We start from the raw sequence: 72089 nt of genomic DNA on the forward strand, positions 1-72089 counted from the left end.
AATAAGGAAAAAGACATTCCAACTACTTATATTAAGCACCACATACAATTCCTTTGATTTTCACATCATGATCTATACTAAATTCTTCATAAATGTATAATACAAAGACTTCATCTTTCTATTCATAGGAAGATCAACATAACAGACTAATTTTACGATTGTCACATTAGTTAAAAGGATACACACATTCTTTTCTCACTCTGCAACATAATTAATTATGTATAAGGAAAGCAACCCTAATCATTCAAGTAAGCACTAGAAATTTACAGAGCAAGTAAGAACATATAGACACTTCTCTTATTCTGAAGACATGCATATGGAATAAATACACCCTTTACTTAAAGTTATGATTCCTAAAAGGAATTAGAGAGAAACACAAGGCATAGATATCTAAGATTCCAAAAATTTCAATAACACTTCTTCTAACACAAATCTCAAATAGTAACTTAATTCAAGGAACATCAAGGCACATTCACAAGACTAATAGCAATATCCTTAACCAAAGAACCCAGTGTTGCAACATGGGCTCTGATACCAAATGTAATGCCTGCCAAAATACCCCAGAGAAATATAGCTAAAAACATGCTAATTTTATTTTATTTTTTTTAAACAATACAGCACATAACATCACTTAAGCAATGTAGTGAGCACACAACACCAAGTAAGTGTTATGAACATAGAATAATTCACTCAAACTGTTCAAACAATTAGGCAAGTGGAAAACAATAAATCATTTCTACTACTCCCTAGGGTATCTCAACAACATTACTTAATCTACCTACATAAGGAATAAGCATTTACTTTATTCTAGTTCAATACCTCATAATCTTAATCATTATACACACATAGGTGCAACATAGAAATACCTAACACTCATGATATGCAACCTTCTTAATCTTTCTTTTAATATAAGATTCTATCTTTCAATGCACCACTATTTCCTTTTTCACTTAGATTCATTTTATACACCAATTTCAATGTTCCTATTACCATTAATAACTATAAACATCACCATACACATACCAAGATTAATCCCTTACATTGCATTAACATGATTTCCATTTACAATTAACTTCTACTTAGTCATTTATAATTCTATGCTCATAGCATACTTATTACTTCATCATTATTCCAAAAGAACATAATGCAATACTCACAAAGTCTCCTTAAACATTTAACCCATAGCTCGTTTAGTACTCATAAAATCTCTTACAATATATCAACTAACCAACAATCATCTCATTACAAATTAGGTAACTACATGAATTCATCTCAACATAAACTATGATACAATATCCTAATTCCATAACCACTAATAGCATCCACCAAATGCAGATATAATTCTTAAACTATAACACATGATACATTCTAATCCTTTCCTAAAAGACAAGAACTCATTTAATTGTCTTCCCATACACTTACTAGTAATTTCCATTAATAAATATTAGCAATTCATTCACTAAGAACATCCATACAATATTTCATAAGGAACCTTAAATTACATCCCAAGCATTATAAGATTTTCAATCCTACCATTAGATCACTAACTACGAAGTATGATACTATAATTTCAAATTCTTTAATCACAACTCATAAACATGTGCTAAGATATCTTCCAACATTACTCAAACTCATACATCCTATCAAGACATAACATTTCTTCTACTTAAATAATTAGTTAAAGACATCATTTCAAATCTAATACCATTATCATAATATTTACCCGATTTACTTTTAACATGGCTCATCAAGAATACAAAATACATCATTTCATTTTAAACAACAATACTTATCCACATCTCATGCATCCATTTCATTTAATATAAATATGTTACAATACAACTCAAGGTTCATCATTATAATCACATACCATAACCAAAAGCTATTACTATAACAAGAACAACATAATCATTTCTCATAAGCATGGCTTCTTTTACAACTGTTACATAAGAATTTCATTACATAAATCACATCATCGTTTACATTCTTGCTACAATTATTATCCATGAACAATCTAAAGAAGCATCCTCATCCATGCAAGAAGAATCCAAAGACAAGAACATCCCAATGGTTTAAAAGCACCAACCACCCGACCATGTGGAACCAAAGGAACCACCTCCCATGCTAGGAGCTGACACAAGGTCCCAACACACACTCTACATCTAGGATGACACTCAAACCCAAAGAGACTAACCAACAAGGACTCTCAAGAAAGAACTCACACAAAGGCACAAGAATAAACTCCCAAAGGCGTAAAACTCATAAGGAAATAAATACATCCAATAAGCATATTCATAAATCACAAAGGGGGAACACATGTAGGAGTGGAGTGTCATCACATGCCATCCTCATAACATAGTAACACAAGGCACTAGCCTGATGGACATGTGGAGCCATCTCAACCTATGAGAGACCAAGGGAGATTAGCTTACCGTCTTCACAGCCTTCTAATGCTTATCCTAAAACATCCTCTCTAGGACTAAGCCATGAGGCTCAAAACTATTCATTATCTTGTTTAAATGAGTTATAATTTTTCCATCCCAATTAATTCATTACCAATTTTATCACTTGCTTACAAATCATGGAAAACTCCAATGTGCCCTGGTGGTCTAGACTTCATGCATCCTTACAAGGAACCTCATGCCAGTCTATCTCTCATGACCTTGATCATCACAAGGAAGCCCACTCCTCCTAACACGGCCCAACAACACATCACAAGAGGCTCTACCAACATAAATACATGAAAATAATACTCAATGCAGCCAATAACTTCCACACATACTCTCACAACATATAAAAGGCTACAACAACATCAATATAACAAAATGAGCCTCTTGGCTAGCAATCAACAAAGGCATATCAAGCCATTAAATTTTCTCTCATTAATGAAAGTAAAACCACAACAAGACCAACTCACTTGTTGCCCCAAAACAAAAACACTTCCAACTCACCAACCATAGCACATCAATATGGATGAAAGCACAATTCTTTCCCCAATAACATAGGAAGGTAAATATGCTTGAAACCAACAAAATACATCAAATAAAATCAGATATAAAACTATAAATCATCAACACCCTCAACAATGCCTCTGGTACAAGAATTAATCTAGAAAGTACCACAAAATCAAGCAACTAGCAAATGAAGGCCTATTTATCAAAAACAAAAAAACAAAACAAAACCAAGCAAAACCATGCTCCAATCAAAATATTTCAAAAATGTTATATTCCATACCTACCTTCCCAAATTTCAAGAAAATAAAATATATTTTCTACCTACCATAAACTTCTAGCCAATCAAATCCAAGGGTAGGTAAAATAATTTAAACCATTGACCTGGGGTGAAAATGACTTTTAAATAAAAGAATACAAATTACCCCCTTTTAAATTACTTAATGGGTAAAATAATATTACCCAATAAATAAAATTCACTTCAACATTAAATAAATAATAAACACTTGAAGGCCAATATTAAATCAAAACTCCATGCATGACACAGACTCAGAAAGACAAACCCAAAAATACAAATATTTCCCACAAACTATAGAATAAAAGCTTACAACAAATTTATGCCTTCATATATTTCCTTCCTCACTATAAAAATTTTAGATTTATTTCCCCAAGCTCACACATTCAATCTACAGACATGGAGCATACAAGAAAACTGTAAAATAAAATATAAAAAAGTAGAATACATCTCCAACCTGCAACCTGTGTTATGGAAGAAGCTGAAGAAGAGATCCCACAAGCCAAACCAAATCAAATCCAAGCTCGAGCCAAAATCCAAGAGAGAAGAAAAGCAAAACCAAGAAGAAAACTTGTTCGAGATAATTTTCCAAGAAGAATCAACCCTCGAAAAATTTAGGAAAAGAAAATAAAAAGACAAACATTAACCAAAAACCCTAGCCTCAATCTCAGCCAATCAAAATATTCCAATCTATAATATATTTTACCAACCCCACCATATAATATAATTTTACCTCCTTTTTTAAATTCAACCAATAAGAGAAGAGGGTAGGTAAGGTAAATATAAATCATGTTTTTACAATTTGGTGGCAATGTTTTATCATTTTATTATTTATACAACCCACTTAATATAAAAGTCAAACTAAAACATGAGCCACAATTAAATAAATTAAATGGGGAAATTAAATTAAATAAACCAAAGGCTCATAAATGAATTAATGAACCAGATAAACATTAAAAGCCAAATAAATATTAAACTGTAGCGTAGAAATTAGGAATCATCAAAGCAAGTATAAAGACATATTATTCATTATTAACTCAATCACACATTGCAATGATCTAATCCTAAGCACACTCAATAGAGACATAAAAACAAAGCATTCAAAAGCAAATATCATGCAAACCAGATAACAATTTGGATGCTTCTTCCATGTGGCTCCATTGTTCTTCTTTCCTCTTCAAATGAATTTGTGGATCTCACCTACAAGTGCACATACAATTGAAAGCAAGATTGACATTGATGAAAAGCTCAAGAGTACTAGAAGTGTAAATTCGATAGTCTGATTAGGGATTCGTGGCTAGGGATTGATTGAAGAAAATCATCCAATTTATAGAGAAATTGGAGAAATGAACAAATTAGCATGATAGTGATTCGAATGGAAATTCAAATCAAGAATAGCAAAATTATGACATATCTATGACAAATTGCTATGCAAGGCTTATGACAATTCATGACAAATTTCTATGTCAAGAATTTATGACAATTTATGACAAATTCTATGACAAATTTCTATGTCAAGAATTTATGACAATTTATGACAAATTCTATGACAAATTTCTATGTCATTTCCATAAATTTAGGAGAGAAATAGGAGAAAAATGAAATTAAGAATTAAGAAATTAGAAAAATTAGAAAAAGAGGAATTAAGAAATTAGGAAATTAGGAATTAGTGAATTAATTAATAATTTTTCATTTATTAATTAATTCACAAAAGAGGAATAATTAGCCAATTAAATGAATATTTAATTGTGACAAGAAGACTTAGGATAAATAAATAAATTATTTAATCCTAAAGGAGGAAATGACAAACAAGGTTAGATGATTAAATCACGAAACCCTAGAAGATGAATTAGAAATGCGAGAATGACAATTAGGTCTTGACAAAGGATAGTTGATATCAATTCGATCATGATTTTGAATTGATAAATGACCAGTGTTGATAAATGATTTGATTGAGATTGGTTGACAAAAATCAATGACAAATTGACCAAATTGACATGATTGAAAAGGACAAGGATCAATGACGAATCGATCGCAATATGACAAGATTGACAAGGACAAAGATCGACCAAAATCATGATTGAAGATTGTTGTCGACAAGACCAAATTCGAAGGTGAGATGATAGAAGAATGACTCGATGCTCGCAAATGATAAAAACCACGTGCGTGACATAGGATAAATGTCAATGCGACGCAAAAACCTAAAATGAGGCAATACGCAAATGTTAAAGTATGACCTCGCAAGCGTTGACCATTTTTAGGTGTCTACATTTTGCCCCTCTTTGAGACAATGCGATTTTAAGCGTTGTTTCAAAGAACAGTAATGAAAATGCCCCAAAAAACTGACAATGACCTATGAAAATGCCCTAGACAATGATAATGACATATGCATGCCCCCTCGAGGAATTGGCCGGAAACATGCAGAGAAGAGGCCAATTGATCGATAAGAATGATAGAGAATGATAGGATCAAACGGACTGCCAAGACTGACGAAAGAAATATTAGTAAGAAGAAATGAGACAGGGGAAAGTTAGAGATGAAGAAAAACTTGCTTTCAGTAATGCACTTTGTAGGTGAGAACCTTTATTTAATGTAGCAAAATGGATGCGTAGCATCATGGCATTGAAGGCCAGAGCTGAAATGCAACCCGATTTGCGAAAGACAGACACATCATAGACAAGCAACAATCACAATCAAAAAAGAAAAGGATCAGGATCCATCCCAGTCACTCTAAATCACTCAGTGACATCATCGAGCAACATAGGAACATGACCGAAGCCAAAGATAAATCAATAAAAAGATAAGATGCACAAATTCCAACAAGTCAAACAAACATCCTGATCTTTATTGTCAAAAGTTGAAAGTGTTGATAGGACGATCATGCTGTCTGGTTTCAGGATATGCGGTTCCCCGTCTAAGACAGGACACAGTCTGGTTTTGAGTATACCACACCCTGTATAAGACCCATGATAGAAGAGACAAGGACAAATGATTTTGAGGTTGATTGATATGACACTTTTTGATCAGTTTGAATGTTTGGTTTGATTGAAAGAGTTCATCTGTTTAAGCGTGATTTCATTAAAGCGTAGTGTTTGATTGATTGCGAGTCATTGGATGGATGCTCAGTGATCTATCTATGCACAAAAAGAGATCCTTTATTGACAAGATGCTTGTTTTTCTGGATTTTAATGTTTGAAATGTTTTTGTGTTCATTTTTTCAGGACTTTTTATGATTTTTAGGGATTTTCAATTTGTTGATTTTTAGATATTTTTTCAGGACGTTATTCGATTTTTTTGAAATTTTTTTTTTTTCAGGACTTTATTTGAGTTTTTTTATGATTTTTTTCAGGACATTTTAAAAAAAATTTAAAGATTTTTTTCAGGACATTTTGCAATTTTTTTGAGATTTTTTCAAGACATTTTTCAATTTTTTCGAGATTTTTTTCAAGATTTTGCCCCCAGTGTCTAGCAAGGCAAGGAATATGACAGGTGAATAAATAGGCTTTCTAAAATGATGGTGGATAGAGGGAAGACAAAGGCCTTTTATTATGGAGACAACGCGGATGCAATTTCCAAGGGCTATTGCGTGATGGGACAAGAGACTGGATATGACAATGTAAAGCAGTGACATGGCATGAGGGACATGTCAAGAGTTTTTTTGAAACCATGTTTAAATTTTGCGTCCTTATGTCAGATCAAGATCAAGGAATGAAAAAGAGTGTATGGATAGTGATAAGATATGGATAGGATAAGCAAGACCAAGAATGAATAAGGGACATGGACTGAAGGTCGGGATAGGCTATGGGATAATGGTAGAAAGTTGCAATAAGACAGGGAATATGGATGAAAGGTTGTAATAAGCAAATGGGAAAATGACCAAAAGCTATGATAGACTGAAAGCTGCAAACAAGATACATGATGCTCATGAAGATCCTCAGCCTTGTCAAGATCAAATGTGGAAAAGGGGATATGTGCATGAGGGACAATAGGATAATGGAGGAGTATGACATGGTATGATAGGATAGTGAAGGGCAAAAGGATATGGAGGAAACCTGCCCCCAAGTATGGTGTGCAAGAAGTTCATAAATTACGCATGACGCCTGTTTGCCAGGTTTTCATCATGGTACTTGCCCAAGGCGCCTGTTTGCCAGGTTTTCACCAGTGAACGAATTATTTTTGCTTTACTTTTTCCTTTCTTTTTCTTTTTTCACTTTTTTTTTAAAACTTTTTTTGAGCTTTTTCAATAGAAGATGGACACATGATAGGGGATGGAAGAAGGACTCAAGCGTCTTTTTTTTTGGATAGTAGCCTTGAAAAAAATGGACCATGACCTTTACAAGTATGCTCAAAGACGTTGGTAGGATAAGGACATGGAAAATAAGATGAAACTAAGGCAAAGATTTATGCATAGGATTGGACCAGAGGGATGGAAGGATGGAAAATATGCATTGGATAATGGATAGGGTATTGGAAGAATTGGGCTTCACTGGATGGAAATGTTGGCAAGATCGACATTGGCACACACCTTGACGGGTGATGGACTGATGGAGGAAAGACGTATTTTGGATATTGAGATTTGGATGGAGGAATAGCTTGGGATTTTGGGACATAAGGGCCCAAAATGGATGAAGAAGGTGATGGAGGAATAGACTTGGAAGGTTTGGATGGAGGAATAGCAACTTTGGATGCCAATTTTGATGTTTCTTTAGGCTTTTTTGCTTCAAGGAGCTGCTTAGGGATCCACATGGTTTTTGATTTTTTATGCTTTTGTGGTTCCTTGGAGTGCATTGCTTGCATAAGGGATTTAGGAACCCATATATATTTTGACTTTGATTTATTTTTCTCAGTGGGCCTTTGTGGACTTTTGGATATTTCTTTTTCTTTATAGATCATATTGTTCTTTGTTTTGACATGTTTATTAGATTGGACATGTTGATCCTTGAATACATGTGGATTGCTAGACTTATGACGTTTATGCTTGGCATCCAAATTACTTGGAGGGGGAAAGGAATGCATGGATGGATATGAATGAAATGGAGTTCTTTTGGATTGATGAAATTGACTCAAGGATGTGTGCCTTTGCTGACCTTGCATAGAGGACACAGGGATATAAGGACCTAAGATGGATGGAAGGTATGATGGGGAAGGTGGACATTTGGATTTTGACTTTGAAGGGATACCAACGCCTTGAGTGTGAGCTCTGTAGCCATGACCATTAGTATATTCTTTCACATGAAGGGATTCTTGCTTATGGAGGTCTACCCCTTTGCCTTTATGAATATCTTGACTTGTAGGAGACTCTTTTCTTTGGGAAGAAGATGCGAGTCCATTATGAGGTGGATATGATATGAGAGAAATAATGAGATTTTGAAGTGGATCGGATTGCACCAAAGTGGAAGAACCCATTATGCATGTCGAGGATTCATGAACATCTTGCACTGACACGTTAGAATCATGAGGGAGATTAGGATCATGAGGGGGACTAGGATTGTGTAGTGGACATGGTTCAATGATAGGCTATTCAAGAGATGGAATGGGAGAAATAATGGGATCATCAAAAGAAATGCGATCTTGGAGTGGATATGCTGGATTAGGACATGGAGATGGAGGAACAAAAGGATCTTGTGGAGGATTTGAAGGAATAATTTGATCTTGACAAGGAGGAAGATCATTGGAATCCTCTTTAAAGGTGCTTTTCTCTTGACTTTCAATGGAATCATCAGAAAAGATGGAAGGGATATCTTGATCTTTCTTAGGAAGTGGAATGTCAATAGGACTTTGGATAGGATGGACAAGAATAGGGGAATCATTGCGAGTGTCTAGGAACATGGGGTCTTGGTCAACAATTGGATGGGATGATAAGGTTTCAAGATCTTGATCTTGATCTTCTTTAGGACTCATTTCTTTGCGCTCTAAATTATCCTCTTGACATGAGGTTGGACTTTGGATATGCATGGGGGATTCTGACAATGAATCAATGTTTTGGCATGAAGGAAATGCACTTTGAACCTTTGTGATGGATTCTGACAAGGAATCAATGCTTGAACATGAGGAAGAGGGACTTCGAATGGGGTCCTCTAAAATAGGTAATGGCAATAAAGTGCATGGTGGCATTGGGTCTTGTATTTCTGAAACATGACAAGGATGTGCATCATGAATTGGATTATTTTGGCAATCAATTATGGATAGCTCTTGGAAAATTTCATCCTTAGGTGTATTGTTTGATGAGGACAATATGGAAGGTTCTTATGAAACTTCTAAAGGTGTAGGGATAGATGCCACCAGAGAGTCAATTTGCTTGTGGGGAGATGAGGCATTGCTAGACATAAGTGTATTATCTTGATCTTCCTCAAAGAACTCACTTGGTCGTTTCCTTAAGAGCATTGCAATAAAGCCACCTTTCTTTTGAGGTTTTGACATGATTGGATTTGGAATTTGAACTTGTTTTTGGTTTGATGTCATGTTTTGATATTGAACTTGGTTCAATTGTTCTGACATGTTTGAAACTTGGGTTGGTGCATGTTGCAAGTTTTGTTTTTGAATGTTTGATTGTGGTTGTTGACATTGATATGTTGATTGAACTTGTCGATATCCCACCATTGGTTGAACCATTTGTTGACATTGTATAGTTGGTTGGACATATTGTTGAAATTGGACCATTGGTTGTATTGGTTGTATATGTTGAACAATTGGTTGAACCATTGGTTGTATTGGTTGAAAATCCGATTGATAGTAAACACCTTCTTGTTCTTGTTGTGGAGGCACATAATGTTGAAATTGATGTTGTCTCCTTTCTTGAAATTGTTTCATCATCTCTATTTGGGAGAGGAGAGCTGGTATGTCTGATCGTTCAAGAAGAGATCTTACATCAATTGGCTCAATCTTTGGATTTCGACCTGCAAATTTTTGAAACATTTTGGACATTTGTGATCTATTCTTCTCAATGTTTTTCACTCTTTGTTCCAATATCTCCTCTTCTTGAGCTAGTTTCTCCTCTAGTTTTTGTATTTGGACATTTACATCATCATGATAAGTTTGATTGATATTGCCTTGTTGTTGGGTTGGATATAATTGTGATTGCATTGTCAGTTGATATGTCAAACTTTGTTGCATCATTGGTGCTTGGAACCTTGTTTCAATAGACATGTCACTATGCAAATGCAATATTTTTGGAATTTTTCAAGGATAATGTATGATATGCAACTAAATGCAAACTAAATAAATGAAAATGCAATCTATGGCAAGAGTGCAACCTATGTTTTTGGTTGTTTTTCAAGATTTTGACAAACTTTTTGGAATGCAAATCTAAGAAAGAGACCCTTAGGAAATTGAAATGATGTCTAGACCTCAAAGGACAAAAGGACCAAGTGACAAAAGGACAAAATAACAAAGTCTCCCCTATATGCTTGGATACTAAGCTAGGTTTGATCAAATGATATGGATGACAAAAAGACAAAGGTTTGATAAGGTCTAGAATTCTTAACAATGACTTAGGGTTTATCAAAGATTTGGATTATTCAAGTATGACAAAACCTAGTTTTATATGCAAAAGGACAATTGCTAAGATATGATAATGACTTAAGCTTAATGAAGAGACTTAGGGTATGCAATGTAAGGCAATGATATGACTTTAATGCAAGAGAACATATGCAAATGAATGACTCTTATTGATATGCAAAGGAATATGACTTAGGTGAAAACTAACCTTGGTACTTGACAATGACTTTTGCAAAATGCAACCTATGATGAACTTAAATGTAAGTGACATGCTTCTTGAGACAAGATCTTGAACAATATTTGACAACCATGTTTGAAGATGAGTTTTAAACTTTGTTGAACCTTTGTTGGATGAATGTCTCTTGTGTTTAATCTTATGTTGGATCAATTTGTTTTGCTTTTGAAATGAGATGCAATTCAACTTTTGACAAGCAAAGAATACAAGATATTTCAACTTAGACTCAAGACAATCATGCTCATTTCCACATTTCTTATGGTAGGCAAAGACATTAGGTACTTGAGAGGTAGACTCATTATGGGATTCAAGGAGAATACATAGATGCTTGACCCCACGGGCTCCCCTCCATGACACTCACTTCTCAGGGCAGCCAAGCATCAGTCCCCATGGAATCTCCCCATGGCGAACTTAGTATCTCTTCCAAGTATCTAAATTTGTCCTTCTCAAGCAACTAGAAGGGTTTTTGGCCTCTAAAAACAAGGTGTTTAGTAAGGATTTCTGTTAAGCGTTACTCCTTGATGTCACGCAAGCGTGATTGAGACATTAAGCCCATCAAGATACCAAACAAATGTAGTCGCGCAAGCATGATTTAGACCAAGAGGCCCTACTTAGATGTTGATATGAGAAAGAGTCCAAGGGTCATCACTTCCCAAGTAACTACAATTCTCACGTAACACTTCCTTCAAAGCTTTCGCTCATCGGGTATTTTTTTATAGTGAGTTAGAATGCCAAGGAATTCTAGCCGTACTCACTTTGGGTTGTTCCCTTCTCACGATTATCACTTGCTTGCAAAAGCAAAGTGGTCGGGAAGGCAGGCCCTCTAAATGTGACACACAATCAACAACACAAGCATGGTATCGAAGATCTGGATTTCTGATCACCCTAAGAAGGATGAGAGCATACTCTCCTACTCCAATGTCACACTTAACAATCAAAGCAAACAAATGTTCATTCCCACCTATTTATAAATCACTAAGTGCCTAATTAAAAATCTCAAACACACAGTTTGGTTGTTTCTCCAAGGCAACCTGCAAAACCCAAGTTAGAGGTTTGGTTTGTTGTCTTTGACCATTGATTTTGCATAGCACATGTTAGTAATTTGATTTATAGTCTTTGCCATGCGTATGCCAAGATTCTGCACAAATAATTAGTACCAAAATCCAAAGCACAGAAAACAGAATGCAAAAACACCAAAAATTTCAAGTAAACACTACATTTTTCACCTCTGTTCTGGACTTTACACAAGCGCAAAACTCATGACACAGGCGCAAGATGTCTGACACAAGCGCAAAATGCTGCATACACAGGTGCAAGATGCTCAACACAGGCGCAGAATGCTTCACACAAGCGCAGAAGTGTCCAGAATGCACTGCACGGCCCTGTTTTTGGGTTTTTGACCTGCAAATCAACTTAGAAGCACTCCAAACCATAGTAAAAGGGTTAAAAGGTTAGTATTCACGTCAGGTTCACCAATTAATGTAGTGTAGAAATTAGGAATCATCAAAGAAAGTATAAAGACATATTATTCATTATTAACTCAATCACACATTGCAATGATCTAATCCTAAGCACACTCAATAGAGACATAAAAACAAAGCATTCAAAAGCAAATATCATGCAAACCAGATAACAATTTGGATGCTTCTTCCATGTGGCTCCATTGTTCTTCTTTCCTCTTCAAATGAATTTGTGGATCTCACCTACAAGTGCACATACAATTGAAAGCAAGATTGACATTGATGAAAAGCTCAAGAGTACTAGAAGTGTAAATTCGATAGTCTGATTAGGGATTCGCGGCTAGGGATTGATTGAAGAAAATCATCCAATTTATAGAGAAATTGGAGAAATGAACAAATTAGCATGATAGTGATTCGAATGGAAATTCAAATCAAGAATAGCAAAATTATGATATATCTATGACAAATTGCTATGCAAGGCTTATGACAATTCATGACAAATTTCTATGTCAAGAATTTATGACAATTTATGACAAATTCTATGACAAATTTCTATGTCAAGAATTTATGACAATTTATGACAAATTTCTATGTCATTTCCATAAATTTAGGAGAGAAATAGGAGGAAATTGAAATTAAGAATTAAGAAATTAGAAAAATTAGAAAAAGAGGAATTAAGAAATTAGGAAATTAGGAATTAGTGAATTAATTAATAATTTTTCATTTATTAATTAATTCACAAAAGAGGAATAATTAGCCAATTAAATGAATATTTAATTGTGATAAGAAGACATAGGATAAATAAATAAATTATTTAATCCTAAAGGAGGAAATGACAAACAAGGTTAGATGATTAAATCACGAAACCCTAGAAGATGAATTAGAAATGCGAGAATGACAATTAGGTCTTGACAAAGGATAGTTGATATCGATTTGATCATGATTTTGAATTGATAAATGACCAGTGTTGATAAATGATTTGATTGAGATTGGTTGACAAAAATCAATGACAAATTGACCAAATTGACATGATTGAAAAGGACAAGGATCGATGACGAATCGATTGCAATATGACAAGATTGACAAGGACAAAGATCGACCAAAATCATGATTGAAGATTGTTGTCGACAAGACCAAATTCGAAGGCGAGATGATAGAAGAATGACTCGATGCTCGCAAATGATAAAAACCAAGTGCGTGACATAGGATAAATGTTAATGCGACGCAAAAACCTAAAATGAGGCAATGCGCAAATGTTAAAGTATGACCTCACAAGCGTTGACCATTTTTAGGTGTCTACATAAACCATAGGCGATTAAATAAATAAATAAATACCAATAAAGGTCAACTTACAAATAAATATAAAACACATCATAAGCTAAACAATAAAAATTAAATAAATATTAAATCATCATTAAAATAAATAAACATTTAAATATCAAATAATCAAATAACCAAAAAGGCAAGAATCCAATAAATTAATTTAAACATTAGACAACCAAATAATCAAATCGCTATTAATCAAAATAATTAAAATAAACATCATTAATTATTTAATCTCACATCAATAATCAAATAGTCAATCTCAACATAAAAGGAATAATTAGTCAGGACTAACATACTGACAACACAGAAGAAACGCAACTTACTAACTATCACGACAACTTGCGCCAAGACACTGAGGACTCACAGTGAACAACTTAGACCTAGAGTATGTGAGGGGAAATTGTGCCAACTCTAGACCACATACCATTGGGATTTAAAGACACGCTCAGACCTGTGGAGCTAGGTGGAGTCAATGTCTAGTACCTACAAATCTTGCATCCACAAAGAAACGCTACAACATATGTATATATATAATGAGAGACAAGGGTTAGAGAATCACAATGACACATTCCGCTCGCAATGAGTGATGTGGAATTGTCTCTATCCCGAAGATAGTCATACAACAATCAAACACACCATAAGATCAACTCATCATAGATAATCATTAAATATGGTTAGTACATAAAAACATCAAGAAGTGCATGATTAGTATAATTCACGATTATAGTAAGGCATGTAAAATCCATCAACAATTATGTTCATCAAATCACATGATCAATATAATCTTTCGATAGTCAATCACATAATAAGTATATAGTGTCTAATAAATCACATGATCATTAATGATAGTATCAACATCATATAAATCATCTGAAATAGTCTATGCCCAATAATTCCTATCATGCATGAATTAAAAGTCAACTCTAGTCAAAACAAGTCAAGCCAAGGGTGGACACTACACATAATAAAGCATAATTGTTGTAAAGCGGAAAAATCAAACCCTAGTCGTTCTCCCCTCCCCAACTCCAGGGAGAGAGAAGGGAGAGTCACTAGGGTTGATGGTTTTCACTTAGGAGAGACTTTACATTCAAAAGAGGGGTTGAAACCCACAAGATCCAATCCCACGCAATGCAAGATTGGATTCTATATGAGTTTCAAGGGTTAAGACATCAAGGATACCCTCTTTTGTAAAGAATGTAGATAGAAAGATTGAACTAGGAATGCATGTAAAGTAGGAAAGATTCACTTATAAATAGAGATGGGGATATGGGATGAAGCTGCGGACCTGGAATTAGCAGTAAAATGTTGAGACGGTGTTGTTCTGCAAATTTGAGCGAAAGTTGACAGGACGATGGCGCCCGGCGTGCACACGGTCCTCTGAAAAATCCGCGAAACGAAGGGGGATCTGTTCATCTCTACACAAGGATTCCAGATCTTCAATTATAGCCGCGTACCTGCAACCTACACACAGAAAAGAGAGGACGATTGGGGGGTTAGGGATGAGGGGTTTGCCTCTAGGTCAAACCCCGGTTTTGGAATTAACCAAGAAATGAGAATGCTGTAAATGTAAATGTTTGTAATGTAAACAAGTACTGATACCTTGTTGTAAGAATGTTTGTATTCTTACATGCGAAGGTGTAATGTATGTAGTATGTTGTATGTTGTATGTGATCTCCTCTTCAATGGTTGAATCCTTGTCTTGAATGCAACACTTAGCCTTGAATGGAGACTTAGAATGCTCAATTGCTTGAAAGAATGCTTGAATGTTTGAATGCTTGAATATCACTTCCGTATATGTTTTCCTTTTTTTCTGACCTCCTCAAATGGGAGAGGAAATGTAGTTTATATACTTGTCAATTTAGGGTTGATAGACTGATTTTTGCGACCTTAGGCCGACCAGGAAACATTATTTTCCAATTTGCAAACTTAAAAACCCAAAGCCCCATAAGAGATCGGGCCCAAAATAGGGCCAAGGATTAGGGCGCTGGGCGCCCTAGTCTAGAAGGACCAGGGCACTGGGCACCATGGTCCCACCTCTCGGGACAGCAGGGTGCAAAGAGGATCAGGCCAAGGTGCTGAAAAATGCAGTTTTTGATGTCATGAACAAGTTTCGGGGTCTCCATTCAAGTTCCGTGTTGCATCACCATCGTGAAGACCCAAATGCAGTCGAAATTGCAAGTGTCGCAATTTTAGGATGCTACATTTAGCCCCCACTTTAGCGGGAGTATAAGCATACACTCATACTTCCGGTAAAGTACAAGGAAACAACATTGAAAGACTTTCACCACGTCAAGGAGGCAAGACACACCAAGTCCCCAGTGGACTAAGGATCTTACGACTTCAATTGACAAAGTAAAAGGGAAGATCACGAGGGAGAACCATGACTGTCAGTAGTAAGGTTCCCTCACTATGAGTCATGCAAGAAAGATATCAAAAATTTTCAAGGCAAAGCTAAATTTGTCAAGAAATCTTCAAGTATCTTGAAAAGATATGAATGGGATGTATGCCCCCCTACGTTAAAGCAATCGCACATGCCTCACCGGGGGTGATTGCTTTAAGGTAGTGATACATATAAGAAATGAGAAAGGAGCACGTTATCACAAGGATTTAGCCCCCAAGTGTGAGATAAGCCCAAGGATAATAGACACAAAACACAAAGCACAAGGTGACTTCGCTTTCCTCGAGGTCAATATGTTGTATGATAATTCATGTATATCATATGTATGTATGCATAATTGTTCTTCATTCCCCAATCAAGGAAGGTCACCTAGAAGAAGGGAACACGTGTCTTGCATCATCCTCAAGTAGACAACACTAAGGACAACAAATAGAAGTATGAGCATAACACATAGAAGAAGTAACAAAAGAGATCAAGAGAGGAGGAGAGAGTCTGCTATGCTAATGAAACTGGTCTAGCACATCATCTACCCCCCGATCTTGCTGATCAATATTTCGGGAAGGTAGGAAACACACTAGAGGAGGAACATCCAACACAGCAGATGGAGCTATCACAAGATCCAAACAAGGGCTATGTTCATATCCCAAGCCACGGTGTTCTTGTCTAGGAGCTAGGATAAGTGCTTTAGAAAATTCATTAGATAGATGATTATCAACGTCAACATGTTCATATTCACTATCAGAATGAATAGGAGTAACATTTTCATCTATATCATCATCAAGATTTATAAAAATAGGATCTTTAACTCACACAGGATCAAGACCATCATGCATCTTATGTTTAGGAGATTTCAGCTCAATCGTCGACTGAGGAGAAAATGGAATAATATTAGTTGAAGGTGTTTTTGGGGATTGCAAAGTTTGAGAAGTAGTTGCCTGAGCTCTAAAACGACGCTTTCGTCGGCATTCACATGCAGAATGATTCCGTCTAGTCTTAGTAGGAAGTTGCGAAGATTGAGGAGGAGGAATGTTCTCATCCTTATCACTTGGGTGTTTAGGTTGTGGTCTCTTAGGTTGAACAATAGGAGAAGAGGAAGGTCTCTTCTCTCCATAAGAGGAAGGAGGAGGAACTACTCCATATAAGGGAGGAATATTTGGTTTAGGAAGGAGACCAAGTCCATCATGACGAGGAGGGATAGGTCTACTTTTAGGAAGTTTATTAGATATAGGCATAGTCACATTCATAGGGATGGGTTGGGAATCTTCTTGAGGAAAGACATTAGTTTTATCTTTCAAGGGAAGAACTTCCTTCTCAAGAACGATAGGAATGTCAAGTTTGGGTGTTCTAGGTTCACTTAGAGATAGGATCATATCTTTCTTCCACTTTTGATAAGATTTGAAAAGATGATCACTTCGCGGAGGAAGAGATTGAAATTGTTTAGGCCAAAAGTAATCAATAGGAATGCTAGAAGTTCTTTCAGCTAGTGTAAAGAGACTATGATTGACAGTAACAACTTCACCATTATGGGGAAATTTCAAACACTTGTGAATAGGAGAAGCAATAGCTTTCATGGAAGATAGCAAAGGATAGCCTAGCTTCACATGAAATTGTTCGGATGATGGAATAATAGCAAAGTCCACATCAAGCGATTTGTTATGGACCTCAATAGGTAATGTAATAGAACCAATTGCAGGAGAAGAAAATGCATCAAATAGTTTCACAACCACATTTGTTTCATCATAGATCACTTGATTCAATTGCAAAGTAAAAAGAAATTCTTCAGTAATGACATTAACCATACAATAAGGATCAATAAGCACTCCACAGCAAGGTGTATTCTTGACTTTTGCAACTATATATAAAGGACCATCAGGTGCCTTGATAGTTTCACTAGAATCAAAGGTGATGGAAAGTTCTTTAGGGATTTTCTGCTGCTCTACAAAGTTAATCACATTTGGAGTCATGGACACAAGATCATCAGGTGAGACAGAGGAATCATTAGTATCAATCGCATTAGAGGTATGAGAAGGCAATGGATCAGTAAAAATCTGAAGATTTTGGTTAGGAGGAGCTACAGATGTGTTGCCTTTATCATTCACTCCAGAAACAGAAATAGTATTATTATCAATCAAATCTTGAATTTTACCTTTTAAAGCAAAACATTTTTCAGTATCATGCCCAGGATGACGATGAAATTGACAAAAAGATTTGTTATCAAAATAGGGTGAGTTAATCTTTGCAGGATCTATTTGCCTTACAGGAGGAAGAGTAAGCACATTTTGTTCCAATAACTTATTCATAATACTATGCAATGATTCATTCAAAGGAGTAAACTTTCTTTCTTTCTTGAAAAACTTAGAAATAGGAGGCACACCTGATGCCGCATTCACATTGTTGTTGATGATGTTTTCATTGAATTTAATGGACTCTTTGTTCGGTTTAAACTTCCCAAATGGTTGTTGACTACTATCACCCTTATCACTCGGAGCCATAGGACTTGCTTGTTCCATTTGACTCACAGTCAGTTGATAATTGTGAAGAGTTGCGCACAACTGTTGGAAAGAAGTAAACTCAGAAAATAGAAGTTTTTCTCTAATATCTTTTTGTAAATTAGAAATAAGGATTCTTTGAATGTCATTGTCAGGCACTGGAAAAGAAATTTGAGCATACAAATGCTTATATCTACCAATGAAATCAGTCACTTTTTCTTTAACACCTTGTTTACAATGCATTAAATCAATCAAAGTAACTTTAGGACTTATATTGTTTTGAAATTGTTGAATGAAAGCATTTGCAAGTTGTTCGAAAGAAGTAATAAAATAAGAAGGCAATGAGCAGTACCATTGTAGGGCTTTATCTCTTAATGTTCTATTAAATAGTTTTGCAAGCAACCTTTGGTCATAAGCAAAATCAGTACATATTGTTTGAAAGGTCTTAACATGTGTTAGAGGATCACCCTTACCATTATAAAGCTCCAAATGTGGGATTTCAACATGTTTAGGGGGGATAGCTCAAACAATGTCAAGAGAAAGTGGGCTCGCAACATCAAATGTGGGCACACTAAACTTAGATTGATTCATAGAGGCAATTTGTTGCTGTAAAGAAGAGACAGTTTGTGCAAGATTTTTAATGGTCGCTTCAGTCGAAGAGTTCATATTAGATGTGTTAGATTGTGATGGAGGTGTTATGTTATTGAAAGAAGGTAGAGAGTAAGGTGGTGGGACACTATGATAGTTAGTCATAGGAGATGATTGGAAAGGAATGGAATGGTTAAATGAATTGCCCCCTTGCGTCATGTTCATTTGTGGAGATATAATAGGAACACTCATTGAAGGTATGAATGAAGAAGTCAGATTGAATGAAGGAAGAGGGTTGATTGAAGAAGAGAGATTGCCCCCATGACTGGTGATCATAGGCAGAATGTCTTGTATTGAAGTAGTCATTATGTTTGATGTAAAAGTAGGTATACTAGCAATAGGAGTTGTCAAAGGAATAGAATGATTAACTTGAGTAGGAGGTTGTGTATAACCTAAGGTTTCGGCACAACTCTTCATAGGAATCACATTTGAATCCACAATGTGTGCAATACCACACAAAATATCAATTCCATTCTTATCACTTTGAACCATACGTTTTAGACCCTCAATTAATGAAAGAGCTTCACTATCAGGGTATTCTTGAGACATCCATTGTCGAAAATCATCAAATTGGTTATCCAATTTCGAAAGTTGTTCTACAGAAACCTCATGGAGAGCTTCTTCATCATTAAGAGGATTAGGGGAATTACCCATGTCCTCATTAAAAAGGCCATTCAAATTAGGTTCCATCTCCTCGGTAATTACACCTTGGAAAGACTTAATTCTAAGGCTTCGTCTAACGGGAATAGTGTAAGTAGGACTTATTGTTGTAAAACTCTTGCACTAAAGAGAGAGAGAAGATTTTGAATTTTAGAGGTAGAAAATTTCAATAAAATCAGCCAATCTCCTAGATTTAAGCTGTTAAATGCAATCAGGACAATCTCCCGAAATTTCAGAAAAAATGTTTGGGACCGTGGCGAACGGAATGCACACGGTCCTCGCAACTTTTTTTCGAAATTTTCAGGGATGAAAGTTATGATGATTTTAAAGCTAATCTGAAAAAATTGAGTGATTTTATGATCTGTAGATAGGCCAAATTAAAGTTGCAATCTCAAAATTGAACCCTACCAAGATTGTTGAAAAATGCAAAAATTGAATTTTGAAAACGAGAGGGAAACTAAAATTTTGAATTTTATGATTTTAGAGGGAATACTGAAAGCAATGCAAGTTTTGAAATTTAAAAGTTGACTCAATTTCATGCAAAATTCAAATTTGAAAGTGGAAATCAAGGTTGTTGCAATTAAACACTTAATTTCAAAAGTCACAAACTGCAAAAATTTGAATAAAGCACTGAAATTTTGAATGAATGCTAACACACTTTTCAGATTTAGGACTGTAAGAAACACAATTTTGATAGGAATTTTAATTTCAACAATTTTTGAATGATTAGAAGCCTCAATCCAAGCAATCGTTAGACCAACTTTGACTTTAATTTTGAAAGTGTTAAAATTGATAAAATTAGCCAAAATTATGGATTTTAGCAGAAAAATACAATAAGATCTAGCTCCCGAAATTTTGGAAAAAATGTCAGGGACGATGGCGCTCGGGGTGCACACGGTCCTCGCAACTTTTTTCCAAATTTTTAGGGATGAGAGATATTGTGATTTTATTGCAGAATCCAAAGTTACAGCCGATTTGGAGGTGTTTTGATTAGTGAAATTATCAGTCAAAGGTTGAATCAAGGTCTTAAAAATTAGGGTTTTGACACTTAACCACTTAATTTTCAGAATTAAAGCACAAATATGAATTGACAATTTGCAATAGAAGGGTAGATCTGAAACAAGCATTAACAATTAGACATTTCACAAGTTTAATTACTTAAAAGAAAGTTTTAGGGTTTTTATGCAATCAACCTCTAAAATTTGCAAAAGATCAAACATGGAAATATAATTAGGAAAGCAAAATTTTCAGATCTAACCATGAATAATCAGAATGAGGATGTTCACGTCGGGTTCACCAAAATGTAAAGCGGAAAAATTGAACCCTAGTCATTCTCCCCTCCCCAACCCCAAGGAGAGAGAAGGGAGAGTCACTAGGGTTGATGGTTTTCACTTAGGGGAGACTTTACATTCAAAAGAGGGGTTGAAACCCACAAGATCCAATCCCACGCAATGCAAGATTGGATTCTATATGAGTTTCAAGGGTTAAGACATCAAGGATACCTTCTTTTGTAAAGAATGTAGATAGAAAGATTGAACTAGGAATGCATGTAAAGTAGGAAAGATTCGCTTATAAACAGAGATGGGGATATGGGATGAAGCTATGGACCTGGAATTAGCAGTAAAATGTCGAGATGGTGCTGTTCTGCAAATTTGAGCGAAAGTTGACGGGATGATGGCGCCCGGCATGCACACAGTCCTCCAAAAAATCCGCGAAACAAAGGGGGATCTGTTCGTCTCTGCACAAGGATTCCAGATCTTCAATTACAGCAGCGTACTTGCAACCTACACACAGAAAAGAGAGGATGATTGGGGGGCTAGGGATGAGGGGTTTGCCTTTAGGTCAAACCCCAGTTTTGGAATTAACCAAGAAATGAGAATGCTGTAAATGTAAATGTTTGTAATGTAAACAAGTACTGATACCTTGTTGTAAGAATGTTTGTATTCTTACATGCGAAGGTGTAATGTATGTAGTATGTTGTATGTTGTATGTGATCTCCTCTTCAATGGTTGAATCCTTGTCTTGAATGCAACACTTAGCCTAGAATGGAGACTTAGAATGCTCAATTGCTTGAAAGAATGCTTGAATGCTTGAATGCTTGAATATCGCTTCCGTATATGTTTTCCTTTTTTTCTGACCTCCTCAAATGGGAGAGGAAATGTAGTTTATATACTTGTCAATTTAGGGTTGATAGACTGATTTTCCCGACCTTAGCCTGACCAGGAAACATTATTTTCCAATTTGCAAACTTAAAGACCCGAAGCCCCATAAGAGACCAGGCCCAAAATAGGGCCAGGGACTAGGGCACTGGGTGCCATGGTCCTGGGGGACCAGGGCACTGGGCGCCCTAGTCTAGAAGGACCAGGGCACTGGGCGCCATGGTCCCACCTCCCGGGACAGCAGGGTGCAAGGAGGATCAGGCCAGGGTGCTGAAAAATGCAGTTTTTGATGTCATGAACAAGTTTCAGGGTCTCCATTCAGGTTCCGTGTTGCATCGCCATCGTGAAGACCCAAATGCAGTCGAAATTGCAAGTGTCACAATTTTAGGACGCTACAATTGCAGAAAATAATTTGTCAGTTTGTAATTTGCTAAAAGTATTAAATCCACTTTAAATAATTTCTTTTGTGCTTGAGAGTGTGAGGTGCACCCACCTAGGTTTAGTGGAGCTTTAAGTGCAGAGGGATTTGGTCTTCGACTATCCCGATTTGTTGGCCAAAGCTGATTGGACTGCTTGAGGATTTGGCAAGTCTTTGGGTTTTCTAATTTGTGGTTTTGGGCACCAACACAAGCCACAGGAGTCATTGCATAGATCTTGGAACATATTGACTCACATAATCTGCAATATCGGTCAATACCCATACCAGTAACATACTATACATACCGGTTTACCATACCAAACCAATATTTCTACCAAAATACCTTCCTCTAACCTCTTTCTTCTGTGTCAAGTGCCTCTAATACCAATTGCAACTTGAACCATCCATTGACACATGCAGTAGTGATCCATCTCTCATACGTAGATGTATAGCCAAGGTAGCAACTACACACACTATCCTCTCATCATCTTGATTGTACTGGTAGCAACCAGTCCTTACATTTGTCCTTTTCAAATATGGAGGTGAATGATATGATCAATATGTAACTCCCACTGAGTCATGCATCTCCTTTAATCCATAGGAGATATCACCTGTGCATTGGATGCATAGCGTCAATCCATGGTTCTATTTTCTTCCTTCTTCCTCCATACCTGCTTGAACTCGCTCCTTTTCTCATTTGCAGTCTTTGGAGAAGGTCTTACCTTATTCTGTTGACTAGCCCTTCCACTACAAGATTTTATAGTATGACCAAGTACATTGTTGTAGTAGCATATTGTGTTCCTGTCAGACAAATTATTGGAGGACCTTCCACCACACCGGTTTGATCTTCTCCTGATCATGTTGTTGTAACCAACTACTAGAACCAATAGCTTTCTTGTTCTTGTGGGAACATTTCTCCTTCGGTTCCATATCAGTCTTTGACTCTCATATGCTCTATAATCACTTCCATACACTAATACATTTGGTCTAGAATTCTGACAGGTTTCTGATGGAAAAGGTATGTTGTGACCAACTTTGATTTTTTTTTTTTAAATGCCTGAATTCATCAGAATTCTGAGGATAATTTCACATTTAGTTTTGACAAAGAAAGATTTAATAATGAAAATTGTTTTTTTCAAAAAAACATGCCTACATTCATCAAAATTCTAACGACAATGGGCACTACTTAAAAAAAAAAGAGGGCAAGTCATTTGCGCAATCAATCCTGCACAGGCTTCATTGACCTCTAGCGACCCCTTGCAAGATCAAATGACACTCACCATAGAGATACTTTCACATGTTTCAGATCAAATGACACTCACCATTCTAGGTAGAATCTTCACCTTCTTTTGCAACCCCTTGTCCTTGGAATTTTTTGTACTTTTTTCCCAAAATTTGAGTCATTCGCATATTCTTCTTCATAGGCTATTAAATGGCTCCAAATGTGGGATTGTAGATAGACTTGATTTGATCTACACAAAAATATTGAGAGAGATATATATACATGCACCATTGGAGGAAATCAACCATAATAGCTTTGAGTCACTCTAAGGATAGCTCTTGAAGAGAATGATGGACTTGAAAACCACTAAGAGGGGGGGTGAATCAGTGACACCAAAAACCAAACTACTTTAAATACTAACTGGTAGATGAACTTCACAAAGATTTTAAACACAATGCATGTAATCCAAAATGATATAACAATATCCACAAAAAGTAAAGCATCCACCATAACACAAGTGTTTATATGTGGAAAACTCAAATAGGTAAAAACCACAATGAGATGGAACTCACAAGTTAACTATCTGTAGTAATAGATAACTGACTGGTTAGGGTCTACAAAGTGTTCTGCTAGGAGCGAATCATGTTAGAGATCCCAAAGCTTGATTAGAAGCTTATACCCTATTAGGAGTAACCTCAGTGGAGGATTTTAGAATCCAAACTAATGGATCACCTTGTTAGAGGATTTGTACATTGAATCTCGTTAGAGCTTACCTGGTTAAGGGATTTGATTCTGTTGTAACAGTTAGAAAACAACAAGAATGGTTTGATCTATTTTGAGTAGCACAATACTTGATTGATTAGATCCTTCTAAGTACATTCAACATTGCTCTTCAACACACTCTTCATCTTAACAAAAACTTTCGCTCTTCATACATACATCATAACATGACATCTATATCAAATGATTCACTAAGATGTCTTTAAATAGACATTGAAATCTTATGTCGGTCCAAGGAAATCAAAACACAATTTCCTAGGTGTAGTGTATCTAGACAAGTGATCATAACTCATCATAAAAATGACCACCAAGTAGTTGGTGCTAGTAACTCATCACAAAAATAACCAAATACCAGTTGGAACAATCAATACTGGTTTGAATAAAACATATGAACCATTGTCCTTGAATCTCTGCTTGATCTCCATCTTTATCTTCATCTTGATGTCGACTTAGTATAGCCATAGGTTGTTCCTTATACACATACCGGTTGACACAAAGTACTAGTTAGGGATTAACCTCTAACATACCGGTTAACTATGTAAACAATTGAAGTTACACTAGTAGTTAATATGATCATATGTGTGTGTGAGTGTGTTTCATCAATGACAACAAGTGATAAATATATTACAATCATCACCAAGCCAACAATCTCCCCCTTTGGCATTCATGGCAACACTTAGAAAATTTTACAATAATACCGCTAAGTGTGCATACACAACAAATTTACACTAATACTCATACTCCCCCTTAATGCATGCATAAATACAAAATTTTCAAAAAAAAAACATACATACATATTTCTACTCCCCCTTTGACAAAAATGCCAAATTAAAAAGATAAAATATATACATATATATATAGAAAATTTGTATCAAAGTGTTCAGCATATAGAACAATAACTTTAAAAAAAGTTCATGCATTAGCTAGTCTCATAAAAATATCATTGAATCTCTTCTTCATCTGTGATAAAGCATTTTCCCATGATTGCAATATGTTTGTAGTATACTTGAATGTAGATGTCAGCTAGGAATGGAATTCTTCCATTGAGTCCAATGTGCAGGTTTCAAGAGTTGCAAGAATAGCTTATGCATTGGAGTAGGTCCTCTGAAGAATGTCTACTTGTGATGTGAGCAAACTTTTGAGGTCTTTAAGAGATCAGAGTCTCTTTGCCTTCTCATTATCATAGTTGTCTAGTCTGGTATGCAAATCATCTACAAACTTGCTAAAGGCATGTATGGAATCCTAGAGTGGGACATATTCTTTGCATATCCTTTCCATTTCTTGCTTTGTTTCAACTTGACTTTTTGAAATGTCAGAATAAAAGAAAGTAACATTAGAGGTAGAAGCAAGATTCTTTCCTCTAGTTTCAATAGCTTTACTCAATAGACTTTTATTGTGAGATGGGGCTATTTTGCTACTATCAATATCCTTTGCCGGTTTATCTCCATATTTTCTTTTGTGGCTCTTTTCAGCATACAAGTGAGCAACATCTTCTAGTGATTTGATTTGATCAGATGCATCTGCAACTAACTGACCAAGTTTTCTAATTGGTGTAGAAAGATGTGCTATATATGTTTCTGGTAGTAGAACAGACAAAATTTCTATTGCAGTCTTAATTCTCTCTACTTCAACCCTTTTCTCTTTTAGTCTCTTCTTATGCACCCTAGATTGCATAAAATTAGCAATCTTCATCATTTTTGATGCACTTAGATTGTTCATATCGATTGGTCCTGAGATTCTTATAGAATCATCATCATCATCATCTTCAGGTTGTTTCTATTTTGCTGGTTCAGAGGATACAACACCAATGATATCTTTCTCTGTATTCTTCTCTATTTCTTGTTGTGTGACAACAGTTTCAGTAGGCTCCTTCTTAATTTCTTGAATGACCGATGGAGATTGGGGTCTCTCCAATAGTTCCGTTTTCAATGCATTGTCCACTTTTAGTTGAGTAGGCGGCTGCTCAACTAGTGTAACCTATACATTAGTGATTGCTGGGGGATCCATATCTGGTGCAGTGTTGTCTCCAGATAGGTCCACTATGTTATGAACATCTTCATCAACAAGAATAATGAAATCATCCTTCTTTTTGAGAGGATAGACCTCATCAGGTTGAATAATCTCCTCTTCATCCATTTTTGATCTATTAACATCATCAGCTATCTCTTCTTTATCCTTATTCTTATAAGAATGGATGAGATCCTTCGTTCTTATGATTTCATAGGCTATTTTATGTGTCTTAGTCTCAGCAATTGCCCTTTTACCATTAAGAAGATTTAATCTTCTTGCTTTAAAATCAAAATGTGCTTTGTATTGATCAACTAAAGCACTAATTCCATTCGTAGATAAATTGGCAAAATATTGTACAAATATTTCATCAATAATTTCTTTTTCCAATTTTATAACATCCTCCCACTTATCTAAAAGAGTATTATACAAAGAGATTGAAATGACCTTTTCCAATTCATGTGGAAATCTTCTGTAATGACACAAATTAGTAATTACCTATTGAATCACTTGCTCTTTCGAATCTTCAGAAAAGGAATCAAAATATTCTTTGACATTGTCAAACCTATTCCTCCCTAGTGTCTTCATTCTTCTTTCAAAATGGGTATCTAGTTTGTAAGAAGCTATATCAATAGGTGTAGTTGCCTTTGGCACTACCTTTTTCTTCTTGGATATTCTGCCAGTTGCTTTTTTTTTCTTTGGTTCTTCATCAGAATCTGTTCCCTCAGACTCTGGTTGCAAAATCAATTTCCTGCCTCTCTTCTTTGTCTCCCTTTTAGTATATACTTTGGGTTTCGGTTCCTTTTTGGCTAGGACACTCCTGGTAACCCTAGTACTCTTTTTTTTTGGAGATGCTTCATCAGACTTTTTATTATTTCCTTTTGTAATTTTGACAGGTGCAGTATTGGTTTGTTCAGGTGCCTCTTGGACTACCACAATGTCCAATTTTGCCTGCCTCTTGTCTATAGGAGATTCTATTAGGGTATTAGCATAGCCAACCAGTAGATCATGGTTAACCTCATAACTCATGACTTCCATTTCTTCTTCTCTTGGCTCAATTGCTTGCATTAAGCAAAAGTCAATGGTAACAATGAAGATTATGTCATTCTTGTTGTCTTCAAAATTTGATTCCCTTTAACATCCTTAGAATAATATGGTTAAACTCGCTGCAGAAGAGACATTAAAGATAAGGAAATTCTCAAGACAACATATGACAAGGTTTTTTTGAACCTTCTACACTTTGGACTTACTCAGAGCCCAGGTGGGTATACCTTTGTGAATTGAATTCACACTTTCATACATAAACCCACAGCAAACCAGTCCAGAAAACCAGTGGATCTATTCACCTTGAAATCAACTGAAAACAAAAAATTGAAATTATACTTAAATTCAGCATTTCGATCAATAAAACATGCAATAAACAACTTCAATTAATACCAGTGCCTTATCCAAGGTCACAGAGTCATCTAAACTCAAGTAAGACTCCTCAAACAAAACATCTTTATGCTTCCCATTGGCTTGGTTTCTATTAATCCTTGTACATGCCTAACACCTACAAGAATTCAAGCATTCCAAACTAAGCTATGGTCATCAAAATTCAAAGTCTCTTCCAAAGAGTTTACTGGTATGAGTGATCCTCGCATCTTTAATTTCCCTCCTAAAGAGAAAAGCTAATGAACACTTCTACTAAAATTGCTTTGCAATTCCATTCAAACAGAACAACCTTGGATTATTCAGAATGAAACTAGTATACAAATTTGTAAACACACTTAAAGAAAACACAAAGCTTCACTCAAAACCGATCGTCTGTATATTGATATTTAGTTCAAGAAATATTACAAGAAATTTTGAGTATTCTCCATTAGACTTAGAAAAGCTCAGATAAATTTCTGCAACATTTTCTTACAATTCTTTGCGATCTCTCTTCCTCTAGTCCTGGTATCCATTTATAACAACATGGATGCACAAAGCTTCGGACTTCTCGAGGAGATTTTGTTACAATCATTTCTTTCAAAATAAAGAGGTTACAAGCTTTTCGGAACAACAGTTACAAGCTCTTTTCGGCCTCTGCAGTTTCTTCAACAAGCTGTTCAGTTGCAACCTCTTCTACTTTTTCAGGGGTGCTCTCCGACTGTTCCAGATCATGGGTGGCATATTTAGTTGTCCACTCACCATACACTTCTTCTATTGGCCATAAGAAATTAATCACTTTATCTTTAGTCTTAGTCAACCTTTTCCAAGAATTTCTCATTTTGTTGACTTCTGAATTGAGAAGACCATAATGTGACTTAATTTTCTCTATCTCTTGTATTGTTACAACAAAGAAAGAAGCATCATCAAGATCAATAATTCCTTTAACTCTTGCTGACAATTTAGCTTCTATCTCCTTAAGCCACATTTGTTTGTCCTTTAATTGATCCGGGCTAGCAAAAACTCCTATGAGCAACTCAAAAACTTGATCAGTGTACTCCTTCTTGCACAAATTAACCTTCCTATCCACATTATCCACCTCTGCTACTAATTGTACTAAGACTTTAGCCACATCAGAAGTGGATTTGATGATGGGATTGGCCCTTGCCTCATCGAAGGATACACACATAAACTCTAAATCTTGCTCCGTAGGCCTCCATTTATCAAAAATAGGTGTCAAAATGGCCTTGTCTCTCCTGAGCTCATTCCATATACCCATAATTTTACCTACATTGTTGTAGAGAAATGAGCCATTTATTGTACTGCAAAACTAGAAATTGTAGCTCTTACTCTCTCCTCATACTTCTTTGCCTATAAGGCCTGAGCCTGTTTAAAGTTTTCCAATTCTTTAGGAGTAATTTCAACCATTTGAGAGCTGGAGGGTGCTGGAGATGGTGGAAACTCAATGATAGGGCTAGCAGGTGGAGGTCTTGTAGGAGAAGAGGAAATCATCAGTGTTGAAGACTCACCTTGATGGTATTGTCCAGTCAACTGGCTCTACAGCTTGGCAATGATGTTATCCTTACCTCTTACCTCCTCCTTGGCATTGTTATAGGCCTTCAAAACTATTTTCAACTTAACTTGGAAGGCCTCTTTCTCTTTGGCTTCCTTCTCTGCTACTGCAACACTAAATTTTGCTACAACTAGATCTTCTGATTTTTCTTATGGGCAAATGTCCTAAGCTCCTCCATTTCTACAATTTGGATCATTCTGTTTTCCATTGGTTCAGATACCTCTGTGTCCTCATTTTGCAAAAACTTATACACTGGGAGAAGGTTATTTACCGAAAATCTAGCTTGGGCACCATAAACTAATTCAAAAGGTGACATTCCAATGGATTTCTTAACTGTTATTCTATCTGCCCACAGAGCTAACTTCGGCTTTTGATCCCAAGATCTTTTATTCTCTTCTAGGATTTTCTTGATGATATTCAACAAGCTTTTATTGTTGGATTCTGCTTGTCCATTCCCCTGAGGGTGATAAGGTGAAGAGTATGACATGAGTGTACCATGACTAGTATAGAAGCCTACAAATTCTTCTGATCTGAAACACATGGCATTATCCATCACCAATTTTGCAGGTGTTCCAAATCTAGTTACAATATTATCCATCAGTAAATCAATGACAACTTTACTAGTAGCTCTTCTTGTAGGGATGGCTTCTATCCATTTGGTGAAATAATCAGTGGCCACTATGATCCATCCATAACCTCTCCCTGACTACTCAACAATTTCTCCAATAAAATCAATGCCCCACTGCACAAAAGGAGCTTCTACAGAGACTGGATTTAGGGGTAAGGCTCCTTCATACTTGAGCTTGGATGAGAATCTCTAACATGGGTCACATCTCCGAACATATGCATGGGTATCTTTAAATAAGGTGGGGCCAATAATACCCAACCCGTATTACCTTACCAGCAGTAGTCTTAGCAAAATAGTGACCTCCACATACTCCGTCATGTGTTTCAGTCAACACCTGTTTAGCTTAAAATTCATCCAAACACATTAGCAACTCTCAATCTCTTTTTCTCCAGAAAAGATCACCCTGAATGAGCACATATTTTTGGGACTTAAGTTTCAAAGTTCTTTTCTGATTGTATGTCATTTCTTCTGGGAGGGTATCACCTCTCAAAACTTGGATTATCTCTGTATACTAGGGTTGCTTCTCAATACTAGTGACTAAAGCATCTCTAACCTCAACATTGTGTATTTCTACATTCATGAGATTCAACTCAGTCATGAGCTTAGCCAAGCCTAAACCTCTCACCAATTTGGTGATCTTTATCTCCAAGTTGAATTCCTAAATTCTATTAATCCATCTGCATCTCTTCCCAGTAACCTCAGACTAAGACAAAATATCTTTAACTGCAGCATGTGGGACATAGGCAATGATATTTGCATTCACTAAATATGGCCTAAAAGCCTTAACAACTTTAACTAGGGTATAAGCTTGTTTCTCCATGGTTTCATATTTTAGTTCTACCACCTGCAAAGACTTACTGTAGAAGGCTATGGGATGTTCATATCCTTCATTGTCCTTTTGTAGTAATACTGCAGCCACCGTATGATATGAAGCAAAAGAAAACAGAGAAAAAGGCTTACTATAATCAGGAGATTTCAACACTAGTGCCTCCTGGATTGCCTTCTTAATCTCAGAAAAATCTTTTGAAGCTTCTTGATCCCAATGAAATTTTGTATCCTTCTTAAGCAATTTGACGATAGGCTTCACTATCTTTATGAAGTTTGCAATGAATCTCTTGACAAAATTTACTTTACAAAAAAGGATTGGATACTTTTCACATTTTTAGGTTCAAACACCCTATTGATTGCTTTAATTCTCTCAGGGTCTATTCTTACCCCCTCCTTAGAGACTATGTGTCCCAGTAACTTTCCTTCAGTGACCCCAAAATGACATTTCTTGGGATTCAGTGATACACCAAATTCCAAGGCTTTATTGAACACCTTCTCTAGATGTCCACAATGATCATCAGCCTTTTTAGAGAAACAAGTTAGATCATCTTGATAAACCACCATGATGATGTTTATGAATTCTTTGAAGGCTACATCCATATCTCTCTAAAATGTAGCTCCTGCATTTTTTAATCCAAATGGCATTCTCACATATACATAAGTTTCCCATGGAGTAGTGAAAGCCATCTTAAACTGTTCAGACTCCTTCATCAACACTTGATTATATCCTGAGAAACCATCCATCATGGATAAAAGATCACATCCTGTCACTCTCTGTAGCATGGCTTCCATATTTGGGGATGAGTAATTATCTTTCAAGGAAGCAACATTTAGATTCCTAACATCTACACACAATCTGATGTCTCCATTCTTCTTCCTCACTGGGACCAAATTGGAGACCCATGAAGAATGCCTTATTGGTTTGATAATCCCCCCTTCTCTCAATTTGGTCAACTCTTGTTGCATTTTAGTTTCTAGCAAGGGATTAATAGGCCTCTATTTATGTCTGAAAGGCTTAGCATCTAGAAGTAAAGGAACTTCATGCTGAAAAAGATCTTGTCTATATGCCTTTAAGTCTTCATAAGACCAAGCAAAGACATGCTTATACCTTTTCAATAAATTAATAAGGTTAGTCATGACATGAGGGGGTATTTTCTTTCCAATATATACCAACTTAGGGGATGATTCTGTTCCCAGGTTTACCTCCTCTAACTCTTCCAACTTGGTGGTAGACTGCTGATGTAAATGACTATCATTATAACTAAACATGTTCTCCAGCTCCACCAACCCTTTAGGTATTTCATTGGTTTCCAACTGGACCACATCATTTCCAAACAATGTCTCTCTGTTGTCTACCACTTCCACCAATGCATTACAATCAATCTTTTGTCCATCATAATCATCAACACATTGGATAAACCTAAGAATGTCTTCATCATCAGCAAAAACTTGCCAATTGTACACATTATCAGGAATAATAGGCCTAGATTTTATTTCCATAGTGGAAATACCAGTTAGCATTGCATCATCATTTTTCAAAGCAACATTAGCTAGGAATTCTGCCATAATATTTTTTTCTCACTCTATCCAATTAATAGAAAATGCATCAAAATGCTCAATAATATCCCAAACAGCATGCTTATACTGCTTTAATCTATCATTCTTGGATGTATATTTAGATCTCACCTGAGAAACAACCAATTTTGAATCCCCCATTACTTTCAACAGTTGGATTCCATTCCTTTTTGCAACCTCAAGTCCTAGTAACAGGGCTTCATACTCTGCAGTATTATTTGTGCACTAGAATGCGAATAAAAATGAGTATTTAAAAGTTATACCTGACGGGGACACAAAAAGAACCCTTGCTCCAGATCCTTCTTTGGAGCAAGCTCCATCAAAATACATCTGCCACAACCCATACTGCTGTGCTTGTAGCTCAACCACAATAGGGTTTGTATTCTTCAATTGAGGTGAAATTGGTTGAAGTCTAAAGTTATCTAAATCTACATCAATCATACAATTAAGCATACTAGGGTCTACATTTTCAATTACCCTAGGAGCTCGTGGCTCTCTGTATAATTTGACCTGATTACCACTAATAGGAATGGTAGCATAAAATAGGTCCAGTTGGACATTTCCCCCTACTGCTGTTGCCCACTACCTAGAGAGTAACATACCATAGTGGGGTTTAGTGTCAGTAACAATAACATCCATTTTGTAAGTGGCTTCAGGAAATGCTGCTATTTTTACTTCTACATCTTTCATTGTACCTATCACAGGTACTTCTCTGTTATCCATGGCATAGCATTTCCCATACATAGTGGTTACTGATAACCCTAATTCTTTCATAACACCATAGGGCATTACATTAGCAGCAGCTCCTGAATCTATCATGCCATTTTTAATCAACCGGTTATTGACTAACAAGGTAACATAGAAGGGATCTACCTGAGAAGGCTCCTGAGTGATAGTGGTTCCAACATAAACCTCTGGGGTTTGGAACTCTTGATCCTTTCCAACTTTAGCTAAACCGGTGGGTAATACTGTGTCACTATCAGATATACTAGAGAACAAACACAAAGCTACATCCTTTTGTTCTTTAATCTTTAGCAATTCTACTAATGGAACAGTGACTTTCATTTGAGTTAAAGCTTGGGCCATATCAAATGTAGAATTATTGCATTTTTCAGTATTAACCCTAACTTTTTCTGTTTTGGATTGACTTGCCCTTTTCACTGTCTCTTCTCCTTGTACATCACCAACATTTTTATCATCTTTGCCTTTATGTACATCCTTAACTCATTCCTCCTTTTCTTGATTGACCTTAGGAACAGTAGTAGCACTACTTGATGCCCCCCTTTTTGTAACTTCCTTTACAAACATAGAACCTGACTCACCCTGATCAGTGTCTCTCTTAGTGCTTCTCAGATTATAGTTATGTTTTGCTTTGGCAATTGCAGCCTTAGTGAGATTTCTAACTTCTTCCTCACTGGGCCTCCTAAGATGAACCTCTTCATCTTCAATTGTTACCACATTCAATGTAGGATGCCAATCTAAGGCTAATTGTCCTTGCACTAGCTTTTCATTATCCAACACATCACTATATTCACTTTGCATGAATTCCTCATCACTTTCTATGATGGTTTCAAACATATTAATGTCAGGCTCTACTTCTAGTCTCATAGATTCTTCAAGAGCTTGAGCCACTGCACACTGATGAGGAGAATGTGGTCCATCACAAGTAATACACCAAGGAGTATTTTCTATGTTGTGAACAGTTTTCCCTTTCAAGGGATCCAGTGTGTCTTGACTTTGGGTAATTTTGGGCTTCTCAATTTGGGTTTACCATCCTTCCAATTGGTATTATAGGGCATATCATGTAATCTAGGAGGTCTATCTTGCCAGTTATAATGAGGTTTATCATTTTTGTTAACCTTGGCAGTCAAATCTTTCATAGTAGTAACCAATTTCTATATTTTATCATCCTCTTTAGCAACTTTATTAGGTTGTTGTTTGGTTTCTTGCCATAATCTACCATCCATTCTTCTTCCTAATTTTCTAGATGCTTTTCTGTTACTTTCTACATTTATGGCAATTCTAAAAGCATCTCTCAAGTTATGGGGATTTTTATCTCTCAAGATATAGGCCATTTTGGAATCAAATGCATTGTAATATGTATTAAGACACATGTTATCATCTAGCCTCATCACTTGATACAATCTATGCATGGCCTTCTAGAATCTGGCATTGAAATTAGTGACCATTTCATTTTCAGATTTTCTAATATTGTTGAACTCATTTAGCATGAAACTCACATTAGTCTTGTCACCATACTGCTCTTGAAAGCAATTTTTAAAATCTTCCCATGAACCTATGCTATTTACTGGAAGACCTCTATACCAATCTCTTGCATCATCAACCAGGGATTGAACAAATAGTTTCATAATAACATCTTTATCTACTATCTCATAATCATTTATTAGATCCCCAAAAGATTTCAGATGTTCCTCAGCACTAATTGCATTGTTCCCAGCAAATTTATGGACTCTGTCTCTTAACTCAGTGGGAACATGATTTGGATATCCCGGGATCCCATCAAAGAACAATTGTCTATATTGTTCTAAATTGATTGGTCTTCTTTGAAAAGGGGTAATAGCACTATTATTTCCTAGGGTCATTTTAGCTTTTGGGATTGGAGATTGAGGTGCTTGGGTGTACTGTTTATTCATAGATATTTGGCTTACTGAAGCAATATTAACTTGTACTGCAGGTTGAGTATTAACCTGAGGAAAGGAAATGTGTTGGGGATTAGGCTTACTAAGATCTTCTAACGGGAATGTAATAGGGAGAGCCTTTAAGTAATTAATCTTTCTTTTAACTTCTTGATTCACTGCTTCTAACTCAGCCTTTTCCAGTTCCATTTGGAGATCTTCCTTTTCCTTCCTCATCCTTTCCATCTCTCTCTCATGTGCTAGAATCCTATGAGAAATCTCTTCTGTAGTTTTAGATCCTATTCCATCATCTACCCATTTCTATTTTCCTTTGTCTAAATTGGCTTTAGGAAACTGGGAGTCATTAAATACTTCCCTAGTTGGCTGGGCTACTGACTTACAAGCTTGTTTAGTTTTGGGGATTAGAATTTCTCTAATCACAGGGCCTTCCTTGTCACTTTTCTCTTTCTCTTTAGCAAGTACTTCAAGATCAACTATCTGTCTAAGAAGCCTATCCCTTTCCATTAGTTTGGCTTTAACTTCCTTCTCCTTATTTGCCTCCTTTTGGGCTCTTAAGGATATTAAATGATGGACTCTTCTATTTAAATCTTCGATCTCTTGAGACACTTTATCCTCATCAGGGAAGTTTTCTTCAGAGTCTGATGCATTAACTTGATCTATGTTGATCAAACTAATGTTCCCATCAATTGTCCTAGGAACAGAGTGCCTAATTGCATTTGAACTGGTTCTATCTTTTGCAGAAACACTAACATGAGATAGATCTTGATTTAAAATAGGTGCATCATCAATATTTCCAAAAAATCCCGAATGGAAACCTAAGATATCATGCTCTGAATCTCTAGAAGATGAATTATACTTTGCATAAATAGGTCGATCAGGCATCTTACCAGTATTATTGTTTTTCTGCACCCAAGCAGCATTTGATGGCTCATGCAACATAGATCTCTTCTGGCCTCTCCGTGACTGTTCTGGCAAACCTTCTTGCAAAGTTTCACGAGGATGTTTCTTCATGAATGATCTTGTGTTTTTTTCTCCTTGCATCTCGCGTGTCTTCCTTTCAGAAAAATTTGTATCTCACAAGGACTGGTTCAAAAGTAACAAAGTCGCCACCCACAAAACTATGGGAATAATGAAAACAAGCAGTCTTATCCACAAACACACCACAATTTTCTTTACAAACCTCAACATAGATCTATGTTTATATCTTTATTGTAACTTTCCCCAGTAGAGTCACCACTTTTGTTGTCTTCAAAATCTGATTCCCTTTAACATCCTTAGAATAATATGGTTAAATTCAGTGCAGAAGAGACATTAAAGATAAGGAAATTCTCAAGACAACATATGACAAGGTTTGTTTGAACCTTCTACACTTTGGACTTACTCAGAGCCCAGGTGGGTATACCTTTGTGAATTGAATTCACACTTTCATACATAAACCCACAGCAAACCAGTCCAGAAAACCAGTGGATCTATTCACCTTGAAATCAACTGAAAACAAAAAATTGAAATTATACTTAAATTCAGCATTTCGATCAATAAAACATGCAATAAACAACTTCAATTAATACCAGTGCCTTATCCAAGGTCACAGAGTCATCTAAACTCAAGTAAGACTCCTCAAACAAAACATCTTTATGCTTCCCATTGGCTTGGTTTCTATTAATCCTTGTACATGCCTAACACCTACAAGAATTCAAGCATTCCAAACTAAGCTATGGTCATCAAAATTCAAAGTCTCTTCCAAAGAGTTTACGTGTATGACTGATCCCCGCATCTTTAATTTCCCTCCTAAAGAGAAAAGCTAACGAACACTTCTACTAAAATTGCTTTGCAATTCCCTTCAAACAGAACAACCTTGGATTATTCAGAATGAAAATAGTATACAAATTTGTAAACACACTTGAAGACAGTACAAAGCTTCACTCAAAACCGATGGTCTGTATATTGATATTTAGTTCAAGAATTATTACAAGAAATTTTGAGTATTCTCCATTAGACTTAGAAAAGCTCACATAAATTTTTGTAGCGTTTTCTTACAATTTTTTGTGATCTCTCTTCCTCTAGTCCTGGTATCCATTTATAACAATATGGATGCACAAAGCTTAGGACTTCTCGAGGCGAGTTTGTTACAATCATTTCTTTCAAAATAAAGAGGTTGCAAGCTTTTCAGAAAAATAGTTAGAAGCTCTTTTCGGCCTCTGTAGTTTCTTCAACAAGTTGTTCAGTTGCAACCTCTTCTACTTTTTCAGGGGTGCTCTCTGACTATTCTAGATCATGGGTGGCATATTTAGTTGTCCACTCACCATACACTTCTTCTATCGGTCATAAGAAATTAATCACTTTATCTTTAGTCTTAGTCAACCTTTTCCAAGAATTTCTCATTTTGTTGACTTCTGAATTGAGAAGACCATAATGTGACTTAATTTTCTCTATCTCTTGTATTGTTACAACAAAGAAAGAAGCATCATCAAGATCAATAATTCCTTTAACTCTTGCTGACAATTTAGCTTCTATCTCCTTAAGCCACATTTGTTTGTCCTTTAATTGATCTGCGCTAGCAAAAACTCCTGGGAGCAACTCAAAAACTTGATCAGTGTACTCCTTCTTGCACAAATTAACCTTCCTATCCACATTATCCACCTCTGCTACTAATTGTACTAAGACTTTAGCGACATCAGAAGTGGATTTGATGATGGGATTGGCCCTTGCCTCATCGTAGGATACACACATAAACTCTAAATTTTTCTCCGTAGGCCTCCATTTATCAAAAACAGGTGTCAAAATGGCCTTGTCTCTCCTGAGCTCATTCCATATACCCATAATTTTACCTACATTGTTGTAGAGCAATGAGCCATTTATTGTATCTGCAAAACTGGAAATTGTAGCTCTTACTCTCTCCTCATACTTCTTTGCATATAAGGCCTGAGCCTGTTTCAAGTTTTCCAATTCTTGAGGAGTAATTTCAACCATTTGAGAGTTGGAGGGTGCTGGAGATGGTGGAAACTCAATGATAGGGCTAGTAGGTGGAGGTCTTGTAGGAGAAGAGGAAATCATCAGTGTTGAAGACTCACCTTGATGGTATTGTACAGTCAACTGGCTCTGCAGGTTGGCAATGATGCTATCCTTACCTCTTACCTCCTCCTTGGCATTGTTATAGGCCTTCAAAACTGTTTCCAACTTAACTTGGAGGGCCTCTTTCTCTTTGGCTTCCTTCTCTGCTATTGCAACACTAAATTTTGCATTCTCTAACATAGTGCTAGTAGCCTCCACTACCCCTTTACTCTGCACTCTCTTGACCGTCATTCCACCAAGGTAACTTGACCCTGGAGTGTCTTTGATTTTCTTACTCTCATTTCTCTTGAGAGACCACATAATGAGTGGAACATTGTCCTTATTGAAAGTAATCCCCTCCATGGGTTTAGTCTCTTTTCACACTACATCTAGTACCAAGGCATCTGCTATATCCCATTTGGGTAAGATAAGCACTCCAGCTTGTCCTACCATATCTCTTCCCTGCTCAGGGGTGATGGTTTTGAATTCTTCCATCATCTCTTGCTTTATTTCCTCTTCCACCAGGGCTGGATCTTTATTGGGCTACTCAGCCTTTCTCATTTCACATCTAGCATTATATTTATCTATGTACTGTTTCCATATAAACTGCATAAATGCTTCTGATGTGACAAAATTGTTATCAGCTAAAAAGGCACTACTTGCCTGTTTTATCTCAGGATCCCACTCCTAGCCTTTGATTTCAGTGGTAGTGATATCCATTTCAGTAGCAATGGGCTCTTATGGCATTCCTTCCTCCACTTCATCATAAGTGTATCCAATTTCCCCTAGACTACCTAACGGTAGGAGTTGCTCAGCTACTACTTGCTCATTTCCTATATGGATAGGGGATTGGGATGGGGAATACAAAGGTGTATCTAATTGCACTTCTTTCCCCACCCTTTTCTTCTTTGGGTTTTCTTGGATGTCAATGACATCTTGTATCTTCCTCTTTCCTTTGGAGGTAGAGGGCTCCCCTGTTGTAGGCATCAACACACTATAACTGGATTTCTTATGCAGTGTATAATCACCAGGAGGGATTGCCTTGCTGGAAGCTAACCTACTTAGGATCATTCTTGCCTTCTCGGGGTTGCTCTTGATTACAACTTCCCTCTTCTCCTTCAGTGTCTACATCACATCTTCAAAGCAAACAATCGAAAACTTTATTTTCTCTTCCAGTGGGAAAAAGCTAGACAATGGGTCATAGCTGGCATCAAACTAATGCACAAAATCCAAGGCTTTCATATAAGCCACCTACTTCTCTTTCCTTAGCTCCTGCTCATCTAGATCAAACTCATTTTTGATGAGGTCTTCAGGAAACTAGAATTGATGAGGCCTACCTTTACATGCTACCTTCTTCCTAAACATATCGTTGAAGAAGTCTTCTGGATCAGCACACCTGGACACTGCAGTGGACAAATGATAAGGCTTGAGGAAATCCTCAAAGCAATTCTAGCCTCCTTTTGTTATTACAAATTGGTGAGCTATGGTAGCTGCAGGGAAAATTGTCCCTTTACCCCTAGCTGTTAACTCTGTCTCTTGTAAGCCACCAATTTGTCTAAGGATCTTTGTGATTCCTACCTTGAGAGGGACCTGCTTAGGTAGAAAAAATGGGGTGCCTCTGAAACCAAACACTCTGAAAACTGTGGAGACTGGATACAAATAAATGTCACCCCAGTTATGAACAATTTTTATGTTCTCTACGAATTCTTTTGGTCTTATGAATTCCAGAAGAACTTTGGGGATTCTTGGGTTCTCAGAGCAAAGCAGAGTCCTTATCTTGGATGAAAAATATTTATCAAACTTCAAAAAACTAGCATCCTCTCTATCCCATGACAACATAGTACTCCATAATTGTACCAGCATTTTTTCTCCTTCCTTCTCCTTAACAAGGTCCAGTCCACTGGCAAAGTAATCACCACCTTTGAAGAGAAAAAGATGCATTAGGAGTGAGTACCATCTGAAAAGGCCTATCCACCTTTCCATTCTTGATTCCTATTAACCCTCCATGAATAGCATCAGCAATAAAAGAGGCATAATCAAATGTAATTGCAAGAGAAGGATTCAAAATCTGAGCAATCATTAACAAGTAATGATTCGACATATTTGCTTCAGCATCTTCTCCCAAAACTTGGCAAAGTGCCCAATACATTCCTTTAGCCCTCAGGGTGAACATACTTAATGAAAAGGGCTCTTGTGTGTTGGGTCCTATAACTGTTAACCCTCCTATTTTCACAAAAAATTCCTTGAGAGGCCCATTCCTGAGATGACTCCTCTGTGCGCCGTAAATTTGGACTAATGATGTGAAATTTATAGGTTCTAGAAAATTGGTGAACTCATTAAGCCCAAAAGATGTCCTGAACTCTTCAGCATTAATCTCAACAAGGGTTTTCCCATTTACATCCCAAATGCTTCTTGTGACTAGATCATAGTTGAGCGCAATTTGGGTCAGCAAATCTGTGTCCATAAATACCCCTGGGACTACTAATTTCCCAACATCTAATTCCTAGATATTGTTTTGTGGGGCAGGAGAATTTCTCATTCCGAATCCAACTTTAAAAAACCCCAACCTAGACAATCCAACCTGTGGGTCTCTCAACCAGTTACCCTTGTCATATAACCCTTCTCCTATCTTTAAACGGGGAGCCTTGGGCACTAACTCTTTTGCCTTTGAAGCCTGATTAGTTGACAATGTCAACTGTTCTAAAAAATCATCATAGACACTCCTTTCTGAATAGTTAACTTTGCCAGAAAACTCTCTTTTAGGAGCCATTTTGAAAACGTAAGAAATGAATACCACTCCTAAACAATTCTGTGATGAATCAATTATCTTATCTAAAACACTACACAGGAATTGCTACATAAGAATACGAGAGAACCTGTTCTTCGCTTGAAGGAATTTGCTCTGCAACTGAACTGACTTGCTCTGTACCTTAAGAAAATAACTCTGCATCTGCTCTTCTAAAAAATCCTTTAAAAGATATCTTCACCCGGTTGATAGGAAATCAAATATTGTACTTAGGGCCTTAACTACAACATTGATTCCGCATGCTTCGACCGTCCCTTCAAGATTGAATTCATATCAGAATTCATATTTTTCACTCCAATGGGTCACAACATTCCTGCAAGTGTTTCATTTTTCTCTTTCACAACTTCACGAAGCATAACTATCGGGCAGCCTAGTCCTGCGAAATAGCGCCAACCGTTCGATCAAAAAAAACTTGATCAAGCGTTAGATTAACTAACAACTTTGGCTCCACACCAGGTCCCGCTTCTCTATTGGCTACAGGATATCATTGGCCCTGAAATTTCCTTCGCATTCCACTTGATACTGGCCGCGTGTCTTTCTTTTATACTGCCGGTTCTACCTCGGTGGGCCCACAACTTTCTTCTTAGACCATGTGTCACCAGACACATGGACGGCTCTCATGCACTCTTGCTATTTCACGGGGTATAAAGAATGAGCATCTTACCCTTGCAAAATAGCATGGGTCATCGAATCATCTCTTAAGTTGATCGGCTTTTAATCATCTGAAAAGGCTCTCGTGAGGGGTGGGCTCGCTGACTCACTATGAACACCTGGCATCTAGTCACCTTCGGAGTTGACTTGTCACTTTTTCATTTGCCGAGAGAAAAACACAAGGCCACAATATACTCTTAACAGCTATACCCGCTAGGTCATCTTCTGACTGCGACCTGACTCACCTCTGGGGCCCGCCTTTTAGCCTTTAATCCTGACCCGCTAACTGTTGTAACTTATGCCACGTGCCGCCATTTTACTCGCTATCAACAACCAGCTGGACCATCTATGTGGCATGCCATGTCATTTTTGCAACTTCACCTAGTGAAATAACGCGAGTCATGGATCCATCCGCGAGATGCGCACTAGTTACTAGGCCTGACAACTTTAGGAGAAAAACATATAATGCATAAATTTTTTGATTAATTAACATAACCGCCTAGGCAAACAACAAGGGGGGACACTTCCTACAACCCCACGACCCATTACTTAAGTGAATAAAGTAACGAAAGATTAGAAATCAGAGGGTTTAAAACAACCACAAGTGGATCTAGAATCAAAAACCCTTAAACCCTTGAGCTCTAGAACAAAGGTGAAGCGTTTGAAACTGCACCCTACTCAAAATTCAACAAACCATAGACAATCATGGGAAAAGACAAGCCTATTTTTAATCAGTGATAAGACTTCTCAAAGTGTTTTACCACATCTTTTAGTAGCCTCATTCTCATACTCATCTTCTTTTGGAACTCATTGAAATACCTATTCAGGGCAGCATGGAAAGTATTCTTTACAGCCTTGATGTTGTTCTTGATTTGAGCCGAAACCGGTGAGTCCTTTGACCACTCAATGTCTCCAATCCCTGGTCGAAATTTCTAAAAGTAAAAGAATAAACCAATTAATAGTTGACCATACTTGAATTTCAGACTGCTATCCTTCTTGATAGTTTGCAATTTCAGAAACAATTCTCCCCTAAAAGCTTCATAGAGATCATAATCTGCATTATCAACAATCATTCTGTGAGCTGGATGAACTACTGCAGATGGAATACTATTAAGTCTACTGAAATAAAATACTTGGTAGCCTATCACCATTGCTGCTAGTTTTACTATAGGGTCCTTAATATTGTTGACAAAAAAATCACGTCCATCAGATGTAGAACCGATTAATTTGAAGACAGTGTCCTTTAGAATTTTCCTTAGCTTAGGTACTTCACCGATTGAGAAATAGCTAGTCATAACCTAAATGGCTTCCTTTGTAATTGTGTGAGTCCTTTCTAAGTACATGTTTTCTCCATGAACTCTACTCAAAAATATTTTGATATGTGCTTCTTTGAAATCATCAAGAAAATAAGAGGCATTATGAAAACCCTTTTCAAAAATCCTAGCATACTGTGTCTTAATCATGCCATTCTTATTGCAAGGTGATTTCAACTAGGTGTAGATGTATAGAGACCCTAAGTCTTCTAACTTGCAATCAATATAACTGGACAAATCACCTTTGACCAAAAATCCACTTGAAACTTGCGATAATGCATTATATGACACAATCTTATCTTCCTTTTGAGCTTCCATAGGCTTAGAAGTGATCATCAACCTCTCTATAGACTTTGAAGTAGATGTCATTCTAGATGAACAAGATTCAAAGTGGTATGTTTAAATAAATACCTTGTTTCATGCACATTGCCCCATTTACTGGTTGAAATGCCCAAGTGCACACTAGCTCAACCTTCTACAACCTTCAATTCAACTTAATTTCATAAATCACGAAACAATTCCGCAATTTACAACAAGACAATCTTACTCAGCTCAGCAAGCACTCCAAATTTATTTCTTAAATGTGTTAAGGAAAAAAGGACAAAGTAAAACTTGATTTTATCCTTTTTACCTACTGCAATAAATGCTCACCTGTTAGGGTTACAAACCCTAATTTCACCACTCAAGTGGAAAACCGGTTGATAACATGTTGATAAAAAGTTACCAAAATTTCATGTTTCAAAATTCTTTTGCTGCTCATTTTTCACAAGGGGTCTGGAGATGTTTTACCGTTAAGCTCCCCTTAGCCATATTAAGAAGGCTTAAGTCACCAGTACAGGGTTCTCTTCACTAGGTGATGGAACAGTTTCTTCTTCAAGTGACTCATCACTTTTCTTCTTCCAAATTTGATTCATTTCCTCTCTGATTTCTTCAACATTAACTTTCTTCTTTCCCTTCTGATCTTTAGAAGAGTTGACCGGTTTGTTGTTTCTAGATCTATAAAATTTTGCTAAGTGCCCCGATTTGTTATAGTGATAACAGGACATACCAGTTGATCTCCAAGGTCCTACATTTCCTCTTCATGTTCTTCTTCTCTAGTTCATAGCCACATGACTAAAGTTATTACAGATGGTGCAAATAAGATTTGTTTCCTTTTCCATCTCAAATAGGCTAAATGGGTTGTCGGTAGGATCTTCACAAATTTAGGTTTGCCCGGCTATCAAAGTTTCCTATCCTGTCACCATTTGGTCTTGGATGCATGTGTGGTATAGGATTGTTTCCTCCATATCTGCACTCAACAGATCTATGTCCATACATTCCACATGTGAAACAATGACCTTCAAACTTCTTGGACACATACCTAGCATTATTATTGTAACTTGCATTTTTGTTAGGTTTGTTTCTACAAACATTTGCAGTGTGACCATGTTTATGGAAAACAAAGTAGACAGGTTTAAAGACCTTCTTACCGGTAGGCTTATTTATCTTAGAAGTAGATTTGTTCTTAGGATTGTTGCTCTTTGTACCAGAGGATTCACATTTTTCAGTTCTATGAAAACTAAGTCCAGAGACATCACCCTTCATTCTTTGTGATTGAATTTGTTCTTCCAACATGGTAGAACTCTTGATGAACTTCTCCAATTTCTCATTGGCTTCAGTAAGTTGTTTTGTGAGATCTTCATTATGCTTTGACAGGTTCTCTTTCAGAGATGATGAAAGTTCAAGATCTAGCTGTAGGTTCTCCTTTTCTTCTCTTTCAGCAATCAAATGCTCATGTATAGTGGCATTTTCCCATTTGATCTTTGTAATCTCTTGATCTCTTTCCTTAATAAGATCTTCAATAGCTCTTTTGGATTCCAATTCCTGACTCATGCAAATAGTGAGACCTTCTAGGTCACTCCTTAGATTTAGTTTCTCACCATTTAAAATATTGGCTTCATCTAAAGAACTATCATTAGATATCTATAATAGTTGTTTAGTTAGCTCTCTCCTTTTAACTTGAGAAGCTTTCAGTTTGACCCTTAGGTTTTCAAGCTCATTTCTGCTAGCTTCTAGCTCTCTAGAAATCTCAAAGTAGCTCCTATCCCCCATGGTGGTTTCAAGGCTCGCTTACAAGCAGTTAGGATTTAAATAAGTTAGGCTCTCATACCAATTGATGGACTTTAAAAGCATTTAGAGGAGGGGGTGAATCAGTGACACCAAAAACCAAACTACTTTAAACACTAACCGGTAGATGAGAACTCAACAAAGATTTTAAACACAATGCATGTAATCCAAAATGATATAACAACATCCACAAAAAGTAAAGCATCCACCATAACACAAGTGTTTATACGTGGAAAACCCAAATAGGTAAAAACCACACTGAGATGGAACTCACAAGTTAACTATCTATAGTAATAGATAACTGACCAGTTAAGGTCTACAAAGTGCACTGCTAGGAGAGAATCTTGTTAGAGATCCCAAAGCTTGATTAGCAGTTAGAAAGCACTCTTGAACAGTTAGAAGAGGTTGCAACTGGACAACAAGTAGAAGAAGCTGCGGAGGTTGAAAAAGACTTGTAACCATTTTTGTAAAAGGTTTTGTAACTTCTTCTTGAGAAGCAATAATTGTAACAAATTCTCCTAGGAAATTCTAAAGCTATGTGCATCCATATTGTTATAAATGGATACTAGGACTAATAGAAAAATGATCAAAAATAATTGTAAGAAAACGCTGCAGAAATTTATCTAAGATTTTTCCAAGTTTTAATGGAGAATATTTGAAAGTTTTTGTAATACTTTCTTGAAGATAATATCAATATACAAACCATTGATTTTGAGTTTGAACTTTGTGTCATCTTCAAATGTGTTTGCAAGTGTTTACTATTTCATTCTGAATAATCTAGGGTTATTTTGTTTGAATAAGGTTGTAAGGTAACTTTTAGTAAATATTTTTCTTAGCTTTTCTCTTCAGGAGGGGAATTAAATATGCAGGAATTATTTCTACCAGTAAATTCTTTGTAGGATACTTTGAATCTTGATGAGCATAGTTTGATGTACTATGAATAAATTCTTATGTGTGTCAGGCATATATAGGGATCTATAGAAGCCGAGCCAATGGGATGTGTAGAGATATTTTGTTTGGGGAGGTATTGTTTGAATTTAGATGACTCTGTGACCTTGGATAAGGCACTGGTATAGATCAAGGTTGTTTATTACATATTTTGTAGGTCAAATACTAAATATGAGTACAATTTTCATTCCTTTGTTTCAGTAAGTTTTAAGGTGATTAGATCCACTAGTTTTCTGGACTGGTTTGTTGTGGATTTATCTTTTAAAAGTGTGAATTTAGTTCACAAAGGTATACCCACTTGGAGTTAGAGTAGGTATGAAGTGTAGAAGGTTAAATCAGACCTTGTCATATGTTGTCCTGGAAGTTTCCTTCTCTTTAATATCTCTTCTACACATAGTTATCATATTATTACAAGGATGTTGAAGTGAATCAAATTTTGAAGACAACAAAAGTGGTGACTCTACTGGCTTCTATTAAGGATATTATGTCCTAGTCTGAAGTTACAAGGAAAAGATGCAGATGGATTAATAGAATCCAAGAATTTGACTTAGAAATAAAGATCACCAAATTGGTGAGAGGTTTAGGTCTGGCTAAGCTCATGACTGAGTCTAATCTTCTGAATGTTGAAATACATAATGTTGAAGGCAAAGATACTTCAATCACTAATATTGAAAGGCAACCTTGGTATTCAGAGATAGTCCGATTTTTAAGAGATGCTAAATTCTTAGAAGGAATGACACATAATCAGAGAAGAACTCTAAAACTCAAGTCACAAAAATATTTGCTCATTCAAGGTGATCTATTTTGGAGAAAAAGAGATGGAGAATTGCTAATGTGTTTGGATGAATTCCAGGCTAAACAGGTATTGACTAAAATGCATGATGGAGTATGTGGGGGTCATTACTCTGCTAAGACAACTGCTAGTAAGATAATCCAAGCTGGATATCATTGGCCTACCTTATTCAAAGATGCTCATGCTCATGTCCGGAAATGTGACCCATGTCAAAAAATTTCATCCAAGCTGAAGTATGAAGGAGCCTTACCCCTAAATCCAGTCATAGTGGAATCCCCTTTTGTCCAGTGGGGCATTGATTTTATTGGAGAGATTGTTGAGAGATCAGGAAGAGGTCATAGAAGGATCATAGTAGCCACTGACTATTTTACTAAATAGGTTGAGGCTATTCCCACAAGGAGAGCTACAAGTAAGGTGGTCATTAATTTCCTGATGGATAATGTTATAACTAGATTTGGAATATCTGCAAAACTAGTAATGGATAATGCCATGGGTTTCAAGTTAGAAGAGTTTGTTGGGTTTTGTACCAGTCATGGAATAATCATGTCTTACTCTTCACCCTATCACCCTAAGGGGAATGGACAAGCAGAATCCAGCAATAAAAGTCTTTTGAACATCATCAAGAAAATCCTAGAAGAAAACAAGAGATCTTGGGATCATAAATTGAAGTTATCTTTATGGGCAGATAGAATAATAGTCAAGAAGGCCATTGGAATGTCACCTTTTGAACTGGTTTATGGTACACAAGTCAGATTGCCAGTGAATAAATTCTTGCAAGATGAGGACATGGAGGTATCTTAACTAATGGAAAATAGAATGATCCAAATTATGGAGGTGGAAGAGCTCAGAACTTTATCTCATAAGATAAATCAGAAGATCCAATTGCAATCCAAATACCTTTTTGATAAAAGGACATCATTAAGGAAGTTTCAAATTAATGATATTGTTCTTCAATGGAATGCAAAAGGATATGACAAAGGAAAACATAAAAAATTTGAATCATTGTAGATTGGCCCTTTTGTGGTCTGTGACTTAAATGGAAAGGATTCATATTTTGCAAAAAATCTAAATGATGAAGTATAGGAATTTCCAGTGCATGGACAATTCCTAAAACATTATTTCTCTTGATGTCCATGCACAGTAGGTCCTTTGTTTGTATATATTTTGTTTCTTTCTTGTTGCTTTGTTTGGGTCTGTGTTTTGGTTTGTTTCTCCAGAGTTTATGAGTTTTCTTGTGTTGACCTTGTGATCAACCATCCCCAGTCAAAGCTGTTGTTATCACTATTTAAGAAATGGGTTTTCTTTTCCCATAATTGGCTAAGTTTTTGAAATTTTGAGTTAGGCACACTATCAACTGCTTCAAGTCTATGTTAGGTCTTAAGGGTTTAGGGTTTTAATTTTAAATCGCTCAATGTTTGATCAAAAACCCTCTAGTTTCTATTCCTGCATTACTCTATCCACTTAAGTAATGTGTCTTGGGGTCGTATGAGGTGTCCCCCTTTGTCATTTGCCTAGGCGGTTGTTGAATTAATCATAAAAATTTATGCCTTATGTTTTTTCTCCCTAATGTTGTTGGGCCCAGTAAGTTGCACGCAGCTCTCAGATGGATCCATGGTTCTCGCTATTTCGTTAGGTGAAGTTACACGTGTTTTAAGACTCATGAAATGGCGAAAGGGAAAAGTGTGCTCAATGGTGCACATTTGGTCTGGTTTAAAAAGGCTCCATCTCGTTCAAGATCTAACAGTTGGTGTTGATTCACAGCTGAAACTCGCAAGAGAAATACCTTTCACGAAATGGTGAAAAGGTTTGGTGGGACCCTGTAGCGAAGACTTTTCAAGTGGCTAAAAGATGATCAAGTTCAAGAGAGATCGACGGTTCACGTTGTTTCATGGCTGATAGATTCTCACATGTTATGCCCTGCGAAGTAGCGAAAAGGTTTTTCAGCCCACGAAAAGGGAGTTTTGATAAGAGAATAACAGTTGATCAAGTTTCATTTGATCTGATGGTTAGCGCAGCTTCGCAGGAGAAAGATGCTTGATAGTTAGCTTTCGCGAAGTAGTGAAATGACGTGGTGCTCCAAGCAGGCAGTCCAGTTGGTCGAGATGGCAAGTAAGATAATGGCACATGGAAGAAGGTCAAAATAGTCAGTAAGTCAGATCTAAGGATTAAAAGGTGGGTCCTAGAGGCGAGTCATGTCACGGGATAAGAAGTAACCTAGTAGATACAGGTGGTAAGAATGAGGTGGAATTAGATGTGTCCTCTCAGTGAATGAAAGGTGAACATGTCAGTTCAGGAATGACTAGATGCCAGGTGGATGGAGCTAAGTCAGAGGGCTCACGTCTGCCAGATTTAGTTAAGTTGTTAAGCATCGAGCAAGTTAAGTATAATCCAACTCTTTGCATGTATTCGGGAAGGTAAAATGCTCATGTTTTAAAATCAGTGAAACGACGAAAGGTTTTTGGGCCCAGAAGACAGATAAAGCATGAAGTTAAAAAGGGATCAACTCCGATTCAATCTAAGGGCTCACGTTGTTTCGTGGCTGAGAACCAACTGAGGGATATGCTTCACAAAATAGTGAAAGGAAGAGAAGGTTTGTCAAAGTGTAATGCTAGATGGTGATGTGTCGATTGACATGTGGTTTCAGAAGAAATTGAGGGCCCGCTAAGGTGTAACTAGTGGTTATAAAGGAAAGACATGTGGCTAACTTTGAACTAAACTCAAAGAGTTTTCCAAAGCTAATGGTTGAGTGCCACATGGTATTTGGTAACCAGTGAAAGAGTGGTGTAAGTGAAGCAAGCATAAAGGTCTCCCTTAAAGGATGGTCATCTCTAATTTGATCCAACGCTTCGCATTGTTTCGTGGCCCAAAGTTGAAAGCGGTTTAAGCTATACGAAATAGCAAAAGACCGTTAGCCGTCAAGATAAAGGTGCGGTTAATGAAGAAGCTGACGGTCCTGGTAAGAGTTAAATGCCAAGCAGTTAAAGTTCCATCTAATGCCTAGTGCAGCTTCGTGAAAGAAAAGTATTCAGAGGATAAAGCCCCGATGCTAAGGCAAAGCTATAAAGTCAGTGTAAAGACCGATCAAGTTTCATTTGATCGGACGGTTGGCATAATTTCGTTTAGCAAAATTGCTTCAAGGTTACATCTGCAAAATGGTGAAAGAGCAGAAGGAAAAAATGTGCAGGCATGTTGTGACCCATTGGAGCGAAAATTTTGAATTCTCTCATGAATTCAATTCTGAAGGGATGGCTGAAGCATGCGGTATCAATATTGTAGTTAAGAGCCTGAGTATCATATATGATCTCATATCAATCAAATGAAAATATCATTCTAAAGAATTGTTGCAGAGAAAGCGGTTACAGAGCTATTTTCTTCAAATACAAAGCAAATTCATTCAATTGCAAAGCGGATTCCTTCAAGCTAAAAATAGGTTTTCTTGTACTCTTGTTTAGCAATTTCTCAGCAGTGTGTTTTAATTGAGGTCTTGATTTGTCACATAACCATTTGGGGGTAATACTTAAATTGCTTGCATATTTTAAGATGGCACCTAAGAGAGAGTTCTCAGGAAAAGTTAATTACTAGGAAAGGGCCATTTGTGATGATTTTCTTGAATAGGTGACATTGTCAACTAATTTGGCATCAAAAGTGAAAGAGCTAGTGCCAAGAGCTCCTCGCTTGAAAATAGGAGAGGGGTTATATGATAAGGGTAACTGGTTGAGAGACCCACGGGTTGGGTTGTCTAGGTTGGGGTTGTTCAAAGTTGGATTTGGCATGAGAAATTCCCCAACCCTGCAGAATAGCATCTGGGAGTTAGATGTGGGAAAATTGGTAGTTCCAGGAGTATTCATGGACATGGATCTCCTAACTCAGATTGCACATAATTATGATCCAATCACAAGGAGAATTAGGGATATAAATGGGAAAGCCCTCATTGAAATAAATAATGAGGAATTCAAAAGTGTTTTTGGGCTTAGTGAATTCACCAATTTTCTAGAGCCTATTAATTTCAAATCACTAGCTCAAGTATAGAATGCACAGAGGAACCACCTCAGAAATGTGCCTCTTAAAGAATTCTTTGTGAAGATAGGTGGGTTGATAGTTGTAGGACCCGAGACTAAAGAGCCCTTCTCATTAAATCTGTTCACCCTCAGGGCTCAGGGATTGTATTGGTCACTTTGCTAGATTTTAGGAGAGGATCTTGAGGCAAATATGCCCACTCATTACATGCTAATGATTGCTCAGATTTTGAATCCTTCTCTTGCAATAACCTTTGATTATGCTTCATTTATTACTAATTCTATCCATGAAGGATTGATAGGAATAAAGAATGGGAAAGTGGATATGCCTTTTGGATGGTATTCCCTCCTCATGCATCTATTTTTATTCAAGGGTGGTGATTATTTTGCAAATGGAATGGATCTTGTAAAAGAGAAAGATGGAGAAAAGATGCCAGTGCAATTATGGAGTACAGTGTTGTCATGGGACAAAAATGATGCTAGTTTCTTAAAGTTTGATAAATGTTTTGCATCAAAGATTAGGAATCTCCTCTGTTCAAAAAATCCAAGAGTCCCCAAGGTTCTTTTGGAATTTATTAGACCAAAAGAATTTGCAGAAAATATAAAAATTGTCCATAATTGGGGTGATATTTACTTATACCCTGTCTCCATAGTTTTTATAGTATTTGGTTTCAGAGGCACTCCATTTTTATTGCCCTATTAGGTCCCTCTCAAAGTGGGAACTTCATAAATCCTCAAACAAATTGGTAGTCTGCAAGAAGCAGAGCTAACAAGCAGGGGTAAAGGGACTATTTTCCCTATGGTTACTATAGCCCACCAATTTGTAATAACCAAGGGAGGTTGGAACTATTTTGAGGGTTTTCTTAAACCTTATCATTTGTCAATTGCAGTGTCTAGGTGTGTTGATCTTGAAGATTTCTTAAATGGCATGTTTAGAAAGAGGGCAATATGCAGAGGTAGACCCCATCAATTCCAGTTTCTTGAAGACCTCATTAGAAATGAGTTTGATCTAGATGAGCAGGAGCTGAGGAAGGAAAAGTGGGTGGCTTATAAAAAGGCCTTAGACTTTGTACATTAGTTTGATACCAGTTATGACCCATTGTCTAGCTTTCACCCTTTTGAGGAGAAAATAAAGTTCCTAATTCTTTGTTTTGAGGATGTAATACAGACTTTGAAAGAAAAGAGGGAGGTTGTAATTAAAAACAACCCTGAAAAGGCAAGAATGGTTCTAAGTAGGTCTACCTTCACTAGAGAAATCCCTCCTAGTGACTATATGTTACACAAGAAGTCTAGTTATAGTGTGTTGATGCCTACAATAGGGGAGCCCTCTACCTCTAAAGGAAAGAGAAAGATGCAAGATGTCATTGACATCCAAGATAGCCCAAAGAAGCAGAGAGTAGGAACAGAAATACAGTCTGATGAACCCTTGTACTCTCCATCTAAATCCCCTATTCATATAGGAGATGAACAGGCAGTAATTGAACAACTGATACAGTTAGGCATTCTGGGAGAAATAGCTTACACATATGATGAAGTAGAAGAGGGAATGCCAGAAGAGCCCCTTGCTACTGAGATGAACATCACTACCAATGAGTTTAAGGGTTAGGAGTGGGATCTTGAGACAAAGCAGGCCAGTGAGGGCTTCTTGGCTGACAACAACTTTGTTACATCAAGAGCATTCATGCAATTTGTGTGGAAGCAGAATATTGACAAATACAATGCAAGGTGTGAAAAGAAAAAAGGTGAGAAGCCTCATAAAGATCTAGCTATGGTTGAGGAGGAAATAAAGCAAGAAATGATAGATGAGTTTAAGACCATCACTTCTGAGCAAGGAAGAGATATGGTGGCACAAGCTGGAGTACTCATTCTCCCTGAGTAGGATAGAGCAAATGCCTTAGTATTGGAGGCAATGAGAAAAGAGACTAAACCCATGGAGGGAGTCACTTTCAGCAAAGACAATGCTGCATTGGTCATGTGGTCTCTTAAAAGAGATGAAAATAAGAGAAATATGGACACCCCAGGGTCAAGTTACCTTGGTGGAATGATAGTGGAAGCTGCTAGCACTGTGCTAGAGACTACAAAGTTTAGTGTTACAGTAGAAAAAAGGGAGGCTAAGGAAAAGGAAGACCTCCAAGTTAAGTTGGAGACAATTTTGAAAGCTTACAACAGTGCTAAGGAAGAGGTAAGGAGTAAAGATAGCATCATTGCTAAGCTGCAAAGCCAGTTGACAGGACAGTACCATCAAGGTGAGTCTTCAACACTGATGATCTCCTCTTCTCCTGCAAGACCTCCACCTACCAGCCCCATTATTGAGTTCCCACCATCTCCAACACCTTCTAGTTCTCAAATGGTTGAGATCAGTCCCCAATAATTGGAGAATTTAAAACAGGCTCAGGCCTTGTATTCAAAGAAGTATGAAGAAAGAGTAAGGGCTACAATTTCAAGTTTTGTAGACACCATGGGGGGCTCATTATTGTACAACAACATGAGCAAGATTCTAGATATGTGGAAAGAGCTTAATGGAGATAAGGCCATTTTGATGCCTATTTTTGACAAATGGAAGCCTAGAGAGCAGGATTTCGAGCTTATTTGTGTATCTTATGATGAAGCAGGGGCTAATCCTATCATCAAATCCACTTGTGATACCACAAAGGATCTACTAAAATTAGCAGAAGGAATAGATAATGCTGACAGGAAGATCAACTTGTACAAAAAGGAATACACTGATCAAGTTTTTCAATTGATTCCAGGAGTTTTTGCTAGCCCAAATCAATTGAAGGACAAACAAGTGTGGCTTAAGGAATTAGAAGCCAAATTGTCAGTCAGAATAAAAGGAATTGTTGACTTAGATGATGCTTTCTTTTTTGTTGTAACAATTCAGGAGATAGAGAGAATCAAATCTCATTACGGTTTTCTCAATTTAGAGGTTAACAAGATGAGGAATTCATGGAAAAGGTTAACCAAGGAAAAAGAAAAAGTGATTAACTTCGTGTGGCCAACTGATGATGTATACAACGAGTGGACAAGAAAATATGCCATCCAGGATGTAGAGCAGCTAGAAGGCACTCCTGAATAGTTAGAAGAGGTTGCAACTGGACAACAAGTAGAAGAAGTTGCAGAGGTTGAAAAAGACTTGTAACCATTTTTGTAAAAGGTTTTGTAACTTCTTCTTAAGAAGCAATAATTGTAACAAATTCTCCTAGGAAATTCTGAAGCTATGTGCATCCATATTGTTATAAATGGATACCAGGACTAGTAGAAAAATGATCGAAAAGAATTGTAAGAAAACGCTACAGAAATTTATCTGAGCTTTTTCCAAGTTTTAATGGAGAATATTTGAAAGTTTTTGTAATACTTTCTTGAAGATAATATCAATATACAGACCATCGGTTTTGAGTTTGAACTTTGTGTCATCTTCAAATGTGTTTGCAAGTGTTTACTATTTCATTCTGAATAATCTAGGGTTATTTTGTTTGAATAAGGTTGTAAGGCAACTTTCAGTAGATATTTTTCTTAGCTTTTCTCTTCAGGAGGGGAATTAAATATGCAGGAATTATTTCTACCAGTAAATTCTTTGTAGGATACTTTGAATCTTGATGAGCGTAGTTTGATGTACTATGAATAAATTCTTATGTGTGTCAGGCATATATAGGGATCTACAGAAGTCAAGCCAATGGGATGTGTAGAGATATTTTGTTTGGGGAGGTATTGTTTGAATTTAGATGTCTCTATGACCTTGGATAAGGCACTGGTATAGATCAAGGTTGTTTATTACATATTTTGTTGGTCAAATACTAAAATATGAGTACAATTTTCATTCCTTTGTTTCAGTAATTTTTAAGGTGATTAGATCCTCTGGTTTTCTAGACTAGTTTGTTGTGGATTTATCTTTTAAAAGTGTGGATTTAGTTCACGAAGGTATACGTACCTGGACCTAGAGTAGATCTGAAGTGTAGAAGGTTAAATTAGACCTTGTCATATGTTGTCCTAGAAGTTTCCTTCTCTTTAATATCTCTTCTGCATAGAGTTATCATATTATTACAAGGATGTTGAAGTGAATCAGATTTTGAAGACAACATGAACCGTTGTCCTTGAATCTCCTCTTGATCTCCATCTTTATCTTCATCTTGATGCTAACTTAGTGTAACCACAGGTTGTCCCTTATGCACATACTGGTTGACATAAAGTACTGGTTAGGGATTAATCTCTAACATATCGGTTAACAGTGTAAACAATTCAAGTTACACTGGTAGTTAATATAATCATATGTGTGTGTGAGAGTGTTTCATCAATGACAACAAGTGATGAATATATTACAATCATCATCAAGACAATAGAGAAATAATGAGTATAAACCAAAATATGCAAGGGTTGGAGAGAAGAAGCTTGATGTCTTTAAGTATTTCTTGGACTTCACCCAAGAACATGAGTGAGTCCACCTGTTTCTAAGCCACCTACATGGTAAATTCCTATACCTAGACAAACCATAGAAGATCACAAAGAAATATAGTCAAGAGATCATTGGGTTGACTACAATAATTGTTGTTGGCTCTACTCAAACAACAACAAGAAACCCATAAAGGGAGTTTCAACTATTTTTTCTACAATAACATATTAGTACATAAAAACACTCTTCATAATAAAAACCATAAAATTACAACACATGATGAAGATCTTTTATCAGCACCTTTGAAGATATTTTAATCAGGTTACACATGGATGTAACACTATTCATAAACCCTACATAAATATTGTTAAGATACCAAACATTGCATGTACAATATTTGGATTTGTTTGTATACTTTTGCCCATGGTTCAGGTTGTCATCTATTGTAAATCTCCAAGGCCTGCATTGTACTTACCACTATATCTTTTGACTATTGTTGGCTTCAAAGCAATCAATATTTTGTCACAAATGCATTGTCTTAGGTGTAGTTATATTGCCTTTAATCATGCATGTTTTTGATACCATGCAATGTGACTTATGCCTTGCGAGCATGACTGCTCTTTGCTTACAAAATCACTATCCAATAGCTACTCTTTTTCAGACTTGCACTCTTGACCCTGCACCTACACCTTAATGCCTATACAAACTCTAAACCTGCACATGGATGCTATAATGTCCTTGCTTGGACAATAAAATTTTGAAAAGACTACTCCTTATTCTTGATTTCATGATGAATGAAATGATTTTTCTCTTTCAATTTTATGTATGGGTGATCCCAAGAACACCTCCTTATCACATTTGCATATGTAGATGCATGTTTATATATTGTACTATAGATTGTTTAAATTTCACTGTACTGAGAGTCACTGTGCCATTTTGTGAATTGTTTCTAATATTCTCTATTGGACTTGGTTTGATCTTGAATGTTCTATCCTTGATCTTGAATGCTCTATCCTTTTTGGACTTGGTTTTAAATATGTAGAGGTTCTTTTAATATGTGAGAGGTTCCCTCTTAGAATTATTACATTTATACATATGTAAATACCAATTCCCCAACCTAATATTTTTAATCTTTATTTTGAAAATCACCACATTGTTTGTGATTATTAGTGTTGGCTTTCAAGTCTTGTAAGTTTTGATTAATTATTGCATATGCCTAAAACTTCTTCCTTCCATATCATACTCAACTTCGTCTATGGTGCAGGAGCACCCTAGAGGCCTAGGTTTGGCCAATAAGGTCAAAATTGATTGTCTTGTTTATTTTGTGTTTGTTTTTTAAAATAAGGCCATTTGAGGCCATTTTGATGTATTGGGACCTAATTGTGAAAATTTGAGGTCCATTGGGAAAAAAGTTGTCATTTTGCCATGACAACTTTTCCATTTCTTGTAGCAACTTCTTGAAAATATGGTTGGAAAGCTAGTTTATGGTGGTTTGAGGTTGTAACCCACTTGGATTGGCATAAATAGGCCTTTGGCATTCCATCCAAGAGTTTTTCTTAATGAAATTGGGGTTTCCTATGCATTTTTGGACGTTTCGGTCTGATTCTCTTCATTTTTTATTGTGAAAATTATCATAATTTGATGGGAAGTCAATTGGATATGGTAGAGTAGTGAGTTAACTTCATTTTGTTTTTTTGTGGCATTGAATTTCATTGTGTTTTAAATAAGATATCATAGTTTTTCTAAAAACTGTCAAAACCCTACCTAGGGTTTATCGAGAGGAGTAAATAATGTATAGTTTGGTCTCCCATACATATAAATTCACCCAAATGTGTGGGAAGACCTTTGTTCATTCTATTTATCATATTATGTTGCGTGCAAGGCTCCAAATTAGATTTGGTACGTGTTTGGGCATGAGGATGGTCTGATATCTCTATGAATCAGATAGTAAAAGGTAGTAAGAGTAAAAAATTTGGTTGGAAGACCAAGCGATTGGTATTTTGAAGTGGTTGATGATAAAGAGAGGGGTGAGGGGACCCTATGAAACCTTTGGAATGGTTTGTGGATCAAAACCAAAGGAAATAGATTAAATTTCTATGACTGTCCTAAGGGTATTAACTGTCATGGTCATAGTTTTACTACTGATATTATTTTTGTTTTGACAAAGTTGTGTTTGTAAACCCAACTGTGGACATGTAATGGAGTCATGAGATGTCTTAAAACTAAATCAATACTTAACAACAACTTGATAAGTTGATTCAAAATGGTCATATTGACCAACTACTTTTTCTTTGTGGAAGCCCATTTTGTACTTTCCAAGAAGAAGATGGGACATGGTGATTCAAATCGACTATTGGGTATAATCAAGAACACTATCAATAACAATAATTTTGATCCCTCAAATTGTTGACCTCTTGAACCAGCTCTAAGGAGATGAAATTTTCAACAAGATTGATTTGAAATCAGGGAACCATCAATTCCTTGTTGACCTAATTAACATTTGGAAGAATTTCTTTGGGTCCAAGAAGGGCTTGTTTGAGTGGTTATTGATGCCCTTTGGCATAATCACTACACCAACAACATTTATTTGGATGAATTATGTACCTAGATTCTTCTTAGGCTATTTGTGGTTGTCTACTTGGACAACATTATTATGTTCAAAAAGATATGAGAATAACACGTGACAAGTTCTTTCCAACTTGCATCAGCTTAAGTTTTATGCCAATATAGAGAAATTCTCTTTTAGCATGGAGAGGATCTAGTACTTCAAGTAAATTGTTGATGAAGATGGTGTACATGTTGACCTAGAGAAGAACTTGATCTATAAAGAATATATTGTTCCTAGGATTCTCATAAAGCTCTAAATCACCACAAAGCCATTAGATATGTTTTGAGATGAAAAAGAAGAGTTAAATGGTTTTGGTTCAATTTGCATTATTTCTATGTTCAAGTAATTTAATTTGGTATATTATACTAAAACGTGATTTCATAACTAACATTTCAACTTCTATATAACTAGTTTTATAGCCTAATTTTTTTGCCTGCAAAGAAAGACCATGTCAGACAATATCAGTGAACAACAAAATAAGGAGACAATTGCTAGATTGTGGTCTAAATTGAAAAGAAAAGGTGATGGAAAATGTTATTGTCCCTACAAAATTTGTAAGGGGTTAAAGACTAGAATACTTCTAATCAAAATAGCTAAGAAACATTATAGGTTGCATGGTCATATTGAAGAGGGACATGATTATCATCCATTGGTAAGTTTTTCATTATATCATTTTAACAATTTATATACATAAGAAATCACTTGATGATGAGATCATGATCATGGTTTATTTATGTTTATCATTTTTATATAGGTCAATGACCCCAGAGCACATGATATGGATCAACGCAACCAGAGAATATGGTTCTTGAAGTGGAGGAACATGGAGGTGTGAATATTGAAGCTGAAGATAATGATCCCATGGAAGATGATGATCATGAGCCACAAAACACAATTGAAGATGATGGTACAAATACATTGATCCATGACACATTTAGTACTGGCGTAGCTGATCATGATGATGAAGATGACCTTGATGTTGTTCATGATTTACCTCTACTTGAGAAGGCATATTAGGCCCTTTACGAGGGCTCCCAGACAACTCTTCTCTCCACTATAATGTTGTTGGTGAACTTGAAGTTTATGAATAGTTTATCCAACATAACAATCTCACGTATGTTGAGGTGTGTCATATATGTCACTATAGTTAATAAATGGTGAATCATGTACCATTAATATTATTTAGATTAACAAATTATATTTTTTTTGTAGATTGATAGGTGAGTTTTTGTTACCACCATCAAATATTCTACCTCGCTCATATCGAGAATAATCTGCCATTATGAAAGATATTGGAATGGAGTATCAAGAAATAGATGCTTGTCCCAATGATCATATTATATATCACAAACAACATGAATTTCAAACCGAATTCCCTGAATGTCATATCAGTAGATAATGAATAGATCAAATAACAAAAAAGGTGCCTCGCAAGGTTCTTCGTTATATTCCCATTATTCCATGTATGCAACGATTATTCAAGTGCACTAACTTGGCATAATTTACGGATTACCATGCACACAATAGAAGTCAAGATGATATTATTTGAATGCCTGTAGATGGTTCAGCATTTATGGACATAGAGGAAAAGTGGCCACACTTTAAAGAAGAACCTCATAATCTTAGGCTTTCATTGGTAGCGAACGGTGTCAATCCATTTGGAGAGCTGGGATCTGTTTACTCGGTGTAGCCTATTTTTATTATCAACAATAACATTCCTCTATGGATGTCAATAAAGAGGGAGCACATAATGTTGGCAATGATTGTTCCAAGTATTTAATCATTTAATAGTCATCTACACTTAATTATAAATATTGCAGTAAAATGGTCATAATAATTATGTAATGTTTTTGTTCATTCGATTAGGTAAGTACCAAGTTCAAGATATGAATGTATATATTGAGCCTCTTATCGATGAGTTGATGGAGTTATGAAATGGTGTCACTATGTATGACATCTCTAGACCAATAGGACAAAGACAATTTCAATTCCATGTGACGCTTGTATGGACAATACACAATGCCTTAGGGCTAACACATTTTTGTGGTATGTTATAGTGTTCAAGTTTCGCATGATAATTATAATTAAAAAAATTAACATATTTAATCAAATTACACATTATCTTGTAGGTCTTCAAACAAAGGGAAATTTTGCATGTCCAGTTTGTGGTCCAAAGATGAAATCTCGTCATTCAAAAAGTTTAGGAAAGAAGGTGTTTGATGAGTATAGGCACTTTCTCCACATAAATCATAAGTATCGAAATACTGAAAACATTTTTTCAATGGGAAAGAAGAGAATACATCAAAGCCACAAAGAATGACACCTCACCTATGGAAGTTGGAATATAATAGAATTAATCGTCAAGGTAATGTCATTCCATATAATGGTTTATGTCATAAAACATATTTTCTATCGTGTTTTGTTTACTAATGATGTGATTGATGATCATGAAGGTCATCAAGGCATTAATGACCAGCTTCCTAAGGGACTAAAAAGTTATCCCCAAAAAGTTAGTAGGTTGCCCTACTATGAGCAGTTACAAATTATGCATTTGTTTGATATTATGCATATTGGAAAGAATATAACAAAGACATTATGGAAAATATTGGATGGAAGGCGTGACAAAGAAAAAATTGTCAAAATTTGTAGTGACAATCACGAATCCAATCATGCAATGAAAAATGTCATTCAATCAAATAGCCATGGAGACCAGATTAATATAAGTGACCTTCCTTGGTTATTAATGGACCAACAAAGAAATTCTATAAAAGAAGTCATACAAAAAATCAAAACATCGACATCCTTTAGAAGCTTCCTCCCCTTTTTAGGAGTCATCAAAGCCATTTATTGTACTACTTCATTTTCTGAGCTGACCAATAATTGCCTTTCATTGGAGGTATTGACCTCATCGACATTTTCTCTGATTGCTTTCCCTTTTATCCTATATAAAAATGACATGAACTCAAGAGATTCTATGAAATCATCATCAGATATTAGAGTGTCACATGCCAATTGCCTTGGATCATCTTCCACTAGGGCTCCTTCATTACGATCTCTTATAGGTGGCATGTGTTCCTCAATCAATATTTTAGAGAATTGTTCAAATGAGAGCTCATCCTCCTCTGATGATTCCTTATCCTCTGAAGATGATATGTTTACAGTCTTCTTCACCTTATCCTTTTGTTCAACATCTCTATTGTGATCATCTATAGCAACTTCAACATCCTTTTCATCCAGATTTCTTATCAAGTCATCTCTTAGATATGGGATGTGTTCATAGGCACCTAGCTTCTTCCTTTTTCTCACCAAATGAATATACCCCTCTGGATTAAAGCCTTTTTTTGGTGCTCCTGATTTTATGTTATAATGGAACAATTTGTTCCATTCAAGCTCTTGACCTTCTCTTCCATTTACAATAAATTCTCCTATGCATAGAGTCCCAAGCAGAAATGATTGCTTATCATGTGAAGCCAGATGCATAGAATTTGATTCCCCCAATTGCCTTATGATCTCCAGATAAGCTATCTTGTTGGGAACTATTTTAGACAACAATAGTGGGGCATATTCAAATCCATAAACCCTTATCATGGTTACATCACAGAAGTAATACCAATCTCCCCAATTATGTTTGATAGTTTTTGGTCCCCCAACATCTACAGGCCTCAAGAATCTCTTTACATCTTTTGAAAGTTCAGAGTGGTAAGGATAACTATAAAACTTGTAAAGTGTTTTAAAAAAATATTCTTTAAAATGAATGAATTAGATCTAACAAATCTAGAATCCCATAGTGAAGTACATAATTGGACTAGTAGAGAATAGTTGTTATCATCATGTTTTCTTATCTTCATCTCTTTGGGCCATAGACCCATCTCATGCCCATAGAATAGCACCATATGCATAAGTAGGGAATAGTGAGAGAAGTGAATTTTTGTAGAGTCCCTCTAGATGGCTGTGAGTCCAAGGACAATTTGTTCTGGTATGAATGTTCCATAGTCAAATTCTCTAGCTTTCTATGATTGAATGTTTGCTGCAATGACCACAGATTCAATTCTCATGAAATCTAGAGTATTTAGCCCCAATACTTGTCCTACTGAATAATATGTGTATTTGAAGTAGTCCTTGAATAGATTTACATGAAATGTTGAACTTTCCTCTATTTCCAATGGGACCTCAGGATTCAGCAAATGAAATGGTAATCTCCACCTAGCATAAGTGGTATCCAATCTTTTGTATTCCTCCAGCAAATTTTCAAGAATGATGGGATTTTCATAAACTCTAGGCAAATCAAAAACCTCAGAAACTGCTTCTCATGACATGAAGAAATAAGGATTTCCATCTCAATCACATATTGCTATTTTGTATGGATTAAAATTTAGTGCTAACAATTCTAGGAGATCAATATTAACAAAGACATTTGGGACTACAAGTTTTCCTAGACCTAACTACCATGGATTGTAGATAGCTTCTAGTTTCTCTTGTCTGTGATAGTGAAATAAAAACAATTCATATCCCCTGATAATTATTTACATGTCTCCCACATCAGGATAATTATCCTCTAATTTCCACTCTACAGATCTCTTAGGCTTTGGGGTGGAACCTGGGAGTTGATCTAGCAAGTCCTGATTTATTTTTCTATCTTTATCCTTAGTTTTAGGACTTGTCTCACCTGTTTTTTATTTCTTTCCCTTACCCTTGCTTGTTTCTCCTCTCTGTCTCTTTGCAACACCACTAGGGTTTTCCATTTCATGAGCAATTTAATAGACTATTCGAAACAATAATAGGGGAATCAATCGAAGCACTTACTCATCGTTGTCCAATGTGCCTTCAACCTACTTCAATATCATCTCAAAGTCTCTATAATTTTGAATGCAGTGTTCTCCTGAATTAGCTTCTCAGAAAGCATCTTTCATGCAACAATAAATGTGCCATCCTTTTGAAATTTGAATTTCTAATGATGCAGGACATTGGCTTAACTCCTTTCATCACTTCTCCAAATTTGGCACTTTTCTAACAAATTAGTCGCCATAGATAAATATGGTTATATTAGTAACCATTTGCCTCTTGTGTCATTTTGGCTTGAGCTATCCCAATAAGTAATCTTCAATTTGTTTTATTTTTTATCTGTCCGCACCTACAGTGTCTCGATCGGTGTCCATTGGCATTTTTTTAACTATCGACATACCCAAAGTTCATTTTCCCAACACTACAAGTTATCCCAATAAGGGTTTTATCCTTCTCTCATCTTCTATCAGTTTGTTTATTTTGTGAATGTCAGATCAAGATAACTCTCCCGACGTTGTTTCATTTGTAAAGCATCGGGATAACTTCATTGATTAGAGTGACTTTTATGTGCTCTTCTGCTTATGTAAGTTATCCTAAATACCTCTTAAGTAGTGTTTTATCGAAATTACCTTTACCATCAGCGAAGCAGAAAGATGCTATCCCATCTTTATAAGTTATACCAAATAGGTACGTAGAAGAGGATGTATTTGTTGGCATTTTGGCATTAAGTTTTCATTGTTGTCAATTGACATGATGGGTATTCACATGAGTGCGAGAAGACAGAATGAAGGCTTACCAGTAAGGCATAAACTGGTCTGGAGGATAGTTTTTTGTTTATGATAAAGAGGCAGAATGTTAAAGTTGTCACAAACCACTGGAGGTGAAGATGTGTTACTAGTATAGTGTGCACTACCGCTAAGTAGAAGAAGAAATCCTTGCCGATAAAGGTGTGTACTGGTATGAGTTTGTTGAATGTTCAAGTTTGAACCAACTGTGTGTCGGTGAGCAGAGTGATTGAACATGGTGATTTCATGTGGAGTCAAGATGGAAAATAGGCAGAGGCTGATAAAACCATCATCGACACAGTTGGTGAAATTGTCTGTCAATATAAATGAAACAACCACAAATCATGGGATTGTAACTGATCATTGCAACTCGAGGAAGATCAAGGAGTAGTTGGCACCTAGATCAATGCAAAGGAAATTTGATTCAGGAAGACCTCGAAAAGGAAACAACTAAAGCATTTTATGTGTTGACATATTTCAAGGTAGGAGATCTTGTTTGAGATTGCTATTTTCAGCAAATATGTATTGGATAATGGAAACCATGTACAGATGCATCCTTGAAGGATAGGTGATTGATCCAAGATAGGCTGGATTGGATCTCATGAAGATTGTGTCGAGAAGAGGAAACCCTAACCACTCCAAAGTTTTAATTTATTTCTGGTGGGAAATCACATGAAAAAAAAGAGGAGAGCTCCAAACAAAGCATTTTTTTTTTTGATGCTACTGAGAAGAGGAAGAGAAAAGAGAGAGTTAGTAAAAGAAAAGAATTGTTAATCTTAGAAATAGTTCTAAGAAAGTTGCAGTGTATGTGAGCAAGCATACCGGTGAGAGGTGTGTGTGTGTGTGTGAAAAAGTGAAATAAGTCTGTAAGTTGCAAGACACAAGACTTCAATTAAGTCATTACATGGATGGTTAGACAGATGTAAGCATGAATAATAAAACCATAACAAATCGACCAATTTCCTTCTAAAATATGCAAGTATAAGATTGCTCTCATATTTGTATAAGCAATACTAGTGACTAGACTACATCGAGATGAAGGATTTAATCTATATGAGAATGATATTAAGCTTAGTGGGTGCAATATTATGCTAGATGGATGAATAGATGGATGAAAGATTCAAGCAATATGGGTTCAAGCAATATGAGTAAACTAAGTATGCAAATAATCTAAACTAAGATGCAAATAATCTCAAAAAGCAAGCACAATATATTCAATGACTCTAGAGTGAAAAGTGTATAATAATAAATCTTCGGGGCATTTTGAATGAGAGCTAAAGGCTGAGTTTATAAAGAATCACAAGAGATCAAGAAAAAGCACAATTTAGGATTAATTGAAATAATTGACAAATCAGATTCAGTTAACCTTGAGATAGATTCCAATTATAGTATAACTGGAATGCATTCAGATTATAAGTTCAAGTTTTCCTTAGAGATATAATTCAATTAATTCCATGCACTTGAGATAATAATAGGTAATTCTTTGATTTATTCAAGAAAAAAGCCTTTTCAATGCAACTGAACTTCTTTTTCTCAAAAGCTTTGAGTTCCAATTTTAGAGAATGATTAAATTCCTTTTAATTGCTTTTCGGAATTTAAGTTCTCAATTTAGAAGAAATAAATAATATCTTAAGTTTGATTTCTCTCTCAATTCAATTCTTTTATTTTATTTTCAATTTAACTCTTTCTTTGTGATTAATTCCTCTTTTGTGATAAATTAATTCCTTTTTTTGCATGATTAAATGGAAAATTTATTAATTAATTAAGTGTGCTAGGATATTTAATAAATTAAATAGGATAATTGATCAAAATGATTTTCTTGGAATGATTTAATTAATTAAATAAATATTTAATTAATATTGAGTAATTCAGTTACCATGTGATATTTAATGATTGAAGAATTAATTAATTGTGTGCTCAAAGTTGATTTAATTGCCTTTGGTTTGGACCTTGGTGATGTTGTCAAGATTAGGGGCCCATGGTTTAGATGACCATTTTAGGGTATTGCAAGAGGATTCTACCGACATAACTATAGTTTTGCATTTGAGCCTAACCAACAAGGTGTGGCAGAGCAGGCAGCATCCAAGTGTGACACAGTGTGTTGAGAGACTGTGTGAGAGAGGGAGAGAAAGATAACAGAGGCCGAGAATCAAAGAAAGAAATCTCACAACCAGTAGTGTGAGATTCAATGAAGGAGAAAAGATTGTCAGTCGGTAGTGAGTTATTTGATCAAAGAGTTGCAGAACTCATTTGCAACAAGAAGCCTTAATTGTATTCAAATAGTATTTCAATATACATCGCCAAGTTGAAGCTTGGTGTAGGGGCTGGTGCTCCTTTGGTTAGTGCCCTAAAAGTGCAGGGGTTGGTGCTTCTTGGGTTGGTGCCCTAAATCTTTGTAATTTAGTGTTTTACTTGTGAGGCTGGATTGGAGCAATAGTCTCCAACAATTTTTCTCACCGAGGATTTTACCACATTGGGTTTTCCTCATAAATCTGGTGTGAAGAGTTACATTTGTGTGAATAATCCCTTTGGATTTCTTTCTTGTTCTACCAGTTTGATTGTTTAGTGTTTAAGTGAATAACTGATATTCTAAAGTTTATTTGAAAGTCAATAAAACTCAGGAACCACAGATTCACCCCCCTCTTAGTGGTACTTTGTGTTCAACAGCATTATCAAAGTGCCTTATTTTGATGTTATTAGATATATTCATTATCAAGATAGGATGTTCTATCGACCTTTTGATGATCCTATTACTCTGATTTTTATCAGCTTCGCCGATAAGGGTATCATTCTCTGTATTCCCATAGATTCCACCGATATCCATCTTCCAACCGCAAGTGTATAGTCAGGATAGTTTCCTCGATACTACCTTGTTTACATGTCATCGAGATACTTCTCACTAGTTGAAATGTCTCTAATATGTTATTTTTGTTAGGGGTACCACAGATACTGAGAGGGGGGGGTGAATCAATATCTGACCAGTGATAAGATTTTCTTAACTTAAAACATGCATAACATTATACAACAGCATACCGGTATGCAAGAAATAATACAATAAACAGAATCAAGAACATCCACATAAAAAACACACCATAACACAAGATGTTAACGAGGAAACCCAGTGTGGGAAAAACCTCGGTGGGATTTGTGACCCACAATATTCACTCACTGGCCAATAAGAGAATATTACTTACAATAGGGGCCTACACATGTAGGAAGGCTAACTACTTAGAGCTCACTGCTCAATGGGAAGTCACACTGACTTACAAATAAGGATTATACAAATCCAATAACTTGTACTGCTTTATAATAGCATCTTCAATGCCAGATTTAGTACCGATTCCTTCTCTATTCTTTACATATACCCCTTGACCTATATTTCACACATTAGGTCAACCTAATATTTTTCTTTATGCTTCTACATCACTCCTACAAATGACTACAATGATCTCCTTTATATATAAGAGTCATTTTACAATTTGCCAAGTCGGCTTACAATAATAAATAAAATATTGTATAACAAAATCTTGTCAGCCTCTGTGCCAGTATACCTCTTTTCTTCTGTGACGGTGTTGGTGTCCTAATGCCGGTGTAGAATGTGTTTTGCAAATGCCGGTAAAATGTCTTTGCCAGTGCCATAGGATTGAAAGGTTGCCATCAATGACAAAACCTTCAATCACATACAATGTCTCATTGGAATGTGCATATGCCAACAATCTCCCCCTTTGGCATTGATGGCAACACTCATGAGAAATTTCAAAAAGGTGTCCAAAAATGTGTAGTCCAAAAAAATGTTACCAAAAATGTGAGAGCTCCCCCTGAGCATATGATTCCTATGTTTTGAAATTTTTCATCCTACTACTCCCCCTTTGGCATCAATGACAAAGGTTGTCAAGATTTCAGTAGAGTTTGTAGTTTCAGCTATCCATAAACACAACCTTGTAGTTGGTTAGTTATAATCTGAAGAAGATCTCCCAAAATCAATTTTATACTATCCATAAACTTCTTACTATCCTATATTGTTGTCTTAGTTCTCTTCACTGTACCGGTGAGATGCTACAAATTCTCTGCCGGTGTTTTGCTTCCCTATATTAATGCCTTAGAAATTTCCTTCCACAGAGATGCTAAATAGTCCAATCTTGGACTTAGTTTAGATCTCAAATGTTTTGCCTTATTTATTATCCTTTCTTTTTTCTTTTCCAATCTGAGTAGTTCTTCCTCAAAATTTGTTATCTTTTCCTGAAAAACTGATAGTGTATCAGGTGAGTTGACAAAACTGTCTGCAAGTTTATTTATCTCATCCTATACCTTGCTTATTTTCTTGTCAATATCTATAGTGAAAAAGGTTGTTTTACAGGTATGTTTGTACAAATTTTTGTATTCTTTCAACAAATTACATAGTTCCGGTAGAAGTGTGTCAAAATCTCTATTACACTTATTTATTTCCTCATCAAAGAATTTCTGCTTTTCAATTTCTACCTTATCCTTTATTTAATCTTCCTTTATTTTCTCAATGTTCTCAGAGATATATTTACACAATGTATCCAATTGTCCTAAAGAATCTTTGTTATCTATATTACAATTGGGAGCTATTACCTTCAAAATTGGTAATGTATCATTAATTGCTTTGTAAGCCTGTGAGCTCCAGTCGGTTATTTTCTTGATAGAATCAAGTAATACCTCAGTCACATTTGTTGATTTGTATGTTGATGATGATCCAACAATCTGAGTACCAGTGGAAGTTACCAAGCTTGTATTGACCTCTGGTAGGTCAATTTGTGTCTGCATTTCTTTAAGCATTGGTTTTCCTACTTCACTGGTTGTCGGTAGCACTGTTTCCTTGTGTACCTATTCCAGTGATGGTTGTTCTGGAGCCTTTTTCTCTATTTGTTTCTTTGTAGGTTTTATTTCCTTAGTTTGTGACTCAGTCTCTACCTTTTTCTCTTTATCTTCTGCTGGTTTCTCAGTTTCCCCTACTACCAGAGGCTCACTAGCCATCTTTGACTTATCAGTTGAATCTTTGCCTACTACTATGTTGATCTTCTGAGTGTCAACGTTCACAGTATATAGGACTTCAAAATTAGGATTAGTATCCTCTGCATCCATACTCTCAGCTGTCGGTTGATCTTCAGTGGTTGTTGTTTTCACCGGTGGAGTATTTAAAGAAGGTGGGGGTAAGTTGTCTCTAACTTTGATACTGGGTGGTCCACCAACTTTACCTTTACCTTTATCTCTATCTTTCTGATAGACTAAGATAGGCTTGGGATTCCTGTACTCTTCTTGTTTTTCTTTCTCAACTAGGAATATATCTCATCCATCTTTTGTTTCCTCTGTTACCTCATTAACTCTTCCTGCCATTAGTGAAATATGTCGATGTGCAGTAGAGAATACTGACCGGTTTGCTTGAGCAATCAAATCATCAATTTCTTTTGGAGAGTTTACTGGATATACAACAAGTAGCTTCTCAATTTTTATTTTCTTATCCAATTCTATCACTGCCTATCTTCTTGCCTCAAGTCTTTTGTATAATTCATCAGGAATTTCATTTATTACCTCCATCAAAAATTTCTTATACATGTCCATATGTAATATAACATTGTTCTCAACTTTCTCTTTCTCATTAGCTATTAGAGTGTCATATATTTTTAATATATTCTTCAATTTACCTTCCTCTGTGATTTCATTTAATAGTATATCAAGAGGGGCCAAGTCTTTGTTTGTCCTTTTCTTCTTCTTAGGTGTCAGTTTCTTCTTTCGTGTGGCCTTTCTAACTGGAGATCTCATAGCTTGTTGCTTCTACCTTGTCCTTCTAGGTGAAGGTGTGGTTGCCGGTGAGGGATCTCTTTTCCTTACAACTCTTTTAAAAGTTGTTGGCATGTCACCTTCTGAAGAAGTACCTACCAGTGATAGGTGAGTTTCAGGTTGTGGAGCTGCCAACTCATCCTCTGTTATGCCTATTTTCTTTAATACATCTTCCTTAATGGCTTTTGTTTGTCTGGACCCTTTCCTTACAAATGCCTCAACCTTCTTTACTCTTTTCTTTGATTGTATTTGGCTTTCTATAGTCTCAGCACTACCAAATACTTCTTCCTTAGGTTCATTGGGGGCTTCCAGAAGTGCTTTGGCATATGTTTCAACTATGTGATCATCTGTTTCATATCCCGTCTTAGTTACCCAAACTGTCCTTGGGATGACCGCTTCCATCAAAATTTCATCTTTCTTAATGACAAAGCATATATCATCTTTGTATTTGTCTACAATCTTCTGAGATAACCTTACTCTTTTCTTCATTTTGGTTTTTAATGCTTGGAAAAAGTCATGAATATTGTTTTACTTGTTCTCACCCATGTTATTGAATAGTTCAGTTAATTGTTTTCCTACTAGTATGTCAGATCCAAGTTCTTTGTAACCTATACCGGGAACCTATTTTGTTATGTGTATCATTAGGCATACTAATAGATTTCCAAATCTGAAAGTTCCTTTCTTGTCCTTCTTGATCTTTCCAAGATTGTCAATTAGTTCATCCTTTAACCACTAACATATGTCAATTTTTACATTATATGTGACCATGTCATAAGCACTTTTAATGCATAAACTTGAAACTAAGTTAAGTCTATTAGCATGAGTAGCTTTATACCCTAATATCATACTGATGAATCTCACATTGACATCTTTTACATCATTAACCCTTAAAGACCTCTTGTCAAATGTTGCACCAGTTAGGTTTATAACTAGGTCATTGGAAACCTTCTTGGTTTTATTTGGTCTCTTACCGATGGTTGGTAACCCTATGATAGCTTTCATAGCTTCCTTGGTGATCTTATGGATTGCATCTAAACAAAAAAATTCTCCATGAACCCTGCTTAAAACTATCCTAATCACATCCTTTGGAAATTCAGGAATGCTAAGGATTTTTGTTAATCCTGGGGTCTCAATGATTTTGTGTTCATCCTTTACATTGCTGGTATTATCACATATCATGGTTTTATACATGGTTTTGATTTCCTCATCTTCTAACTCTTCAATGTTGCAGTGGATGTACATCCGGGGGTCTTCAGCATAAACAACTCCCTTAGGGATTTGAGAAAAAGCACTTAAGGTATCATCCTTCTTTGCTATCTCGGGAACTAACTGAAATATGGGCCTAGCTCTTTTTATTACTTCCACAATAGTAGGGTTTTCTATGTATTCAATTGCAGAGGTGGATGCCATGATTAAATACCTTTTACTGCCTTGGATGGATGATTGCTTGGAGTGTGCTTGCTTCTTGCTCGAAATGCCTTAGCTCAGAGTCTTCACGCTCTCTAAAAATTTGAAATCTCAGTGAAATGAAATGGAGCCAAAACCTTAACTTTATAGTGTCTTTTCACCATCTACCACATTAATTGCATGTCGGTTAACTATTCACTTAACATTGTTTGCCGGTAATAAGTAATTTTCAACTTCTTATCTCTAACCGAGGGAATAATAGCACATGTATCAATAAATTGCCAAACCCTCAAGGAAATTTTCTTCAATTTGATGAAGAACTTCCTGTCTGTGGAGCACTACTCTATCCTTCCGGTGAAGCATCACTCTGTCCTACCGGTGAAGCATTGGTTTGTTCTACCAGTGGAGGAGTATTCCCAATATTTAGATCAGCTTTTCTAATCCATTGTTTTGAGAATTCTTGCTTAACCTCTTCAACTTTTTCTTTACCTTTCAAGCTAGAACTTTTGTTGTCTACCGGTGTTCCTTTACTTCTACAAAATTAGCAATATGCCCAATCTTGTTACATGCATAACAAGTTACATTATTCTTCTGAATAGCTTTCCCATAGCCTATGCCGGTTTGTGTTCTACATTGATTTGATAAATGTCCAAATCTTCCACAAACATAATAGCTCACATTCATTCTGTATTTTTTAGAGTTGTGACCTATTTTGTTGCATTTAGAGCATTGACCGGTGGGTGTGTTGATATTCTAATAATTTCTAGATCTACATTCATTTTCTCTATGACCATACTTATTACAGTTAAAGCATTTACCATTGAATTTATAAGAATTAGGTTGTCTTATTGATTTGTTGTTATCCTGAGTATTTGCAGTACCGGAGCTTTCACCAACTTCAAAGCCAATTCCAGAAGTGTCACCTTTAGGTTTTTGATTCTTCAGCAAGTTGCCAAGTTCCTCTGAGCTTTTCTTGAATTTTTCTTTGTGTTGATTTGTAGTTTCCAGTTCTCTTTCTAAGATTTCTTTTTGTCTCATCAGTTCATTTGAGTCATTCTGAGTGTGCATCAGATCTATCTTTAACATATCATTTTCATAGTTAAGTCTTGTGTTCTCATTTGCTGCATCACTTAGTCTTTTGGTCAATTCTTCTTCATTCTTCTTCCTATCCTCAATCTCTTTGCAAAATCTCATAGTCATATCTTGCATCTCATTCTTTCTTGTCATGTTCTCTTGTTTCAATTTGCTTATCATATCATTAAGTGATTCCTTTTCATCATTCTCATTTTGCAATTTTTCACAAAGTTCTCTTCTCTTATTTCTTACAATAGTAAAATTTTCTTGAAGTGCCTGAATGATATCCTGAGCTGCTCTTAAATCATCTTCTAGTTTGATATTTTTCAATTTCTCTGCATCAT

This window comes from Cryptomeria japonica, chromosome 1, assembly GCF_030272615.1.
Source record: "Cryptomeria japonica chromosome 1, Sugi_1.0, whole genome shotgun sequence".
NCBI classification, from domain to species: Eukaryota; Viridiplantae; Streptophyta; class Pinopsida; order Cupressales; family Cupressaceae; genus Cryptomeria; species Cryptomeria japonica.